The 69,536-nt window shown below is 48.6% G+C and overlaps 3 protein-coding genes, 1 non-coding gene and 1 pseudogene across 21 annotated transcripts; 3 read left to right on the top strand and 2 right to left on the bottom strand.

Moving 5' to 3' along the window:
• The first annotated feature begins 12,525 nt into the window (after positions 1–12,525).
• On the top strand, positions 12,526–25,812 carry FXYD4 (FXYD domain containing ion transport regulator 4). Of its 7 annotated transcripts, XM_033209208.1 has the most exons (9): positions 20,634–20,718; positions 21,753–21,798; positions 22,654–22,786; positions 23,453–23,485; positions 23,596–23,622; positions 24,995–25,069; positions 25,173–25,212; positions 25,511–25,548; positions 25,626–25,812. In XM_033209208.1, the coding sequence occupies exons 3-9, from the start codon at positions 22,750–22,752 to the stop codon at positions 25,643–25,645; spliced, it is 270 nt and encodes an 89-aa protein (XP_033065099.1). In that variant the 5' UTR covers positions 20,634–20,718; positions 21,753–21,798; positions 22,654–22,749; the 3' UTR covers positions 25,646–25,812. The 7 variants fall into 7 exon arrangements, with proteins under 7 accessions (XP_033065096.1, XP_033065097.1, XP_033065099.1 ...); XM_033209205.1 differs by lacking the exons at positions 20,634–20,718; positions 25,511–25,548 and adding an exon at positions 12,526–13,165 and having other exon boundaries at positions 25,626–25,806; XM_033209206.1 differs by lacking the exons at positions 20,634–20,718; positions 25,511–25,548 and adding an exon at positions 12,526–13,165 and having other exon boundaries at positions 22,627–22,786; positions 25,626–25,806.
• Positions 16,084–16,187, top strand: LOC117082966. The gene has a single exon (XR_004436879.1). It is a non-coding gene; the product is annotated as a U6 spliceosomal RNA (small nuclear RNA).
• An 8,446-nt stretch (positions 25,813–34,258) lies between the features above and the next one.
• On the bottom strand, positions 34,259–58,424 carry HNRNPF (heterogeneous nuclear ribonucleoprotein F). Of its 12 annotated transcripts, none has more exons than XM_033209192.1 (4): positions 58,312–58,424; positions 45,086–45,220; positions 43,272–43,329; positions 34,259–36,349 (listed from the first exon to the last, which is right to left on the bottom strand). In XM_033209192.1, exon 4 carries the CDS (start codon positions 36,295–36,297, stop codon positions 35,050–35,052), a length of 1,248 nt encoding a protein of 415 aa, XP_033065083.1. In that variant the 5' UTR covers positions 36,298–36,349; positions 43,272–43,329; positions 45,086–45,220; positions 58,312–58,424; the 3' UTR covers positions 34,259–35,049. The 12 variants fall into 12 exon arrangements, with proteins under 12 accessions (XP_033065083.1, XP_033065089.1, XP_033065085.1 ...); XM_033209198.1 differs by having other exon boundaries at positions 58,271–58,392; XM_033209194.1 differs by lacking the exon at positions 58,312–58,424 and adding an exon at positions 45,842–46,593.
• LOC117082267 (serine/arginine repetitive matrix protein 2-like) lies at positions 44,440–57,993 on the top strand. Its single transcript, XM_033208892.1, has 6 exons — positions 44,440–44,616; positions 45,080–45,261; positions 46,011–46,193; positions 56,428–56,659; positions 56,766–57,085; positions 57,395–57,993. Exons 1-6 carry the CDS (start codon positions 44,440–44,442, stop codon positions 57,975–57,977), a joined length of 1,677 nt encoding a protein of 558 aa, XP_033064783.1. The 3' UTR covers positions 57,978–57,993.
• An 8,104-nt stretch (positions 58,425–66,528) lies between the features above and the next one.
• On the bottom strand, positions 66,529–66,709 carry LOC117082940 (annotated as a pseudogene).
• Positions 66,710–69,536: the final 2,827 nt, after the last annotated feature.

Here is a 69,536-nt window from a genome sequence, read left to right as displayed (position 1 = left end):
GAGGTAGGAGAATTGCTTGAACCCGGGAGGCGGAGGCTGCAGTGAGCTGAGATTGCACCATTGCACTCCAACCTGGGCAACAAAAGTGAAACTCCACTTCAAAAAAAAAAAGAGAGGGGGTCAATCAAACCAGAAGACCCATTTGTCCTTCATTCTTTCTCAAAGAAATTGTTCTAATATTCTAAATCGTTATCATATGAAGCAGTGATCATGATTATGCAGTTACTGGTAGCAGTAAAATGTAATTACAAGGGAATTAATTTTAAATTTTATCTTTTGGAATTTTGTTATGCTATGCTTTTGAAAATTTGCAATTGTTTTGCTTTTGTCATTCTAAAAATCATTCTTTTATCATTACAAATAAACACAAACTTTGAGACAAACTGATTATATACAGAATTTTGTGCTCTTTTCTTTTTTCTTTCGAGATAGAGTCTCACTCTGTAGCCCAGGCTGGAGTGCAGTGGCACCATCTTGGCTCACTGCAACCTCCACCTCCTAGGTTCAAGCGATTCTTGTGCCTCAGCCTCCTGCTTACGGTGTACGCCACCATGCTTGGTTAATTTTTTTTTTTTTTTTTTTTGAGATGGAGTCTCTGTCACCCAGGCTAGAGTGTAGTGGTACAATCTCGGCTCACTGCAACCTCCGCCTCCTGGGTTCAAGCAATTCTCCTGCCTCAGCCCCCCGAGTAGCTGGGATCACAGCCACGTGCCACCTGGCTAATTTTTGTATTTTTAGTACAGATGGGGTTTCACCATGTTGGCCAGGCTGGTCTTGAACTCCTGACCTCAGGTGATCCGCCTGCCTATGGCCTCCCAAAGTGCTGGGATTACAGGCGTGAGCCACTGTACCCGCCTGGCCTCATCTTGTGTTCTTTTCTTAGAGATAACTCTCCCTATGGTGCCAACTTCAGCTCCTACTTTCAGATCTGCCCTTCTCCTCCAGGGGCAAGTGTGTCTGGTCCTCTGAGGGACACACCTCGGGCATCCCTGCTGAGCACCACGTGTGCACAGCTTCAGCTTTCAGAGGCAATGTTGATTGTTTTCCAAGGCAGGTGTGTGAATTTAGGACTGGAAATGAGTCCCATGAACTCCCGGTCTGCCCAAACCCAGGAACCTGGAGGGGTCCTAATCAGTGAAAAGGTGGAAAATAGCAAACTCTACCCATCACCCATCGCTCAGATCAAAATGGGTTCTCCAGTTCCTCTGCGGTACAGGCTATAAATTTGGACCCTCAGTGTGGAAAATCCCAATGTTGATCATCAGAAGTTAATATATTAATATTTTACCAGTTTATTAAGAACTTAGAGGCAAATAATAGCTCTCAAGAATTTATACATCAAACCACAAGACATTTTAATTTTACATTATAAAAAAAAAAAACCCTGCTGCTCTATTTTTAAAAACATGATTGGATTTTTTCCCCATTGTTTACTAAATTTCAACTCCTTCAATAGTTCTTTCTGGTTTGGTAAACATTGCTCTGAAGCACTGTCCTTCTCTTTTGTAGTCTGATCAGAGGCGAGCACACTACCAGCTCCCTTTGTTTACTGGGGAGGCCGAATAACAAATGGTTGGTATTTTATATTAGCTACTGCTGTGGAGACAACAAAGACGAGTGGAGCTCTGATCCACTCTCTCATTTGAATCGAGGTTTCAGGTGGACACAAATTCAATAATTTCTTTAATTTATTTAACAGACAAGACTCTACAAACTACTGACATTCATGGTCACATTCCATGCCAACAAACCCAGAACTAAGACTTTTCCAAATCGCAGTGTTGTGGGATTCTTTCAACTTAACATTCAGTTCCAGTAAAAACATTATTTTATTCTACTCCTACCAAGTAAATAAATGATTCCCCTTATCAGATGCTTAATCTCATTATAACTAACTTATTTTTATAAAGATTTAGATAAAGGAGTTCAATGGAGAGACGTTTATTGGAATGAACCACTGGTTCAAGATAAGAAACCCTTTTCATAAATTATGCCTTAATCTAAAATCTGGGTATTTTACTTCATTGGCTCAGTTTAACTGGAGGAAATGGCAAAGAGAAATTTATGACTCTGGCTTACAAATATTTAAAACCTGTTTCTTCAGAAACAGTGATCAAGTATCACTAAGGAAAAAAAAAAAAAGAAAACCTGTTTCTCTCACTGACTGACTCTGACCTCTGAGAAAGCTGTCTCTCTGCCCCAGCACTCTGCCTCACAGCCTGCTTTGTGAATCTTCACTACACTGTCAGTCAACACTCGGAAGATAACACATCTATTTCTTCCTCCCACTTGAAGCCCACTGTGATGTCATCCATTGGAGGCAGGAGCTCTGCGCTGTCCCTTTGCAGCCCCTTGAACTGCAGTGAGATGTGTGTATTGAGTCAATCCATAAATATCAAGTAATTCTATAAATAAAAATTATAGGAGACCCTTGTTTTGGACTAAGCTCCTGCCTAGGATCAGCTTAGTCCTAAACAAGGGTCTCCTGGGTGGATCACCTGAGGTCAGGAGTTTGAGACCAGCCTGATCAACATGGAGAAACCCCGTCTCTATTAAAAATACAAAAAGAATTAGCCGGGCGTGGTGGCACATGCCTGTAATCCCAGCTACTCAGGAGGCTGAGGCAGGAGAATCGCTTGAACCCGGGAGGCAGAGATTGCACTCCAGCCTGGGCAACAAAAGCAAAACTTGAAACTCCATCTCAAAACAAAAACAAAAACAAAAAACAAGGGCCTCCTATAATTTTTATCTAACATAACTTTCAAAGCATTTTCATTCTAATACAATTACTCCAAAACAGTCATCTCTGGCCTTCCAACAGGAGAGATATAACAGTCCAACTTCCCAAACAGGCCAGCTTCAGTGGCATGATAATGAAGTTCTCTCTGCCTTTAACCCTTACAACAAAAGGGGATCCGAGATTAGCCAGTCAGTTCTTTTTTCTATTGTTCTGTCTCCTTATTCTCGCCTTAGGAGGAAAGCAGCCTTAAAATGACCAATTCACTTTTTATTTTTTGTTTCTGCTTTCTTTAGCCCTTTTGGTCTATAACACCAACCTCCTCTGCTCAGTTCCCTGGAACATTTATTCCATTTTATGAAAGGAAGTATTGCCTTATTCGAGCATCACAAAGCCAATTAAGATTTTTTAAATGGGCTGGGCACAGTGACTCACTCCTGTAATCCCAGCACTTTGGGAGGCTAAGGCAGGTGGATCACCTGAGGTCAGGAGTTCAAGACCAGCCTGACCAATATGGAGAAATCCTGTCTCTACTAAAAATACAAAATTAGCCAGGCGTGGTGGCACATGCCTGTCATCCCAGCTACTCGGGAGGCTGAGGCAGGAGAATAGCTTGAACCCAGGAGGCAGAGGTTGCAGCGAGCCGAGACCACACCACTGCATGCACTCCAGTCTAAGCAACAAGAGCAAAACTCTGTCTCAAAAAAAAAAAAGGAGCCAGGCACAGCGGATGATGCCAATCATCCCAGCACTTCGGGAGGCTGAAGCAGGTGGCCCAGTCTCCACTAAAAATACCAAAATTAACCAGGCATGGTCATGCACACCATGTTGGCCTCAAGTAATCCAGGCCAACACTGTAACTGTCCAAGGGGTTCACCTCGCCCGCTGCCCAGACAGAGCTAATTCATTAAGACAGGGAACTGCAATAGAGAAAGAGTAATTCATGCAAAGCCAGCTGTGTGGGAAGCTGGAGTTTTATCATTACTCAAATCAGTCTCCCTGAGCATTCGGGGATCAGAGTTTTTAAGGATAACTTGGGTGGGTAGAGGGGGAGCCAGTGAGCCAGGAGTGCTGATTGGTCAGAGATGAAATCATAGGGAGTAGAAGCTGTCTTCTAGCACTGAGTCAGTTCCTGGATGTGGAACACAATGTCAGACAAGCCAGTTTATTGATCTGGGTGGTCCCAGCTGATCCACAAGTGCAGGTCTGTAAAATATCCCAAGCACTGATCTTAGGAGCAGTTTAGGGAGGGTCAGAATCTTGTAGCCTCCAGCTGCATGACTCCTAAACCATAATTTCTAATTCTGTGGCTAACGTTAGCCTAGTCCCCAGGCAAGAAGGAAGTCTGCTTTGAGAAAGGGCTGTTACCATCTTTGTTTAAACTATAAACTACAAACAGGCCTGGCGAGGTGGCTCACCTCCCAGCACTTTAGGAGGCAGGTGGATTTCTCAAGGTCATGAGTTTGAGACCAGCCTGACCAACACCGTGAAACCCCATCTCTACTAAAAATACAAAAAAATTAGCTGGGTGTGGTGGTGGGTGCCTGTAATCCCATCTACTCCAGAGGCTAAGGCAGGAGAATCCCTTGAGCCCAGGAGGCAGAGGTTGTGGTGAGCCGAGATTGCACCTAGGTCCTGCCACTGAACTCCAGCCTGGGCAAAAGAGGAGAACAAGACTTCATCTCAATAAATAAATAAATAAACAAACAAACTACAAACTAAGTTTTTCCCAAAGTAAGTTCAACCCATACCCAGGAACGAACAAAGGCAGCTTGGCGGTTAGAAGCAAGAAGGAGTCGGTTAAGTTAGATCTCTTTCACTGTCTCAGTCATAATTTTGCAAAGGCAGTTTCAACATGGTGAAACCCAATCTCTACTAAAAATGCAAAAATTAGGCTGGGTACAGTGGCTCACGCCTATAATCCCAGCACTTTGGGAGGCCGAGGACCAAAGTGGATCACCTCAGGTCAGGAGTTCAAGACCAGCCTGGCCAACATGGTGAAACCCCCTCTCTACTAAAAATACAAAAAATTAGCCTGGCATGGTGGCAGGCACCTGTAATCCCAGCTGCTCAGGAGGCTGAGGTGGGAGAACTGACTGAACCCAGAAGGCAGAGGTTGCAGTGAGCCGAGACCTGGGCGACTGAGCAAAACTTCATCTCAAAAAAAAATTAGCTGGCTGGACATGGTGGGTCATGCCTATAATCCCAGCACTTTGGGAGGCCAAGGCGGGCGGATCACAAGATCAGGAGATGGAGACCATCCTGGCTAACATGGTGAAACCCCGTCTCTACTAAAAATACAAAAACAAAATTAGCTTGGCATGGTGGCGGACACCTGTGTTCCCAGCTACTTGGGAGGCTGAGGCAGGAGAATGGTGTGCACCTGGGAAGCGGAGGTTGCAGTGAGCCGAGATTGCGCCACTGCACTCCAGCCTGGACAACAGAGCCAGACTCCGTCTCAAAAAAAAAAAAAAAAATTAGCTGGGCATGGTGGTGCATACCTGTCTGTAGTCCCAGCTACTCAGGAGACTAAGGTGGGAGGATGAGTTCCGAAGGCAGAAGTTGCAGTGAGCTGAGATTGCACCACTGTACTCCAGCCTGGGTGACAGAGCAAGATTCTGTATTAAAAAAAGAAAATGGGGCCAGGCGCGGTGGCTCATTCCTGTAATTCCAGCACTTTGGGAGGCTGAGGCAGGCAATCCACCTGAGGTCAGGAGTTCGAGACCACCCTGATCAACATGGAGTAACCCCACCTCTACTTAAAATACACAATTAGCCAGGCGTGGTGGCACATGCCTGTAATCCCAGCTACTCGGGAGGCTGAGGCAGGACAATCGCTTGAACCTGGGAGGCGGAGGTTGCAGTGAGCTGAGATAGCGCCATTGCACTCCAGCCTGGGCAACTGAGCAAAACTCCATCTCAAATAAAAAAGAAAAAAAAGAAGAAGAAAGAAAAAAGAAAAAGAAAAGGGGCCCACCGCAGTGGCTCATGTCTGTAATCCCAGCACTTTGGGAGGCTAAGGCGGGCCAATCACTTGAGGTCAGGAGTTCAAGACCAGCAGCCTGGCCAACACAGTGAAACCCCATCTCTACTAAAAATACAAAAATTAGCTAGGCATGGTGGTGGACTCCTGTAATCCCAAGCTAAGGGAGGCTGAGGAAGAAGAATCACTTGAACCTAGGAGGCGGAGGGTGCAGTGAACTGAGATCATGCCACTGTACTCCAGCCTGGGCAACAGAGCAAGACTCTGTCTCAAAAAAAAAAAAAAAAACAATGCTTGGGACCAGAGATATTTCTGATTGTGGAATTTTTTGAATTTCGGAACATTTGCATATACATAATGAGATACCTTGGGAATGGGACCCACGTCTAAATAATTTATGTTTCATATACACCTTATACACATAGCCTGAAGATGATTTTATATATTTCTTTTTTTTTTTCTTTTTTGAGACGGAGACTCGCTCTGTCGCCCAGGCTGGAGTGCAGTGGCGCAATCTTGGCTTACTGCAAGCTCCACCTCCCGGGTTCCCGCCAATCTCCCGCCTCAACCTCCCAAGTAGCTGGGACTACAGGCGCCCACCACCGCGCCCGGCTAATTTTGTTTTTGTATTTTTAGTGGAGATGGGGTTTCACCGTGTTAGCCAGGATGGTATCCATCTCCTGACCTCGTGATCTGCCTGCCTCGGCCTCCCAAAGTTCTGGGATTATAGGAATGAGCCACCACACCCGGCAGATCTTACATATTTCAAATAATTTTCTGTATGAAACAAAGTTTTGACTGTTTAATATGGGCTGTCACAGGAGGCCAGGTGTGGAATTTTCTACCTGTGGCGTCAACATTAGTGTTCAAAAAGTTTTGGATTTTGGAGCATATTTGGATTTCAAATGTCTTTTTTTTTTTTTTTTTTTGAGACAGGGTCTCACTCTGTTACCCAGGCTGGAGTGCAGTAGCACAATTACAGCTCACTGAAGCCCAATCTGCTGGGCTCAAGGGATCCTCTCATCTCAGTCTTTCGACTAGCTGGGACCACAGGTGTACACCACCACATCTGGCTAATTTTTATATTTTTTGTAGAGATGGAGTTGCACCAGGTTGCCCAGGCTGGTCTCAAACTCCTGAGCTGAAGAAATCCACCCATCTTGACCTCCCAAAGTTCTGGGATTACAGGTGTGAGCCACCACACCCGGAAAAATTTTGGATTTTTGGATTAGGGATGCTCAACCTCTATGTGGAAAACAACGTGCCAGGGAACAGGTTCTCAATGACTGCAGGCATCAGTTGATGTGCCAAGGAGACACAGAAAGGAAGACAAGTGTTTCAACAGGTGGCCAGTAAAAGACTTCCAAGAATGGCCGGGCATGGTGGCTCATGCCTGTAATTCCAGCACTTTGGGAGTCTGAGATGGGCAGATTGGCTGAAGTCAGGAGTTTGAGACCAGTCTGGCCAACATGGTGAAACACCATCTCTACTAAAAGTACAAAAAAATTAGCCTATAATTGTGGCTATTTGGGAGACTGAAGCAGGGCAGGGGAATTGCTTGAGCCAGGGAGGTGGAGGTTGCAGTCAGCCGAGATCGCGCCACTGTATTCCAGCCTAGGCGACAGAGCAAGACTCCATCTCAAAAAAAAAAAAAAAAAAACTTCCAAGAATAAAAATATATTACTTAGGTTAAGTTCGGTGGGTAACAGAGGAAGGAAATAGCTCAACTCAGGCCAAAAAAAAAAAAAAAAGGAGGGGGCGGTATGGAGTAACTAATATTAAACAAGAGTTAAGTAAATCTTCAAATGGAGATTTGGAATAAAAATAGTGTGGTGCAACAAGAGCGAAACTCCATCTCAAAAAAAAAAATAGTATGTATGGTCTTCAGATTCCACTAGATATATTAAGAATCATGTAGCCATTTTACTTTAAAATATCAATATTAAAACATACCAGAAATTATATCTTTTGCAACTATTTACTTTTATGATGAGAAACTTTAGCAACATAAAACTGTGCAATTGATATGTAGTTTTTCAGAAACCAGAGCAAACATTCAAAGATTATTTTATAAATATGGGAATAGGAGAGTGGCCCAGAAACGAAACAGCAGGAGCTTAGACTTTTGAAAGGTCATGAGGAACCTAAAAGATTCTAGGGTTCAGCAGGAGAGGGCTGATGGAGACTGCCCAAGAAGAGATTCAAGCAGGGCCTTGAATGCCAAAGCTTGTACTGCACTTTATGCCCTCAGAGGAGGGCAGAAAGGGATGAGTCACAGAGCTGTTTAGGAGGCAAAATGGACAAGAATCGTTTGATGGGTTATGGAGATTTGGAGGCAAATGAGGTCTACGATGATGCTCAGGTCTTCAACTTTACCACTTGGATGGAACACAGAGAGTAGGTGGAGTGGTTTAAAGGGGAAACCAAGTATTTATTTCAGGAAATGTCAAGTTTCAGCAAACTATGAGACATGCATGTGGAGACAGGAGGCAGGCAGTGGCCCCGGTGGTCTCCAGCTGAGGCGAGAGGTCAGAGAGGCGAGTTTCCAGGAGCGAGCAGCCAAATCTCAGAGGCTGCTGAGGGGGTTAAGACCTAATTATCCATCCAAAAGTGTATCCATCCACCCAAATAGTACTCAATTATTTTATTTATTTATTTATTTACTTACTTACTTACTTACTTATTTTTTAGACAGAATCTCGCTCTGTTGCCAGACTGGAGTGCAGTGGCGCGATCTCAGCTAACTGCAACCTCCTCCCCTGAGGTTCAAGCAATTCTCCTGCCTCAGCCTCCTGAGGGGCTGGGACTATAGGCGCAGGCCACCACGCCCAGCTAATTTTTGTATTTTTAGTAGAGACGGGGTTTCACCATGTTGGCCAGGATGGTCTCCGTCTCTTGACCTCATGATCCACCTGCCTCAGCCTCCCAAAGTGCTAGGATTACAGGTGTGAGCCACCGCGCCTGGCCAATTTATTTATTTTTATTGAGACGGGGTCACGCCATTTTGCCCAGACTGGACTCGAAGTCCTGGATTCAAGGGATCCACCTGCCTGGGACTCCCAGTGCTAGGATTACAGGCGTGAGCCATGGCGCCCTTCCTACTCAGTGATTTATCAATCATTTTACTCAATAGTTAATTCACACATCCATCCAGTTCCCACAATGAATTCCATCCATGTGCCAAGGTCTCTGGGAACAGGAAGCCGAGTGACCTGAAATCACAGCCCTGGGAGAAAAAGGAGGTGAGTGGTCAAGACAGATACACCCATACCTGTGATGTAGGATTTGGGAAAGGTGGGCCTCCCGGAGGGGAGGCAGGTGAACAGGAAAGGTGGCTTCCCAGGTGAGGGAATTGTTGAGTTGGACAGAGTGGAAATGGCTCACAGTGGTCCTTGGGAGAGGATGAGAATTAGGATGGAGAGAAAAGATTGAATATGCGAAATATGGAGAAACTAGATGGACGGGCTCTGACTAGGGGGGCGGACAGGGAAACGAGTTGCCTAACTTCCCTTTGGTGGAGTCAGACTATATGCTGAGCGCTGTGACTTTGGACCACTGTCCATGTCCTTGAGGGGGTCATATCCTGAGGAGCTGGCACACATTTCAGTAGATATCTCCATATGACTGTGCTTAGTGGTGGCCTGTGCCACCACCTGGGAAAGAGACCGACCTGAGATGGGAAATTCTGAAAGGTCAGACATGGTGGGGGAACGGAAAAGTTTATTTTAACGGTTGTTGGCTGTGAAGTGCCTGCAGGAAATGAAAGGGAGGTGCCCAAGAGCTGAGAAGTCTGGTACAGGAGAAGCATGAGTAGGAGCTGCTCCAGGGGGCTAAGAGGTGACCTGTGCAGTAGGAGGAAAGCACTCGCGTTCTACCAGGCGCAGAACGAGCAAAGATTGATGACAAATGACTTCGCCTACCATCTTGAACCCTTTCGGCTTCTCCTCTTGCACAGGTCTTCACTCTCACCCTGCTACACAGCCCCTACCAAAACGTTCTGAAATGCAAACCTAACAAATGTCTCACCCCAACAGGTAACTCTCCCCGGGGTCCTGGGCCCCCTGCGGGGTTGCAGGCCTCACTCCTCGAACCCATCCCTCAGCCCTGCCCACCCCAAGCTCGCCCCCAGTGCTGGCCTTCACGTCCAGTTATCCCTCCAACGGGGGACTCCAAGGTCCCCGTTACTGACGACCGCCACCATCACGGCACGGCGCAGCACAAAATATGCAAACAAACGGACTGACACTCAAGCAAAGTAACACTAGACGCGCGCTACACGGGAAACGGCTGCGCAAGCGCGGTAGAGCAGGGGCTTGAAAGTGAGCCGGGACAGCCAATCCACACGAAGAGGGTCGGGACCACTTCCGCGGAGGAAAGCCCCGCCCACACCTCCTGGGCCCTCGCCTCACTGGCGGTTTCTCCCGCGGGCCCGCCTCAACGACATTTCTTGGTGCTGATTGGCTGGCGGCCAGCGCAGTCCTCTTTCGTTTGGCTCTCTCGCGGCCCCTTTCGGGAGGGCCTCCTAGAGGCCATGGAGTAGTTTCTGGCGGCCTAAGTGGGGCTAACTTCCAGAGTCCCGAGGGTAGTCGCTGCGAAGGAGATCTCCGCCCCATTTCCGTGCCCCCTTGCTCTTAGGGCTCAGAGCCCCCTGCGCTAAGGGGCCCGTCCCATCTCTGCCCTACACGCGGGAATCAGCCTAAGGCTGAGCCCTGGGACAGCAGCCGCGCCTGACGCTGCTCGCCTGCCTAACACAGGCAGGAAGTGAGCAGAGTTGGTCGCCTCCCTCCCCAGGGCCTTCCAAGGGAGTGGGCTTCACCTCCGTGGGCCCGAGGAATCTGCCGAGAGACGGGAAGAGCAGGGGCACTCACGGGGCGGGGGTCCAGGCGGGAGTCCAGTAGTCCTCCTGGAGACAGCTGGGAGAGACCCTGGGGCAAGGGACCTCGGATTTCCTCCTCTGCCTCAAAACAGACAGTCTAAGCCGGGCGCGGTGGCTTGCGCCTGTAATCCCAGCACTTTGGAAGGACGAGGCGGGTGGATCAAGAGATCGAGAACCATCCTGGCCAACATGGTGAAACCTCGTCTCTACTATAAATACAAAAATTAGGCGTGGTGGCGCATGCCTGTAGCCCCAGCTACTCGGGAGGCTGAGGCAGGAGAATCGCTTGAACCTGGGAGGCGGAGGTTGCAGTGAGCCGAGATGGCGCCTCTGCACTCCAGCCTGACAACAGCAGAGCAAGACTGCGTCTCAAAAAAAAAAAAAAAAAGACAGTCTCACCCTCTGAAAACCACGCACAGGCAGCAAGGCACAGGGGGTGATCCACGCTCAACCTTCAGTACACATTTGTGGAATTAATCCCTCCCAGGCCAGGTTGTGAAGAAAGCTCTTTAACCTCAAGATTCAGACACACCATTCACAGCACAAACTTTGGAGTCAAATCCAGGCTGTTAACTTGCTGTGTGCGCCTCCGACTTACCTCTTTCTGCCTGTTTGCTCATCTGTAAAGTGGGAACCGTGACTGAGTCTACTTTGAATCTGATTATGCTGCATGTACTCAGAAGACTCAGGTCACTCAGTTGAGTGACCGCTCAGTTTACAAGAGCTGTTACTGTAGTTGTGAAGGGCCCTGAGACACACATGGTAAGATCGGTAGGCTAAGAGAAAGGGGGCCACCATGAGAGAGACCCTAGAGGGAAACTGTTCCAGAGAAGAGAAGTATCTTGCTAAGGTCACACTGTGCTCTGGTAGCGAGCACAAGGTGGGCCGCTCCGCCCAAGTTTCAGCCTTTTCAGCTGAGTCCCGGCCCATCAGGCTACAGCAGGGGACTAAGCCTCAAGAAAGCAGGCATTCATAGGAAAGGGGTCCTGTAAGTCCCAAAAGCCAACTTTGCTTTGGAAGGTCTCCAAGAAGAACCTCAGATGCACTTCTCCAGAAGGCCCTAGCATTTTTGCCTGCGCCCATCACCCCCGCAACAACTTCTGCCCTCTTCAGGGATCCACCATTCCTATTCCTATTGCTATGAGGTATTATAACCTTTAACAGGTGGAAAGAAAACTTCACCTCAGCCAGGTGGTATTGATACCCATCCAAGGCAGGGGACAGGTTGAGGCTTGGACAGATTCAGAGATTGGGAATCCAGCTCTTTGAGCGTGCCTTCTGCAAGCACAACGGTACATCACCTCATCCATGGTGTGTACCATGCCTTAGCACTGTGTCTGTGCCCTCTGAGAGGCCCCCAATTTCTGGCCACACACTCAATATGCAGCAACACCTTTTACACTGGAAGTGATGCAAAGTCAGTCCCTAGGTTAATGAACGTATCTTCTTAGGTATTAAACCCAGTACTTATAAATAAATGATCACCGAATGGTGTAGAAAGCTTTAAAAGTTTTGGATATTAACAAGTGTTGGCTGGGTCAGGCGCGGTGCTCATGCCTATAATCCCAGCACTTTGGGAGGCCAAGGCGGGCGGATCACTTGAGGTCAGGAGTTCAAGACCAGCCTGGCCAACATGATGAAACCCTGTTGTCTCTACTAAAAATACAAAAATTAGGTGTGCTGGCACGTGTCTGTAATCCCAGCTACTTGGGAGACTGAGGCAGGAGAACTGCTTGAACCCGGGAGGCAGAGGTTGCAATGAGCCAAGATCGTGCCCATTGCACTCCAGCCTGGGCAAAGAAGTGAAACTCTGTATCAAAAAAAAAAAAAAAGTGTTGGCTGGGGGTGGTGACTCACACCTGTAATCCCAACACTTGAGGACGCCAAGGCAGGAGGATCACTTGAGCCTGGAAGGTGGAGGCTGCAGTGAGCCGTGATTGCGCCACTGCACACCAGCTTGGATGACAGGGTGAAACCTTGTCTCAAAAAAAAGTGTTTTTTTCATCCATTAGGAGTGTTTGGATGAACTCTGTCATGGTGTGATTCCTGAGGGTTGGACTGGCAATGAAGGCTGTGTTCAGGAAGTTTCTTGCCCTGCTTCCTGGACATGCATTTCTTACCAAAACTCCTGGAGTGACACATTGGAATCTGACTTCTTATGCAGTACAAATATGGGAAAGCTGGGTGAGAGGCACTGAAACCTACAGGAAATCAAACCTTGGGTGATGAGACTGGAAGGGTAAAGGAAAAACAACACCACTTTGCCTGAGCCTCAGCTCGGTGGGTGTAGGTCAAAGTTCAGAGATATCAAGATGTTTCAAAGAGAGAAAATTTCAGGATCCAGCTTCAACTTGTCTTCCCTCTCTGGCTTCAACACTGCAAAGGATACAAAGGACCTGGTGCGGAGGAAGGGAAGTCTGTGGCCCAGAGTGGCACCTGAAAATCAGCATTTGCAACTGGGACTCCCTCCCTGCCACCTGGCCTCCCCTACTCCCAGAATGAGCTTTTCCCTGTTGCTCTATGAAGAACATAGATGTGTCCATGACGGTATTAATTTCCCTGAGGAAAGGTAATAAAGACTAGAATGTACCCAGATGTAAAATAAAAGGGAAGTGGCAAGTATCTTACCTGGCACACAGTGGGAACATAACCTGAGATTTCTGTTTTCCAAGATGGACTGAACATTACAGGCATCAGTAGAAGGCTGAGATGGTCTATTTTGAGGAGTGCTCTACGTGTTCGCGTGTGAGAGCACGCGCGCGTGCACACACACACACACACACACACACAGAAGCTGACATTTTAAAAGACCCAGGAAAGCTGCACCCAGTGGCTCACGCCTGTCATCCTAGCACTTTGGGAGGCTTGAGTTGGGAGGATCACTTAAGACCAGGAGTTCAAGACCAGCCTGGGCAACATAGGGAGGCCCTGATTCTACAAAAATTTAAAATATTGGTTGGGTATGTTGGCGCATGCCTATAGTCTCAGCTACTTGCGAGGCTGAGGTGAGACGATCACTTGAGCCTGGCAGGTCAAGGTTACAGTGAGCCATGACAGCACCACTACACACACCAGCCTAGGTGACAGCAAGACTGTATCTCCAAAAAAAAAAAAAAAAAAAAAAGTCCGGGTGCACTGGCTCGCGTCTGTAATCCCAGCACTTTGGGAGGCCAAGGAGGGCGATCACAAGGTCAGGAGTTTGAGACCAGCCTTGCCAATATGGTGAAACCCCGTCTCTACTAAAAATACAAAAATTAGCCAGGTGTGGTGGTGGGTGCCTGTAGTCCCAGCTACTTGGGAGGCTGAGGCAGGAGAATTGCTTGAACCCGAGAGGAGGAGGTTGCAGTGAGCTGAGATCGCGCCATTGCATTCCAGCCTGACAACAGCAGAGCAAGACTGCGTCTCAAAAAAAAAAAAAAAAAAAAAAAGACAGTCTCACCCTCTGAAGACCACGCACAGGCAGCAAGGCACAGGGGATGATCCACGCTCAGCCTTCAGTACACATTTGTGGAATTAATCCCTCCCAGGCCAGGTTGTGAAGAAAGCTCTTTAACCTCAAGATTCAGACACACCATTCACAGCACAAACTTTGCAAAGCGAGACTCCATCTAAAAAAAAAAAAAAAAAGACCTAGGAGAACCAGACAGAAAGTGGGAGAAGATATACCCTGTTGCAATGACACCACACTCAGAGAAACCACCATGGTAAGGGAGCTGGCTCAGGACATTGAGTCCTCAAAACAATGCTCTCACTAGTCTCCTTTAATAAATGAAGAAACAGAGACCCAAAGAGGTAGAAACCTTCTCCAATGTCACCTGGCTTGGGAGACGGGCCCCAAGTTTAAACTCTGCTTAGTTACTGCAGAGCCACTACATTCTACTTCCTGCATGGAGAATGACTGGGGGACACATGCCCAGAGACCAGCAGAGAGAGAGAGAGTGGGAGGCAGAGGCCAGGAAACACAGGGTCAAGCTGGCCAAGATCTGCCCTCCAGGAGACCATGACACCCACAGAGTCCACAACATAAAAAGCACAGTGAGGCTGGGTGCAGTGGCTCACGCCTGTAATCCCAGCACTTTCAGGTGAATCACCTGAGGTCAGGAGTTCAAGACCAGCCTGACCAATATGGTAAAACCCAGTCTCTACTAAAATTACAAAAATTAACCTGGCACAGTGGCATGCGCCTGTAGTCCCAGCTACTCTGGAGGCTGAGGCAGGAGAATCGCTTGAACCCGGGAGGTGGAAGTTTCAGTGAGTTGAGATCATGCCACTGCACTCCAGCCTGGGCAACAGAGCGAGACTCCATCTCAACAACAACAACAAAAAAGCACAGTGAGGTGACTGCCCTAGGCAGTGAGGGTGTCGCCATCCAGCCACCAGGCTGGGGTCCTGACCTCCCATCCACCCTACATGTGACACTCAACTTGTCTCTACCTCAGTTTTCTCACCCTTAAAGTGGGGATTGTGAAAATAAAGATTACAACACCTAAAACACTTTAAGCTTTAAGAGAGATGTGACTGTGATCTGAATCATGTAACATTTCACAAGTCTACTTTTTTGTTGAGACGGAGTCTCGCTCTATAGCCCAGGCTGGAGTGCAGTGGTATGATCTGAGCTCACTGCAAGCTCCGCCTCCTGGGTTCACACTGTTCTCCCACCTCAGCCTCCCGAGTAGCTGGGACTACAGGTGCCCGTCACCACTCCCGGCTAATTTTTTGTATTTTTAGTAGAGACGGGGTTTCATCGTGTTAGCCAGGATGGTTTTGATCTCCTGACCTCGTGATCCGCCCTCCTTGGCCTCCCAAAGTGCTGGGATTACAGGCGTGAGCCACTGCGCCCGGCTTCACCAGTCTTTCTTAAATTACAACTTAACTCTCTTTCTCAGTGTGCTGCTTTAATAAATGACAAAAAAGAAAAGAGACCATACATCCCCCTTCCAATCACTAATCTTTGTTATAAATTGACTGTTTTGACTGGGTGCAGTGGCTCACACCTATAATCCCAGCATTTTGGGAGTCTGAGGCAGGAGGATCACTTGTGCCCAGAAGTTTGAGAGCAGCATGGGCAACATAGTGAGGCCCTGTCTCTACAAAAAAAATAATTAGCCAGGTGCAGTGGCTCATGCCTATAATCCCAGCACCTTGGGAGGCTGAGGCAGGTGGATCACCTGAAGTCAGGAGTTCGAGACCAGCCTGACCAACATGGTGAAACCCCGTATCTACTAAAAATACAAAAGTACCCAGGCATGGTGGTGCATGCCTGTAATCCCAGCTACTTGGGAGCCTGAGGCAGGAGAATCACTTGAACCCAGGAGGCGGAGGTTGCAGTGAGCTGATATCACGCCTCTCCACACCAGCCTGGGTAACAAGAGTGAAACTCCATCTCAATAATAATAATAATAATAATAATTGCTTCCTTTATTATCCTGTACCTAACTCAGACAGGGACCTTATGACAATTACATTTTCAGTGTAAAATGTTAAACAGTGCTTGTTTCTCCAGCACATATACTAAAATTGGAATAATTCAGAGATTAGCATGGCCCCTGCACAAGGATGACATGCAAATTTTCAAAGCATCCCATGTACATCCCACATACACACAAAGGGTTTCACTCTGTCACTCAGGCTGGAGTGCAGTGGCAAGATCTCAGCTCACTGCAGCCTCTGCCTTCCAGGCTCAAGCGATCCTCCTGCCTCAGCCTCCCAAGTAGCTGGGACCACAGGTGTGCACCACCACACCTGGCTAATATTTTCTATTTTTGGTAGAGATAGGGTTTCACCATGTTGTCCAGGTTGATTCCATACTTTTTAATTTTAAAAAAATGAATAAATTGATTGAGGGGAGTGGCTCACCACTATAATTCCAGCACTTTGGGAGGCCAAGGCAAGAGGATCACTTGAGACGAAGAGTTCAAGATCAGCCTGGGCAACATAGTGAGATCTAGCCTTCACTTTTTTTGTTTGTTTGTTTTTTGAGACAGTGTTTCGCACTGTTCCCCGGACTGACGTGCAATGGTGTGATCTCGGCTCACTGCAACCTCCACCCACCGGCTTCAAGCGATTCTCCTACCTCAGCCTCCCGAGTAGCTGAGATTACAGGGGCCTGCCACCGCATCCAGCTAATTTTTGTAATTTTAGTAGAGACGGGGTTTCACTATGTTGGCCAGGCTGGTCTCAAACTCCTGACCTCGTGATCCTCCCACCTCGGCCTCCCAATGTGCTGAGATTACAGGTATGAGCCACCACCCCCGGCCTGACCCAGCCTTCATTTTATATACAAATATTTAAATTTAAAATAAAGTATTAAATAGACCTTCCTCCTAAAGAAAGACTACCTCAACTGATCAGAACTTTTTTTTTTTTTTTTGGAGACAGAGTTTCGCTCTTGTTGCCCAGGCTGGAGTGCAATGGCGCAATCTTGGCTCACTGCAACCTCTGCCTCCTAGGTTCAAGCGATTCTCCTGCTTCAGCCTCCCAAGTAGCTGGGATTATAGGCATGCACCACCACACCCGGCTAATTTTGTATTTTTAGTAGAGACAGGGTTTCTCCGTGTTGGTCAGGCTGGTCTCGAACTCCCAACCTCAGGTGATCCACCTGCCTCAGCCTCCTAAAGTGCTGGGATTACAAACATGAGCCACCACACTGGGCCCAGATCATTATAACAATACATTAAACCTTACATTTTAAAAAGTTAAAATTCAGCCAGGTGCAGTGGGTGGCTCATGCCTGTAATCCCAACACTTTAGGCAGCCAAGGCGAGTGAATCACTAGAGCCCAGAAGTTTGAGACCAGCCTGGGCAACATGGCAAAACTCTGTCTCTACCAAAAAAAAAAAAATACAAAAATTATCCTGGTGTGGTGGTGTGCACCTGTAGTCCCAGCTGCTCAGGAGGGTGAGGCAGGAGAATTGCTTGTGCCCAGAAGGTCAAGGCTGCAGAGAGCCATGACTGTGTCACTGTACTTCAGCCTGGGTGACAGAGGGAGACCGTGTCTCAAAAAAGATAAAAAAAAAAAAAAAAAACAGTTAAAATCCTATTAAACTTTCCTAAACTGTGTCTATATAAATGATCCCAGGCCAGGCACAGTGGCTCATGCCTGTAATCCCAGCACTTTCGGAGTCTGAGGCAGGTGGCTCACTTAAGGTTAGGAGTTTGAGACCAGCCTGGCCAACATAGTGAAACCCTGTCTCTACTAAAAATACAAAAAAAATTAGCTGAGCATGGAGGCTCGGGCCTGTGATCTCAGCTACTCAGGAGGCTGAGGCACAAGAATCACTTGAACCCAAAAGGTGGAGGTTATAGTGAGCAGAGATCATGCCACTGCACTCTAGCTTGGGCAACAGAATGAGACTCTGTCTCAAAAAAATAAAAATAAAATAAATGATCCCAAACTTTTACACTGTACTTATTTATTGTGAGACAGGGTTTCCCTCTGTCGCCCAGGCTGGAGTGCAGTGGTGCTTCCTGGGCTCACTGCAGCCTTGACCTCCCATGCTCAAGCGCTCCTCTCAGCTCCGCTGGGGTATAGGTGTGTGCCACAACGCCAGACTGTTTGTTCTATTTTTTTTGTACAGATGGGGTCTTGCTGTGTTGCCCAAGCTGATCTCAAACTCCTGGGCTCAAGTGATCTGCCCGCCTTGGCCTCCCAGAGTGTCAGGATTGAACCCCCACACCCCGCCAAGACTTTAAAACTCTGATTCCATTCTTCTTTTCTTTTTTTTTTTTTCTTTTTTGAGATGGAGTCTCGCTCTGTCGCCAAGGCTGGAGTGCAGTGGCACGATCTCAGCTCACTACAGCCTCCGCCTCCCAGGTTCAAGTGATTCTCCTGCCTCAGTTTCCCAAGTAGCTGGGACTACAGGAGTGCACCACCACACCTGGCTAATTTTTGTATTTTTAGTAGAGATGGGGTTTCACCATGTTGGCCAGGCTGGTCTTGAACTCCTGACCTCATGTTCTGCCTGCCTCGGCCTCCCAAAGTGCTGGGATCACAGGTGTGAGCCACTGCCCCCAGCCATGACTTCCATTCTCTACAATCCATAGTTCCTGAGCAGGCCATCCTTAACCTTTACACTTAAATAAACTCCTTTAAAACTAAAATCTGACCTGTTTGACTATTGTAGATCGACAGGCTAATGAGAGTATATACCTCCAAGGACTTCTGTGAGGGCTAAGTGCAATGAGCTCAAGTAAACAGCTGGCCGAGGAAACACCTGGACTCCCCATGCAGTGTGCACACAGAGACACAGGCCCGCCTCAGCCTCCCAAAGTGCTGGGATTACAGGCCTGAGCCCCCATTCCCAGCCAATATTTTATATTTTTACACAAGTGACAGCATCCTATTCAGACTGCCCTATACTTTTTTCCAGTTAAAAGTATGTCTGGGCCAGACACAGTGGCTCACGCCTGTAATCCCAGCACTTTGGGAGGCCCAGGCGGGTGGATCACCTGAGGTCAGGAGTTTGAGACCAGCCTGCTCAACATAGCGAAATCCTGTCTGTACTAAAAATACAAAAATTAGCTGGGCACAGTGGTGTGTGCCCATAATCCCAGCTACTCGGGAGACCGAGACAGAATTGCTTGAATCTGGGAGGTGGAGATTGTAGTGTGCCAAGATTGAGCCACTGCACTCCAGCTTGGGCGACAGAGTGAGACTCCGGCTCATCAATTAATAAATAAACCATTTAGGCCGGGCGCGGTGGCTCAAGCCTGTAATCCCAGCACTTTGGGAGGCCGAGACGGACGGATCACGAGGTCAGGAGATCGAGACCATCCTGGCTAACATGGTGAAACCCTGTCTCTACTAAAAATACAAAAAAAAAAAAAAAAAAAACTAGCGGGCGAGGTGGCGGGCGCCTGTAGTCCCAGCTACTCGGGAGGCTGAGGCAGGAGAATGGCGTAAGCCCGGGAGGTGGAGCTGGCAGTGAGCTGAGATCTGGCCACTGCACTCCAGTCCAGGCGACAGAGCGAGACTCCGCCTCAAAAAAATAAATAAATAAATAAATAAATAAATAAATAAACCATTTAAACCATCACTGCCCTCCCTAGCCCTCCCAGCCCAGAGACCCCCATCCCTTGTCAGCCATCCCCCCTTACCTTCTGGACAGGGACAAGTGTCCCTCATTTGGAAAAGAATTAGGGAGGGGTAACAGCAGACTAGGGAGGCCTGGGTCCTCCACACGCCTGTGTGGGGTGTGTTTGGCCCCCAGCAACAAGGCAGGCCTGAGGTCTGCAGAGGGAGGTAGCCCACTCCTTGTTCGGGGGTGGCTATCCTCCTCCTGGACCCATCCCTCTCCTATGGGGGAGGCTAAGTGGGTGTCAGGGCCCTGTCAGAGGGTGAGCCACCCCCAGGGGTGCCCACCGGCCACCAGTCTCCCTTCAGTAGACATGCAGCCCAAGTGACAGCAGTGGCACCGCTGAGCACAGGGAGCCTGAAGGTCAGTGCCTGGCTCCTGGTATCCTCCACGGTCCCCAGGACACCCCCACACAGAGGTCCCAGAACCCCCACAGCTGGCACAAGAGCCCAGAAACACCCTGCCCAGCACCCTCCGGGTCCCTCTTTTAGGATCTGGGTGAGCTAAAGAAGCCAAAAGAAAGCCTGGGCGTGGTGGCTTACGCCTGTAATCCTAGCACTTTGGGAGGCCAAGGTAGGCAGACAGCCTGAGCTCAGGAGTTCGAGACCAGCCTGGGCAACACGGTGAAACCCCATCTCTACTAAAATACAAAAAAAATTAGCCAGACCTGGAGGCATGCACCTGTAGTCCCAGCTACTCGGAGCCTGAGGCAGGAGAATTGCTTGAACCCGGGAGGCAGAGGTTGCAGTGAGCTGAGATCACACCACTGTACTCCAGCCCGGTAGACAGAGTGAGACTCCGTCTCAAAAAAAAAAAAAAAAAAAAAAGAAGAAGCCAAAAGAGAGTCTTCGGCCCAGCCCGCTCCTCCCCAACAGCCCTGGGTGTGGCAGGTCGGTCAGCCTGAGTCTCAGGAAGCCTGACCATTTCCCTCCAGCTTGCGTCATGGAGCCCTGGGCGTGGCTGCAGGGTTTAAAGAGCCTACCCACCTGCCTGCGCCGTCCACAGCCCAGCAGCTTCCTCAGATCCATTCTCTGCGCTGCCAGCTCAGGTGAGCCCTCACCCAGGTGACCAGGCGTCCACTTCGGGGCTGCTGGGTGAAGGGGGTGGGTGCCCAAGAATTCTGAGTAATGAGGAGCCTGTTGAGGTGTCTGAGGGCAGATATGGCTGCAGCAGACGCTTGAAGTCCTCTTGCTTTGCACCTACTGTCATACGGATGGTGGGTTGGGGGCTGGAGGAAACAGAAGCCAGCCCTTGGTTAAAGAATATATGAACTGGTGGGGTGCACCTGTGGTCCCAACTGCTTGAGATACTCAGGTGAGGAGATCACCTGAGCCAAGAGAGTTCAAGGCTGCAGTGAGCCGAGATCATGCCACTGCTCTCCATCCTGGGTAACAGAGCAAGACCCTGTCTCAAAAAAATAATAATAACAAAAATAAAAAAATAAAAAATGTGACCTAGAGTTGAGACCCTCATATTCCAGGAACTCTTGTTGGTGAAGGTAGAGAGAGACCAGTGAAGGCTCGGGGAAGCCAGCTTTGGAGACTGCTCCTAGCCCAATAACCCATGTTCAGAAGCAGTGCCTAAGAGTCTCTCCCTCCCGTGCCTCCCTCCCACTGCAGAAGGAGCAGTTTATTTATGGATGTATTTATGTATTTATTTTTAGATGGAGTCTCACTCTGTTGCCCGGGCTGGAGTGCACTGGCACAATCTCAGCTCACTGCAACCTCCACCTTCCAGGTTCAAGTGATTCTTCTGCCTCAGCTTCCCAAGAAGCTGGGAATACAGGCGCCTGTCACCACACCCAGCTAATTTTTGTATTTTTAGTATAGACGGGGTTTTGCCATGTTGCCCAGGCTGATCTTGAACTCCTGACCTCAGGTGATCCACCCGCCTCAGCCCCAAAGTGCTGGGATTATAGGTGTGAGTCACTGTGGCCAACCTATGGATGTATTTATTGTAACAGGTTTTTAGTGCTTACTGTGTGCTAGGCATGGTTCTTAGGCTTGGCAAATAGTAGTTCATGTAATTCCATTGCTATAACCTTATGAAGTTGCTACTATTCTGATGATCCACCTTTTACAGGACACTGGTGAAGGAGCAGTGAGGAACCTGCAGAGTCACACAGTTGGTAAGTTGCTGAGAATCGACCCAGCCCCAGACAGCTGGCCCTGGATCTGTGATCTCATCAGGATGCCAGAGCTGGGTACAGCAAATGATGACAATGGCTTCAGTATTGAAGACTTGACCACACTAGGCTAACAATATGCAAGGGGCTGGGAGGGGCCCTGCGCTCAAAGACTCAGCCTCCCCAAGGACAAGTAAATGGGGTCCTGGCTACTTCCAACCTGAGGGAGAAATGTCATACCACAGGAGGTCTATACTCTGAGAGCAGAATCTGGGGCTGCTGGAGCAGGGTCCCCTGCCAGGGCTGGCAGGGGAGGTCCTGGCTGCTGTAGTCGCCTCATCCCAGGATTCAGCGCTTTTTTCTTCCTCTGCACCCTTGCTTTTGTGGGGGCTGTCTGGGAATTCAGACTCAGGGCACTGGACTCTGGCCACCCCAGGCCCAGACCTTTGGCAGCAATAGCCTGGGGCCTGATAACAATGCCCTTTGCGTGGGGTTAGGAATTCCAGACCCTGACTTAGAATAGCAGCCACCTGACCCTGGGCATCTGATTACACCTCTCTAAGCTCCATTTCTTTTTTTTCTTCCTCTGAAATTGAGACAATAATAGTGCCTTCCTCGTAGGGAGGAGTAGGGGGTGGGTTTGTCACATGGATTTTAACAACGTCTTCTGCAGCACTTACTCTGTGCAGGCACAGTTCTGAGCTCTTAGCTCATGCTTACTCCCCCAGGCCGTCACTATCTCTAGGTGGGAAGACAGAAAGTAGTCACTTTCCCAAGATCACCCCACAAGCAAGTGTATCCTTGGGGTTTGTACACCTACTCTCACCACAGGGCTCTGCCTGCCCCCGCCCCCTGTAGCTGACCAAGCGAGCTGTGAGCCTGGAGCAGATCCGTGGGCTGCAGACCCCAGCCCCAGTGCCTATCCTCCTGCAGCCCTGCCACTCGAACTGTGACATGGAGAGAGTGACCCTGGCCCTTCTCCTACTGGCAGGTGAGTCCTCCCAGTCTCTTGGGACCCTCTTGCAATCACCCCACCCACAAAGGCAGCAAAAGTCAGACAACATCTCCCAAAAGGGGTCTGGTGTTCAATCAGCATGCTTTATTTAAACTGACAACTTAGAAACATGAAGGAAATGACAGTACAGGTAGGATGAGAATATTGCAAAAAGATCCTAATAGCTCCAGAGGAATTGAACCGTGGAAAACATTAACCACCTGTGGCTTGAAGACAAAAACAGCAGATGGCACAGTGGCTCAGGCCTGTAATCCCAGCGCTTTGGGAGGCCAAGGTGGGAGGATCACTTGAGCCTGGGAGGTCGAGGCTGCAGTGAGCTAGGATTGCACCATTGCACTCCAGCCTGGGTGACAGAGAGAGGTTCCATCTCAAAAAAAAGGCAAGCACTCCCTGTTTCTTCAGGGGGCAGAGACATAACAAACCATCCCTGTTAGCAGGCACACAGCAGCAGCAGGAAGCCTGGGAAGGCAGGGCTTGGGCGGGGCCAAACCCTGAGGCTGTGTGGGGCTGGGGAGGGTGTGAGGAAGGGAACTGGTGGCTCCAGGGTCACCCTACAACCTCTGGGCTGGGGTCCTGCTGCCTGACTTACTTGGACACCAGTGTCATGAATTCCCACCCATTTTCTCTGCTCCTCCCACACAGGCCTGACTGCCTTGGAAGCCAATGACCCATTTGGTGAGTGAGGCCCCCAAACAGCCTGCCCACTCTGCCCACATCTCCCCTCTGATACCCACATCCTGTCTCCTGGTTCTGGTTCTGAAGTCTTTTTCCCCTGCTTTTTCTAGCCAATGAAAACGATCCCTTCTACTATGGTAAGAGCTGATATTCCCACCCCCACCCTCCCTTTGCTTATCCTGGACCTCTTTGCCAGACAAGTTGGTGAGGGGTGGTGTGGACCTAGTGTACACAAAGTGGGATGGGGGATTAAACCTGGTCTGTGTGAGAGCGTTGCTCCAGCAAGGGGAGGGTAGCCACAGGATGCTTAGGAACCCTCCTGGAGAAGGGTTGGTGTCTGGGCGGTTAGGGCCCCCCGATACATCACCCCTACCCTCCTGCCTTCACTCACCCTCACCCTCCCCTTCCCTAGTCCCCAGTCCTTAGGCGGTCCTCCTCTCTTCCTCTCCCCTGGGCCTCAGCCCCAGGATAGCTTTCCTTGATCATCCTTCAAAGTCCCTTCTTTGCGCATGTCCACTTATTCTTTTTTTTTTTTTTTTCTTTTTCTTTTCTTTTTTTTTTTTTTTGAGACAAGAGTCTCCCTCTGTTGCCCAGGCCGTAGTGCAGTGGGGCGATCTTGGCTCACTGCAAGCTCCGCCTCCTGGGTTCATGCCATTCTCCCGCCTCAGCCTCCCGAGTGGCTGGGACTACAGGCGCCGGCCACCAAGCCCGGCTAATTTTTGCATTTTTAGTAGAGACGGTTTTTTTTTTTTTTTGAGACGGAGTCTCGCTCTGTAGTCCGGGCTGGAGTGCAGTGGCCGGATCTCAGCTCACTGCAAGCTCCGCCTCCCGGGTTTACGCCATTCTCCTGCCTCAGCCTCCCGAGTAACTGGGACTACAGGCGCCCGCCACATCGCCCGGCTAGTTTTTTTGTATTTTTTTAGTAGAGACGGGGTTTCACCGTGTTAGCCAGGATGGTCTCGATCTCCTGACCTCCTGATCCACCCGTCTCAGCCTCCCAAAGTGCTGGGATTACAGGTTTGAGCCACCGCGCCCGGCCTTTTTTTTTTTTTCTTGAGACAGATTCTGACTCTGTCGCCCAGGCTGGGGTGCAGTGGCATGATCTCCACTCACTGCAACCTCCACCTCCCGGGTTCAAGCAATTCTCCTGTCTCAGCCTCCCGAGTAGGTGGGACTACAGGTGCCCGCTGCCACGCCTAGCTAATTTTTGTATTTTTAGTAGAGATGGGATTTCACCATATTGGTCAGGCTGGTCTCGAACTTCTGACCTCAGGTGATCTGCCCGCCTCAACCTCCCAAAGTGCTGGGATTACAGGTGTGAGCCACCATGCCCGGCCTCACCTTTTTTCTTCTTAGTGTTTCCCCACCAGACACAGAATGATGTCTCTGTTGCTGGCTTGTCTTTATGCATATGGCAGCGGCTGGCACAAGCAGGGGCTCACGAATGTCTTTTGAATGAATGAGTGAGGCCCCAGGCTGGTGCAAGCACACTCTCTGTACCTGCCCCAGACTGGAAAAACCTGCAGCTGAGCGGACTGATCTGCGGAGGGCTCCTGGCCATTGCTGGGATCATGACGGTTCTGAGTGAGTGGCAGGGCAGGTGGGGCTGGCGGACAGGGTGGGGCAGGAAGAGAGAGTGGTCTGATTCCAGCACTGACCCTGGCACTGACCCCTCTCTCCCTCTCAGGTAGCAAATGCAAATGCAAGAGCAGCCAGAAGCAGCACAGGTGAGCCCAACCCTGTGGTGCACCCCTCCTTCAGGGCAGAACTATGGGAGGACAGTCCTGACCTGGAGAGTGGACAGGGTCCTGGCCACTCACTGGACTTGCAGCCAGCTTTGTTATTCAGATAGTCAACCCTGAAGGGCCCCAGTCAGGGAAAGCTCTGACCTCGGTATTGTGTGAAGTGACCACGGAAGGAGAGCAAGGAGGTGCATTCTTGGGGCCAGGCGGCAAGAGTCTGGGATGTAGGGTAGAAGGTCCTCCAGGCTAACCTGATACTACTCTGATGCGGTCCTTTCTCTAGTCTCGTACTTGAGAAAACCATCCCACTCATCACTCCAGGTGAGACGGGCTTCCGTGGGCTGAGGGGGTGTCTGTGTAAGGACTGTGTCTGATGACCTGCCTGCCACTCTCCGCAGGCTCTGCCACTACCTGCTGAGCACAAGACCGGCCTCCAGGGATGGCCTGAAGCCTAACACTGGCCCCCAGCGCCTCCTCCCCTGGAAGGACTTATCCTCAAGGAAGGACTTCTTTCCAAGGGCAGGCTGTTAGGCCCCTTTCCAATCAGGAGACTTTTTTTCTGAATTAAACTCCCCCCACCACCCCTTCCTCTGTAGTCTTGTGATCCATCGTCTTTGGGTCTGGGGGCGAGTAATCCCTTGGATTGCTGACTTTCCCTGGAGGCCCACTCCCAACAAGCTTCCCGATCCCTGAGTCCCTGCCGCCCAACTGTCTCCTATGGCTCCCACTCCAGCAAGCCCCACAGAGACCCATGCACCGTGAGACACTACAGTGTTATAACAGAAGACCTTTCCATTTCCACCACTTGCATGGGGGTCCTAGAAGCCCTGATGCCTCAGGTACTCATGACTTCCTTTAACCTAGAGTGACCCCCCGGGCTCGCCCCCCATTGAAACCTCATCTCACCCAGTGAGTGCTCTCTATGGTAGAAAATGTAGTAATTCCTTCGACCCATTCCAGTAAAACCCTCAGCTCACCCCGTGGGCCCCCCTCCTCCCAGGAAATATCCTGTGAAATTCCATGAAGAACTATGTCTTGAGAAGCCCTGCATAGTGCACGTGGGAGTCAAACACCATGTGTGCAAATCCGAGTTCTTTGGCATGCCCAAACTCCCCTCCAGGAAGACCTCCCTGGCAATGTCCCTGTAGCACCCCAGGCAGGGGTGTGAAGTGCCGCTCCTGCCTGGTGCCCGTCCTGCAGTCCTGCCCCTTGATGGCCCAGGAGAAGGAAATGAGCCCACTTCTAGCCTCTGCCCCCAGCAAAGGCCAGAGCACAACAGAGTCCTGCCAGGTGGCAGCTCCCAATCTGAGGCCAGGGCCTGGGCTGGGCAGCTGTCTCCAAAGATGCATCCTCCCTCCACTTCTCAGGGTAGGCCACATCCTTGAGAAGTATGATGTATCCTAGACTTAGGGTCTCCTGACTTGTGGGCTGGGGTCAGAGACTTGTGCAGGGCCCCAGAGTTGTAAAAATGAGGTCCACATGTCTGCCAGAGCCTTTGAAACAGGATATGCAGGGGCTGAGAGCAAGGTTCCAAGGTGGGGCTGAGTGGGACTCAGGATACCTGGCTGAGTCCAGCCACTATCAGGGAATCTTGGGTGGGTCACAGAACACCTGGCAAGCCCCAGTGCTTTGGGGAAGCTGCCCTGTACCGGCAGCCCCAGGTGGTATGGCCAGTCCGGAGGCGGCACTGAGTCTGCACAGGCAGACCCAGGGAGGGGCCTGTGCGCAAACCACCCTGGTGGAGGGAATCAGCAGCACGACTGGAATGCAGGCGATAGGATCACTGAGGAAGCAAGGCCCAGCCCTGCAGGAACACAGAGGCAGGGGTGGGAGCCACCCAGCAGGGCTGATAGAACGGGGCTCCTGAGCACGCCTCCTCATCCAGGGGGTGCAGTGCAGAGCTCTCTCCTCGTTGGCACCGGAAGACGCTGGTGTGAGGGACTGCTTTTGAGAACATGAAAGTGAGGTAAGAAAGCCGAGTCTGGAGTGGCAGACCCAGGGGAAGCCACAAAAGGTGACCGGAAGCAGTGCATGCTTTCTGACTGAGGAACCCAGGGCGCAGTCATGACTATCAGGAGCTCTGCTGTTTGAAATCCTAGCAAACCTTGTCCTTGCATGGTGGCCCCATGACCCTGACAAGAGATGCAGCCTTGGCTTCCAACCCCAGTGCCCTGCTGGGGAGCAGAGGTTTCTGGACATGACATCCATCCACCTCCACCTTCACATGTCGTGTCCTGGGGCCACATCGTGGTTGAGACCTGCAGCTCTCCTTTCAAGCTCTCATGCTGCTTCATTTAAACTTCTCCTGGACAGGTGCCACAGTTTCCCCAAGTCCTGTAAGTGACCACTTATGTAGGAGGCCCCACCACACATGAGTCCCTAGGTGTGACTGCCCAGTGACAGGCTTATCCCGCTGATGTGGAGGGTGACAGCTCTAGCTTATGGAGCCTGGGGAAATCATGGTGGGAGGAGTCAGAGATTGATGGGAGGCCAGGTCTGGGTGACAGTAGAGGATGGAGTCAGTGTTAGCCCCAGATGGGTGAGGCTGGGCCCTGGAGTTGAGCTGCTGGTTCCCAGCGGAAATGAGCTCTCCTCTCTCCCTTCTGGGAGTGAGGAATGGGCTGACTAGGGCATGACAGAGGCTCTCCAGGCTTCCCTTTGTGGGATTACTGGCTGTGCCTCAGAGACCCCTTCCTGGGGCCTGTTTCGGAGGTGGGGGGTAATTTCCCCTTGTCATCCTCTCCTAGTTGAGGGGCTGCGGGGAGAGGTGGGGGGGGGAACCAGAGAAAGCAAAGGGTCATTTCCACTCAGTTGGGGATTTACTATGTGACAGACACCACTGTAAACACTTCACACACGTCGAATTTTCCTAGCAACCTATGAGGTGCGGATGACATTAGGGTTAGGGTTAGGTTAGAGGAGAGAGGCACCCAGAGGTTCTCATGGGCTAACGAATTCCACAGCCAGCCTCCAACCCAGGTGTCCTGCTCCTGAGCCCTGTTTCCAAAGATCTGGGGCCTGTTGCCTTCCCGATGTTTATCATTATCAAAGACAGAGCCCAGGGACTGTGCTGCTGGGTGTCTATACATCCTTCCTCACTTTTTTATTTTAAAAATCTTTTTATTTTTCAGGGCTGGGCTCAGTGGCTCATGCCTGTAATCTCAGCACTTTGGGAAGCCGAGGTGGGAGGATCACTTGAGGTCAGGAGTTCAGGACCAGCCTGGCCAACATGTTGAAACCCTGTAACTACTAAAAATATAAAAATTGGCTAGGCGCAGTGGCTCACGCCTGTAATCCTAGCTACTCAGGAGGCTAAGGTGGGAGGATCACTTGAACCCAGGATGTGGAGGTTGCAGTGAGCGGAGATTGCACTGCTGCACTCCAGCCTGGGTGACAGACCGAGACTCTGTCTCCAAAAAAAAAAAAGAAAAGAAAAGAAAAGAAAACAAACATCACAGAGACATTTACTCACAAAGTAAACCAAATTCTAACCTAGCACCCCAAAATTATCAAGGTTAAAAGTTTGCCCCCCCCAAAAAAAAGTTTGCTAATCTTTCAGATCGTCTTTTCCCTCTTGTACCTGGGAGTTGGCCTTGTGAGTTTGAGATCAGAACTCAGGCTATTGCCGGGCACAGTGGCTCAAGCCTGTAATCCAGGCACTTTGGGAGGCTGAGATGGGCAGATCACCTGAGGTCGGGAGTTCAAGACCAGCCTGACCAACATGGTGAAACCCCCTCTCTACTAAAAATACAAAATTAGCTGGGCGTGGTGGCACATGCCTGTAATCCAAGCTACTCAGGAGGCTGAGGCAGGAGAATCACTTGAACCCTGGAGGTGGAGGTTGCAGTGAGCCAAGATTGTGCCATTGCACTCCAGCCTGGCAACAGAGTGAGACTCGGTCTCAAAAAAAAAAAAAAAAAAAAAACCAAACCAAACCAAACCAAAAAACCTTACATTAAGATAATTATAGATTCACATGCAATTGTAAAAAATAATACAGAGAGATAAGCCAGTTTCCCCCAGTGGCAACTTCTTGCATAACTATAGTACACTATATCACAACAGAATATTGAAACTGCTAGAAACATCGGTCTTACTGAGATTTCACCAGTGTTAGAACACTCATTTGTGTGTGCATGTATGTTTAGTTCTGTGCAACTTTATCACCCGTGATTCCTGTGACCACCACAGTCAAGATCTAGAACAGTTCATCACCAGGATCCCTCATGCTCCTCTTTTATAGCCAAACCCATTTCCCTCCCTACTTAGGGCCCCCAGGCCAAACCTCTGGCAACCACTAAACTGTCCTCTATCTCTATAATTTTGTTATTTCCAGAATGTTAGGACCTGGCACGGTGGCTCACACCTGTAATCCCAAAACTTTGGGAAGCTGAGGCGGGTGGATCATCTAAGGTTAGGAGTTCGAGACCAGCCTGACCAACATGGTGAAACCCTGTCTCTACTGAAAATACAAAATTAGCCAGGCGTGGTGGCAGGCGCCTATAATTCCAGCTACTCCAGATGCTGAAGCAGGTGAATCGCTTAAACCCAGGAGGAAGAGGTGCAGTGAGCCGAGACTGCACCACTGCATTCCAACCTGGACAATAGAGTGAGACTCTGTCTCAAAAAAAAGAAAACAAGAATGTTAGGCTGGGTGTGGTGGCACATGCCTGTAGTCTCAGCTACTTAGGATAAAGCAGTTGAACCACTGGAGAGTTTGAGGCTGCAGTGAGCCCTGATTGCGATCATGCCATTGTACTCGAGCCTGGGTGACAGAGCAAGGCCTGGTCTCAAAAAAAAAAAAAAAAAAGGGAGCTATGATCTCACCACTGCTCTTTAGCATGGGCAAGAGAGTAAGATTCTGTCTTTTTTTTTTTTTTTTTCAAGATGGAGTCTCACTCTATCACCAGGCTGGAGTGCAATGGCCTGATCTTGGCTCACTGCACTCTTCACCTCCTGGGTTCAAGCCATTCTCCTGCCTAAGCCTCTTGAGTAGCTAGGACTGCAGGCATGTGCCACCACACCGAGCTAATTTTTGTAATTTTAGTAGAGATGGGATTTCACCATGTTGGCCAGGATGGTCTGGAATTCCTGACCTCAGGCGATCCGCCTGCCTCGTCCTCCCAAAGTGCTGGGATTATAGGTGTGAGCCACTGCTCCCAGCCTGATTATTTTTAAAAAAACAAAAACAATAAAACTGAGATGCCTTGAGACTTGATGCATCTGCCAGCGCCCAAATCATGAGGGTGGTCTTAGTGCAGGTGACTTATCTCCCATACTGCTAAGTACTCAGGGGCTGCTTCTTGAAAGGTAACTAGGCTGGGCGCGGTGGCTCACGCCTGTAATCTCAGCACTTTGGGAGGCCGAGGTGGGCAGATTGCCTGAGGTCAGGAGTTCCAGACCAGCCTGGCTAACATGGTGAAACCCTGTCTATACTAAAAATATGAAAATTAGCCGGCTGCGGTGGCGGGTGCCTGGAATCCCAGCTACTCGGGAGGCGGAGACAGGAGAATCACTTGAACCTGGGAGACGGAGATTACAGTGAGCTGAGATTACACCACTGCACTCTAGCCTGGGCAACATGAGACTCCGTCTCAAAAAAAAACAAGAAAAACAAAAACAACAAAAACAAAAACAAAAAAATAAAAGAAAGGTAACTAGCCCTCTCCTGCAGAAAACGTGGCCTTGATTCAGAACACTCAGAGTTTCAGGGTTTGGCCTGAGTGTTTACTGAGACTCATCAGAGGCGCTACATGAAATCATTTAGGAACACAGGTACCTCTTTGATGGGGCCTATGCTGTCATTTGTAGCAGATGGCAGAGCAGCTGGTGGAGTCCTTGCATCCTTCTGGTCACCTGGTAATTAGCAGGAGTAGTATTTTTTTTTTTTTTTTTGAGACAGGGTCTGTCACCCAGGCTGAGGTGCAGTGGTGCAGTCTTGGCTCACTGCAACCTCTGCCTCCTGGGCTCAAGTGATCCTGCCACCTCAGCCTCCCAAGTAGCTGGCCTACAGGTGTGAGCCACCATGGGCCCGAGTAATTTTTATATTTTTTGTAGAATTGGAGGTCTCGCTATATTGCCCAAGCTGCTCAAACTCCTCAGCTTGGCCGGGCACGCTGGCTCACGCCTGTAATCCTAGCACTTTGGGAGGCCGAGGTGGGTGGATCACCTGAGGTCCGGAGTTCAAGACCAGCCTGGCCAACATGGTAAAACCCCATCTCTACTAAAAATACAAAAATTAGCTGGGCGTGGCAACATGCACCTGTAATCCCAGCTACTCAGGGAGCTAAGGCAGAATTGCTTGACTAGGGAGGCGGAGGTTGCAATGAGCCGAGATCGCACCACTGCACTCCAGCCTGGGTAAGAGTGAGATTCTGTCTTAAAAATACAAAACAAAACAAAAAACCACCTCAGTTCAAGCGATCCACCTGCCTCAGCCTCCCAAAGCACTGGCATTACAGGTATGAGCCACTGCGCCAGGCCTCAGGGTATTTTCAAGTGTTAAAGCAGCTTTCTCCAAAATCCAAAACTGCTACCCAAAATTATGCCTCTTTCTTAGTGATAAGAGTTTCTGCAACCAGGACCCTTGAGATTTCAACACCCAGCATTTTTAGTGACTCAAAGAATGAAAATTCTTATCAGGTCCTTACTTGCTTACACGTTAACCACTCGCTTTTTGCCCAATATTCCTTGTTTCCATAATGAAATTATAAACTGCTGGAATACTGTTCCTTGTGAAGGAGGGGTTAACTTCAGGGCCATAAAAAAGTTTTGCAGAACGAATGAGTATCTTTAAACACACTGTGACCAGCTGCAGACACCCAGAAGTCTGGTTATTCAAGACACTATGTGAGACTAAAGAAACACAGACTTCCCCCCACTTAGTTCTCTGAAACTGCTCTTCCCTTATTCTCTAGCTGTGTAAAAACTCCCCATGCCTGCCATGGTGGCGTATGCCTGTAATCCCAGCACTTTGGAAGGCCAAGGCTATAGTGTACTATGTCGATTGTGTATCTGCAGCAAGTTTGGCCTCAATATGACCTCCCAGGAGTGGAGGACCCCCAGGTTGCCTAAGGAGGGGTAAACTGGCCCAGGCTGAATATGGAGGTCAAAACTTCCATGCTGAGGCCGTGCGCGGTGGCTCACGCTTGTAATCCCAGCACTTTGAGACACTGCACTCCAGCCTGGGTGATACAGGGAGACCCCATCTCTAAAAATAAAAAACAAAACAAAAACTCCACGCTGCTTCTTTTTATTAAGGCAGATTTCTCACCTCGGCCAAATCAAATAAACCTTTATCTCCAAGCACCTGTGTCTCGATGTTTGGCATCAGCTACACAAGCCTGAATTTGGGGTTCTACAACATAACAAGATGCAGTATCTTGACCTTTACCTTGCAGGGAATGCCCTCGTCATGCCCAAGGCCACAGGTTGAAAAACATTTCCTGTAACAGTGTCAGTAAATACTTTAGGTTTTTGTGGGCCATGTGGTCTCTGATACAACTACCCATCTGCCTGCCTGCTGCAACTCCTGGACAGCCATAGACAGTATTAACAAATGGGCATGGCTGTGTGAAATAGGCCTGGCTGGGTGCCATGGTGCATGCCTGAAATCCTAGAACTTTGGGAGGCTGAAGAATGCAGCTCACTTGAGCTGAGAAGTTCAAGACCAGTCTGAGCAACATAGTGAGACCCCGTCTCTACAAATAATACAGAAATTAGCCAGGAATAGTGGTGTGCGACTCCAGTCCCAGCTACTTGGGAGGCTGAGGTGGGAGGACAACTGGATAACTTGAGCACGGGAGGCTGACACTGCAGCGAGCCAGCATCATGCCACTAGACCCCAACCTGGGAATCAAGAGGGAGATTTGCTCCTCCCCGAGTTAACAATCCTGGAGTAAGGTGATGTGTTTTGCTGTCCATGTTATGTTGTTACCTTGGGATGTCAGGTCATCTAACACATTCCTTTTCCCATCCCCTGAAGCCCTTTCCACCCATGCATCCTAAATCTAGCCGACTTTCAGGGGTGTGCAGGTACTCTTTGAATCTCCACCACTCTGAAATCTGAGGTCTCATCTTCACCGCATTCCAGCCCAGTTTCCAGCTGCAACTCCAGTTTCCAATGGAAACTTCGTTTCTCCGAGTCTCCCTCACCTATAGTCCTCTGCTTCCCCATGCAATACTGACACTTGAAGCATGGTAGGCCCATAGGTGGGCAGAGATCCCGGATCAGGGCTACAGCAGACAGTTCTCTCTAGGTTTCCCCTATGCCAGCCTTCCAAGCGCCTCTCTGCATCCTTGTATCCTGCCATTCCTGGTGATGCTGCTGCCCTCACATCAGGCCATCCAAGCATGCAGAACACTGGAACTAAGGACTGTACCTAAGCTGAGCCTCTGAAGCCCAATGGAGCTAGAAAAGGCTGAATACTTCACAGACTTAATTTTTAAAGCAACTCTCAGGGGTTTAACCAAGAGCATTTACTCTTTAAGATACTAATGAAGACCCTTAATACTGGTAAAATCATAACACTATACAGCTAGTAAAGGGGAAAATATTTTTGCATAGAATGGTTTTAAATAAACTCCATAAAGTCCTGATGGTTTGTATTTAGCATAAGGTTTAAAATGATAGTAATACTGTATGCTGTATGTAGAGCTGCCTGAATTTCAACACTGCTTTGTTGCCTAGGTGGGTAGCAATTTGAAAACAGGTCTTGAGCTTGTTAACGGGTATCCTGTCATAACCTAATCAACAAATGCACCCTACAGAAATCAGGAAAGTGACCAAAAAAAAAAAAAAAAAAGTTTAAATTACCATTTTATAAAAACTAGAAACAAAATCATGGCTTTCACAATGTAGCACTTGAAACTAAAGCTCTCCCGCTATCAACAGATGTGACTCCAGCATCAAGGCCCAGCAGGAAATGCCGAATGGTTTAGAACAGTGCATGTAAGTTGCCAGTGGCTGGGGCTGTGTGTCTATTTGATGCTTTCCGGAATGTGTGCTGCTAGTCACCATTTCCACCATTCACATATTTAACATTTTTATTAGACTTTTATTTAGCCTCATCATAAGAATATAAGGGAGATCATAGATTTGATGTATGAAATTTTTAAATTCACACTAAAATACATTACGATTAAAATGAATTATCTTCAACCACCCATTTTGCTATCTTTTGCTGAGTAGATAATCTGTGCCAGTCATTGTGAAAAAGTCTTTATTTTAAGAAAAAAATTTAGTTAACAAAAAATTTAACAAGTTTCACTTAGCAAAATACACCCAAAAGGAAATCACAGTACAAAGAAAGTTTTAAGTCAAGGCCTCACCAATTCCTACAGTATTAGTATTGTGTCTCAATTCTCAAAACTAACTTTTAAAAAGCTTAAACTTAACCTAAAGGATCTTAAATGAAAATATAAACTAGAATGAACAAACATGAGAAATATTTCTTTGAATCAGGGAGCTAGCACCTTTGAGTTTTCCAAAAAAGCACGTCTCCCCAGTGTGTTCACTGTAATGTGGTGTAAAAGATCCACATTTAACATACTTAAACTACTTAAACTCAGATAACATCACTCTGAAGTATACTACCAAAATGTTAATTGAGAAAAGCTGAAAATAGTTTTAGTTTACTCATTATCACATGCTAGAAGAAAATTTTGCATGAGAAAACACTGAAGAGGTAATTTTTTAATCCAGATTTCACAAACTCATGGTGCAAAATGGGTCCCCCAGCTTCCTCTATTATAACTGCTCTTAACTGCTTGTTGGCTGCCTGTGAAAATTTGATTGAAGTAACTCAAATGTTCCTAACAAAACTAGTCATAGCCACCCATGCTGTTCTGCCCACTATAGCCGGCCCCGTAACAGCCACTCACTGACTGGCTCTCCAGGCCACTGTAAGTGGCCTGGGCAGCAGACACGCCCATGCCTTGCATCACCTGGCTGCTATATGCCCCATTGCTGGCCCCTGTTGTTGAATTCAAGAAGAGTTCTATGTATCTGTGCTGCATATTGGCCCTGTCTTTGGACATAGCTGCCACAGCTTCTTCATGAGTAGCAAACTCAACATCTGCTTCGCCCGTCACTCTTCCATCGGGGCCGATTTCAATATGGACTCTCACAGGGTTGAGAGGAGAGAAGAAGTTGTAAATGTCGTTCTCGGTCGCTTTGTACGGCAGACCCCTCATGTGGACACAGTGGCCTGTGGTGCTCTGCACTGTGAACTCACTGTCGCCGTATCTGTGGTCATACATTCCGGAGAGACAGTAGCTGAGATCTCTCCCGAACAGGTCGGTGGTGAAGCCGTAGCCATCACTGAGGCCACTGTACTCCTCATAGCCCCCGTAGCCTGTGCTGTAGGCACCGGGCCTCATCCTCTCCAGGCCTGCCTGCTTCACGATGCCAATATACCTCCTGGCAGTCCCGGGGCGGTCATAGGGCCCTGGCCGCTGCACGGACATGAACTTCAGAGGGGGATCTGAGTATGACCTAACTTCCTCCTGGCTGCTCTTGAACACCTCGATGTACCTGTGCCCTATCCTCTCCTTGTGCTTCCCTAGAGCCTTCTCAGCTAACTCCTGCGAGGCAAACTGCACGAACGCTTCCCCTGTAATCTTGCCTTCGGGGTCCACAGGCAATGTGATCCCGTTTGGCACGATTTCCAACCCTGAGAAGAACTGAACAATTTCTTCCTTTGTGCATCCAAATGGTAGTCCTCGAAGCCGCACGAAGCCATCGTTGGCGCTGTCGGCACTGTTGGGACCGCTGTGCTTCAACACCCAATCCATCTCGGTTCTGTGGGACTTGAACACCTCAATGTACCGGTGTCCCATGCTTTCCCTGTCTTTTTTCAGGGCCATTTTTACATCATCTTCTGATCCAAGTTCAACAAAAGCCTCACCACTCTGCCTGCCCTCTCTAGTGTAGATGAAATGGACACCTGCGGCCCCATCATGAATCGTGCAGTCAGAGAGGAAGTTCTGCACGTCCTCAACAGAGCAGGACCAGGGCAGGCCACGGAGCTTGACCACAAAGCCTTCACCTCCCTCAGGGCCCAGCATCATGGACACTTGACAGGGTGGGTGTCAGGTGATCTTGGGTGTGGCTTTTTTGTGGCTGGAAAAAAAAAAAGACAAATTTATTTAATATGCACAACAAAAGTATGCAACAGAAATTTTCCTGATTTTACAGATGAGAGAGGTAGCAAGACATTAAGAAATATACCAAATACAATTGAGAGCCAAGATTTAACTCCAGGTTTCTCAAAAAATTACAGGATCACTCATAGGCAGTTTAAAAAACAAATCAGGAGTTTACAAGACAGGACGATGCATGTGAACGTGGTGCCTTCAACACAAAGAAATGTAAATTTCAGTCAGGTGAGAGCAAGCGCATTTCCTTGTTACATTTATTCCACGTTTGTCATGATAATTATGTGGCAGTTCACTCATAAGAGCACCTCAGTTCTTCTTCCTAAACTATAGGCCTCACATTTGGTTAAAGAGTAAATTTAGTAAATTTGATTGTTTATGGTGGATACTTTTACTTTCATGAGAAGGGATGGGAACATAGCAGGCTGTTTTTAAACCACGACATAGGGTAAGATTTTCTAATTTTCTCATTGGCAGTAATGTTGCCAGGATACAAGACAGCAATGGCTTCCAGTGTCTACAGAGGTATGATTTTGCTCCTAAATCGTCACTTCAAACTAAATACCAGATTCACCGGTTCACATAAAATATAGCAGAATTGCTGTCTTTTGCTTAAGATCTGGAAGAGGGCACCGGGAAGAAAGGGCAATCACAAGAGGGCTGAGAAATGCCCTTCCCACCAGGGTGGTACATGGCACCTGGAAGTCCAAACTCAAGTAAGGCCAACCACACACCGGAAGGCAGTCTTCTGAGAAAGAGCAGCAGATGACCCAGACGCCAGGGTATACAACATAGCCATAAGCAAGAAAAATACTGCAGTATTACGGGGCCAAAGACATATTTTTATATGAACAATGTCAAACGTGATGCTCAAAATGAGTACAGGAGTATGTGGAAATCTTTTTCTTTTTCTTTTTTTTTTGAGAGTTTCACTCTTGTTGCCCAGGATGGAGTGCAGTGGCACGATCTTGGCTCACTGCAACCTCCGCCTCCCTAGTTCAAGCGATTTTCCTGCCTCAGCCTCCCGAGTAGCTGGGATTACAGGCATGCATGCCAAGCTAATTTTTTTTTTTTTTTTTTTAAAGTAGAGACGGGGTTTCTCCGTGTTGGTCAGGCTGGTCTCTAACTCCCAACCTTAGGTGAACCACTCCCCTTGGCCTCCCAAAGTGCTGGGATTACAGGTGTGAGCCACGGCACCCACCTTTTTTTTTTTTTTGAGACGGAGTCTTGCTCTGTCTCCCAGGCTGGAGTGCAGTGGCGGATCTCATCTCACTGCAACCTCCGCCTCCCAGGTTCCAGTGGTTCTCTCCCCTCAGACTCGCGAATAGCTGGGATTACAGGTGCCTGCCACCATGCCCAGATAATTTTTTTGTTTTTGTTTTGAGACAGTCTCAATCTGTCACCCAGGCTGGAGTGTAATGGCACGATCTCAGCTCACTGCAACCTCCGCCTCCCAGGTTCAAGAAATTCTACTGTGTCGGTCTCCTGAGTAGCTGGGATTACAGGCCACCACACCCAGCTAATTTTTTGTCTTTTTAGTAGATACAGGGTTTCACCATGTTGGCCAGGCTGGTCTTAATTCCTGACCTCAGGTGATCCACCGGCCTTAGCTGCCCAAAGTGCTTGGGATCACAGGCATGTGCAACTATGCACAGCTGGAAATCTAATGTTTCAAAGTGTCATTTTACATCAAGCATAATAGGTATAAGCTGCTGGTCTTTTCAAGAAATATGGGCTCATCATGTGGGGAAAAATGTTCCATTAAAAAAACCCCACAATTTAAAAAACAGACAAAAAGTACAGGTAAGTGCAATTTAAGAAAAGGAAAAGCAAATTTATAACAAATGAAATGCTTCAGGGAAAACTAAATTAGTAACAAGTAGTTACCATTTTGACTGATCATATTAGTAATTTTAAAGTTTGATGTAGCCATTGCAGATGACATTTATCATACAGTGCTTCGTTATTTCAAATTGACAATGTCTAAAAGGATAATTGTGTAAATCTTTTAAATTTGCCTGTGTCTACACCAGATTATAAAGATAACAAGACATGTCTCCTCTCCCAATAACAAGCATAATGGCACAAATGAAACAGAACAGTATGTGATATCCTGAACACATCACCAAGACCAAATACCCGGCATTTACTCGTGAACTGTGATTTGGAATGCAAGGGCTTTGAAAGTATACAGCCTAAGTAAAAGACGTCACCCTTGCTAATGAGTGGAACATGGAAGCCTCTGGGAGAGAGTCAAGGGGAGCCTAACCTGGATTGCTCATTGCCTACCTCAAATGTATTGACTATGTACATCAACTCAATCAACTTTTCTAAAATAATCCTGAAGGGCAAAGGATTGGGCATAAATAATCCTATGTCCAATTCTCAAACTGTGCTTTGGGTCTGCAACAAACAGCGGGGTTTAGCCTCCACCTTAGAATGTAATGATCCCTGCCTCCCCAGGCCTTATCTAAATCCCCTGCAGCAGCACAACATGCTGACCTGGCAGAGCAAGGTCACAGCCACTTCTTCCTCTCCTGCCCATGGAGGGAATTCTGTGCTAACAGCTCACAAGCTCCTCCTTGGAAAGTCAGGGGAAGTTTGTATTGTGTCTCTTGGGATAATGGGTCCGGGATTGCACAATTACAGGTGGGGGCTCCTTATGCAATTCCATTCCTAACACCCGGTCAGCCTAGGCACCACCTGTCCTTTTGTTTTTGACCATACACTGGTCTTGCTCCTCAAACATGGAAACTATCTGAAGGCCTCCCTCAAGTTCTGTTCCCAGCCTTCGGTCCAGTCATCATTCTGGGTAGGGGAGATAAAGCCATACTCCACTAACCATTTTCTCCTGGACCCTACACCTCCAATGATTTCACCATTCCCTTCAGGAAACCCCATCCTAATCACATTCCCCTCCTTTGTAGAGACCCTGGCTTCCTCATCCACACAGCCTCTCATTCTCTCCTCATTCTTCATAATCCAGCTTAGAGCAAGTATCATTTTACATTCCTTCCTCACAATACATGGAATTCATTCAATGAACTTCTTCCTTAACTGTACGCACCCAGTAAAACCAGAGCTCTCTGTAAGATTCCAAACAAGTATCTGACTACTCCATGGATGTATTGAGTGGCTCAGCTGCACACAGACAAGACAAATGGTGCCTCTAGGCTGCGATTTCTCAGCCTCAGGACTACTGACATTTTGGACCAGACAGTTCTTTGTGGTCTAGCGGCAGGCCCAGGCACTGTAGGATGTTTAGCTGCATGCCTGGTCTCTGCCCACTAGATGCCAGCAGCACCCTTCACCTCCTGTTCTGACAACCAAATGTCTCCAGACATTCCCAAATGTTCTCTGGTGGCTAATGCTGCCCTCAAGTTGTCAAATACCATAGAAAATCAGGGTGAGGCTGGGCACAGTGGCTCCAACCTATAATCCTAGCACTTTGGGAGGCCGAGGTGGGTGGGATCACTTGAGGTCATGAGTTCCAGACCAGCCTGGCCAATAGACAAAACCGTGCCTCAACCAAAAATACAAAACACTAGACTGGGTGTGGTGGCTCACGCCTATAATCCCAGCACTCTGGGAGGCCGAGGTGGGTGTATCACGAGGTCAGGAGATCGAGACCATCCTGGCTAACATGGTGAAACCCTGTCTCGACTAAAAATACAAAAAATTAGCCTGGCGTGGTGGCAGGTGGCTGTAGTCCCAGCTACTTGGGAGGCTGAGACAGGAGCATCGCTTGAACCTGGGAGGCAGAGGTTGCAGTGAGCCAAGATCACATCACTGCACTCCAGCCTGGGCGACAGAGTGAGACTCCGTCTCAAAGAAGCTTGTCCAAAGCCCTTCAGATGTCTGGGGCAGCCTTACAGATTCTCACCTCCTCTCCAGCAGGTCGACATTACTCTCGGAAGCGGACTTTGTGAAGTTAAGTCAGAGTCTAGGAGTTTGTAATCAAGTAGTGGGCCCCTTACAATGGACATTATGAACAGCTCTGCTCTGGGTCCAACCTCACATACCCCGGGTCCATGCTTTTTTCTCTCCCCTTTCTCCACTGAGCACTGTCTACTTGGTAATTAAACATGCTCAGTTTTACCCAATCATGCCATACCTCCCCTGTGCCAACTTTGTCTCTAGCTACTTGTTGATTTGTTCAGTAAAATCTTGTCAAAAGGTCTCTACTGTCACTTCTACTCCCCACCATTAAAACTGCATGATCAAGGTCAAGAGTGGTGGCTCACCAGAGTCCGGAGTTCAAGACCAGCCTGACCAAAATGGTGAAATCCTGCCTCTACCAAAAACACAAAATTAGCCGAGCATAGTGGTGGACATCTATGCTGAGCGCAGTGGCTCACGACTGTAATCCCAACACTTTGGGTGGCTAAGGCAGGCAGATCACTTGAGGTCAGGAGTTCCAGACCAGCCTAGCCAACATAGTGAAACCCCGTCTCCACTAAAAATACAAAAAATTAGCCAGGTGTGGTGGCAGGCGCCTGTAGTCTCAACTACTCGGGAGGCTGAGGCAGGAGAATGGCATGAACCTGGGAGGCGGAGCTTGCAGTGAGCCAAGATTACGTCACTGCACTCCAGCCTGGGCGAAACAGTAAGACTCTATCAAAAATAAGTAAATAAATAAATTTAGCCGGGCATGGTGGCAGCACCTGTAATCCCAGCTACTCCGGACGCGGAAGCAGGAGAATCGCTTGAACCTGGAAGGCAGAGGTTGCAGTGAGCTGAGATCGTCCAGATCGTGCCACTGCACTGCAGCCTCGGTGACAGAGCGAGACTTGTGTCAAAAACAAATTAAAAAAAAACTACATGATCTTCACGGCAAGAAAAAAAGCAAATGTTTTCATCTTCATCTTAACCATTCCTTCCCGGAAATCCTCTCTTTCACTCCTGTTGGCAATTACTCTTGGTTTTCCGGTCAATTCCTTAGACACTCTTAGTCTCTGAGTCCTTCCTTAATCATAGGGAATTGGGCTTGGGCCCAGTCCTCTTCTCAGTGGCCCCACCTGCTCCCAGGGTCTCCATAATCATCTCCAGGGTCAGGAGATATGCAAGCCTCCAGTCTTTGGCTCCCTGAAGCCCAGACGGGTAGATGCAACTCTACTCCACAGGTTCTCCTCTGTGCCACAACTGAACCTCACATTCTCTCTTCTGTCACACTCCAATAGCAGCATGACTGCCCCTATCTGCACTCAGAGGCTCCAGAAGGAAACTGGAGTAATCCCTGACCTTCTCTCAAGCCCTCAAATCCAATCAACTCATCAACTCCCTTGGATGATGCCATTCTCCACAGTATCCTCATCCCTAAATCCTATTCAACTCCTTGACTTCCTCAGCAATAAAGGTGCCTCACAGCTCTACACTGTTCCTAACACATTGTAATGGCAGCTTATGAACTCAGTAATTCTTTTCTTTGTGAGTTATCAAATTGCCATTTTCTTTATCTCATACTGTATTTCTCCTATTCTAATTCCTGTATGTACAAACAGCCAATTCCAGGCTACTGATCTCTTTTAAAGTATTCCAAGCATAGGCCTGTAATCCCCAGCACTTTGGGAGGCGGGCGGGTCACCTGAAGTCAGGAGTTCAAGACCAGCCTGACCAACATGGAGACACCTCACCTCTACTAAAAATACAAAATTAGCCAGGCGTGGTGGTGCATGCCTGTAATCCCAGCTACACAGAAAGGCTAAGGCAGGAGAATTGCTTGAATCCAGGAGGCAGAGGTTGCAGTGAGCCAAGATCGTGTCACTGCACTCCAGCCTGGGCAACAGGAGCAAAACTCCATCTCCACAAACAAAACAAAACAAAACAAAACAAAAAACAAACAAAAAACCCCATGTTTTCCAAGCATAGTGGCTAAGCCTTACTGCAAGCCCACCATCTACGGCTCAGGTGTACTTTTAAAACTCATCACTGTCCTGCTTCCAAGTCCTCAGTGGTTTCCCATGGACCTCAGAACAAGGACCAGTTGGGTCCCTCAGGCCTTGCAACTTTTGCCTGCAACACTCTTCTACCTAAGCTCACTTCACTTCCTTTTTTCTCCTGGAATGTGCCAAGCTCTCTGCTCCTTCAGGGATGTGACGCACATAGTTGACACTCATGGTTAATTCTCTCCCCAAATATACTCTGTTCAACCTTCTGTCTACCTAAATCCCACTAATCCTTAAGGTCTAAGCTCAAATACACCACCTTTCTCAAATGTCTTCACATTATCCGAATTAAGTCTCATGTTCTACACTACCACAGCACTCTTGCTGTGTTGTTAAAGGGGTCTTCAAACCCACAATGGGAGCCTACTGGGGAGACACTTGTGCCTGTTTTGTTGGTCACCATGACCCCATCCTCAGCACAGGCTTGACCCAGCTGGCCCAAGATTAGCCAGGATTAACTGCTGCCCATGTGCAGGGGGGGTCAACACCTTCCTCAAGAATGCAGTAGCCTGCCTGGCTAGGCTGAAAAAGACACACAAGCAGCATCAAAAAACAAAAACAAAAAAACACATTTCATAGAAGAATTACTTAAAATGCCTAATCTCTTACATGTCGTGTTTTGCACCAGGAAATGTTTCAGAAGCAAAATGACTTCCTCTCTGAAGGCAAGGTGAAGAGACCATTCCTTTCCAAAACACATGTGTACACACCACTTAAAACACTTACTGCTTATTTTTACTCCAGAATTGGTTTTCTTTTCCATTTCTCAGAAGTCCTAAGGCTTTTCATTAACTAAAACTCAAGCTGAAAAGAGTCCTGTGGTGTCCTGCTCAAGGTTCAAGTTTGTGACAAAACTTTTTTCACTCCAAGCTGCTAAGCAAATTTGAGTGTAACAAATATAAATACTGCAGCTGAAAAAGGGCTCTTCTTAAAATAGCTCACCTTAAAAACAACCGCGGATGCCTTCAATGGGAGACACTTCTGGATGGTAATAACTGTCCTAAAAAAACAGAGCGATATTGGCTGTATGGTCTCAAGATCCTGGGCACTGGCTCTGGGATCAGAACTCCAGGTAAGGACAGGATATAGCCGGGAAGCCCTTTACATAGCCCCTGGGTTTAAATTATATCTCACACCCCATCCGCCTAACAGCATTTTGGAAGTATTATCTTTTCACAGGGCAATACAGAGCACAACAAAAGGGAAAGGCCTTATTGATTTTGATGAGATTTACTCTTGATGAGATTCTCCTGCCTCAGTAGCTGGTATTACAGGCGTGAGTCACTACACGCAGCTAATTTTTGTATTTTCAGTAGAAACGAAATTTCACTGTGTTGGCCAGGCTGGTCCTGAATATGCCTGACCTCAGGTGATCTGCTCGCCTCTGCCCAATTCCTGAGTTTCTACACTGAGGACCCCTAAGTGCTGGGAGGAAATTTAATTATCAGGGGCAGGGCACTTGGGAAGTAGGTGGGTGGGGGAGAAGTGACAACCACAGGGGATTTGACCTTAAGACCCCTCTTTCACTGGGATAGCACGGGCATGGGGCAACGGTGCTTGCCAGAAATTGTTATAGGAACACCTCTGTAAGCAGTGTGGAGACACATCCAAAAGACACTTCCAGTTTTATTGGGTAACTTCTTTGAAATATGCTTCACTAAAAAATACATCACAATAACTAGATCAGCAACATCCCAGTAATAACGCTGCCCCAAAGGACTAGGACACGGACTGAGGGCTACGGAATTCTGAGAACTAAGCTGCATGAGTTTTGGAAATGTGGAATTAATAAAATCAATTAATTTTGCTGAACCTGACGTCTTAAAATGAAGACAACTACATCTGCCTTGTCTTGCAAACTTCCAGTGATTATAACATAAGACACTCTTGGGGGGTGTACAAATGGAAAGCATTACATTTATTAGGAAACCTATTCGGGGTGAAATAGTTTCAAGTACTCTGGATCAGGTTTTCAAAAGGGTTCAAGAAATCGTCTTGTTGAAGGATCTAAAGGGTGGAACCAACCCAGTCATCTTAATGATCTGATCCACTTCTGCCCTAGTTTATCCCTGCGTGATCCACAGACCAACACCCTGAGGCCTCTGGGGACATGCACAAGCTGGCAGCCAGACCCACGTACACCCATTTACCCCAATGGACCAGCCGCTGTGAGCCTGTAGACTACGGCCACAGCGCACTGCCAACGCACGCAGAGGGAGAGTCTGGTCTCCCCGCCCTCAGCACCAGGAAACCGCTGGGGGCGGGGAGGGCTGCTCAGCTCCCCCAGGTGACTGGACCCGGAGGTTTTCCGAGCGAGCTTGCACGCGGTCTACCTAGATAATTAAAACAGCGACCCTAAAACCGATCTGGGTGGGGGCTCAGAATCTCCATTTCCAAAAAGCGCTCTCGAACGAGCTCTTCGCTGTGATACAGGTTGGACGGGATTAACGCTTGCCTTCAGGCAGAGTCAATCAAGATAAACAGGGCGCGCCGGAGTCCTACTAGTCTGGCTATCTGCAGAGTAAACAGGGCCGTTCAAGCACCACCCACCTCGTTTTCTTTTGTTCAGGACAGGACTCGAGGAGGAACCCTGGCCTCCCCTCCTAGACACACTCCCGTGCTCCCAGGGAAACGAGGTACCATTCTCGCTAGGCGGCTGGGAGCGCTTTCGGCCGCGTCGCCCCCATTACTCAGTTCCACTCTCAAACCAAAGTCCACCCGGTCGGGCCCACGGACTTTCATGCTCTAAGACTTACCACCGAGGCGAGAGGGACTGGTTTCTGTTGCTACCAGGCAAGCGCGGCTGGCAGCCAAGAGCCCCGAAATTCCACCGAAGCTCAACCACGCAGAGGGCTCCGGGGAAAGTCCAGGTGCATCTTTTTGTTCTCAACCTGCAACAGAAATCCAAGTGGTGGGGAGCCCCTTCCGCGAGGTGGGAGGCCCGGACGCGCGATAAGCCTGTTTTGGCGGGAAGCAGCGCCTAGGACCCGAGACAAGGTGACGGCGACGTTCCCGCGGCCTCCTCCCGGCGCTCCGGCAGCCTCGGACCGCCCGGCCCGGCAGGAAGGTCGGCCCCAGGGCCTGCGCGGGCTCGGGCGGGAGCTTCCGGGCGGGGGGCGGAGCAAGCGGGGCGGGGGGAAGGGGGGCAGGGACTGGAGGACTCCCGGAGGGAAAGGCGCCTCACGGGAGGGGGAGGGGGAGGGGGAGGGGGAGGGGGAGGGGGAGGCGGGGGGGAGGTAGGGGGAGGGGGAGGGGGCGCCAGGCGGGCTTCCGAGGCCCTGAGGGTGAGGGCGACGGCGAGGTGGGGTGGGGGCTGTTTCCCCGGCCCGCCGAGCTAGCCTGCCTGGGCGGGACCTCCAGGACCCACGGTCCGAGCGGGGCTGAGGGGAGGGAAGGAAGAGGCGCTCCTAGGTCTGGGTCCGTCTCTGGGCGACCGGGCCTGCGGAAAAGGACCTGGGGCCCAGGCGGCCGGGGCTGGAGTGGCGGGCTGGTGCGCCCGCGCAGCAGCTCACCACGCCAGGGACGGACCGTCGGCCCCGAGGCGGCGCGGGGTCCGGAGTCCGGGAAGCGGAGGCCTCGTGATTCAAGACCGGCAGCCGGACGTGGGTCACGGGGTGTAGAGGAGGAAGTGCCACCGCCGGGCCCGCCAAGATGTCACCAATGGGAAACGCGTGCCTGCAGGTGCGGCCCCGTGGCCCGCGCGCTGGGCCCAGGCAGGAAGTGGGGGAAGGAGAGTCAGGGCGGCGGGAAGATAGTTCTCCGAGTTCTCCCGAAGGGAGCTGGGCGCGAGCGCGACCTGGGGAAAGTCCAGAGTGCCAGCCACGGGGAGGGGCGGGCACTGCAGAGTGGAAGAGAAGCCAGCAAGTTAGACAGCCTTTCTCCGGGAGGCCGCCTCTAAATTGGAACTAGAGGAGGTGCCTTGGTTTGTACATTTGACCGTGGATACGCGTAAAAGATTTTGAAAAAAAATCTTTGAAAAACAATTTTTAGAACGCAATTCCTAAAACTTTTAACCACGCAATTTTGTGGACCTCTGAATCTTAATTCAAATGAACTGGAGAACAATTATAAAGCAATTTCAATAATATAAGCAGTGATATTTTATATTACGGAATTATAAATTTTGTTGTAATTATGCTGTAATTTTATTTCTTTAAAAGACCCTTTTTAGAGCCACAAATATTTGCAGATAACTGATTTCTCGAATGTTTCAGATTACTTGGAAAGTGGAAATACACATGAAGCAAGATGTGCTATGAGCTAGTCATTATTAAAGCTCCTGATGCAGTTTCATTACACTTGTTTCTACTTTTGTGTATGTTTGACTTTTTTTTTTTTGGTTTTTGTTTTTTGAGAGTCTTCACTCTGTCGCCCAAGCTGGAGTGCAGTGGCATGATCTCGGCTCACTGCAACCTCTGCCTCCTGGGTTCAGGCGATTCTCCTGCCTCAGCCTCCCGAGTAGCTAGGACTATAGGCCCATGCCACTGTACCCAGCTACTTTTTGTATTTTTAATAGAGACGAGGTTTCACTATGTTGGCTAGGCTGGTCTTGATCTCTTGACCTCGTGATCCCGCTGCCTCTCTCCCAAAGGGCTGGGATTATAGGCACCAGCCCCACGCCCGGCCTGTTTGACATGTTTTTTTTTTTTTTTTTTTGAGACGGTGTCTCACTCTATCCCCCAGGCTGGAGTGCAATGGTGCGATCTCGGCTCACTGCAACCTCCCCTCCCAGGTTCAAGCGATTCTCCTGCCTCAGCCTCCTGAATAGCTGGGATTACAGGGACACGCTACCACGCCCAGCTAATTTTTGTATTTTTCGTAGAGACAGGGTTTCACCATGTTGGTCAGGCTGGTCTCCAACTCTTGACCTTGTGATCCACCCACCTTGGCCTCTCAAAATGCTGGGATTACAGGCGTGAGCCACCGCACCCTGGCCTGTTTGACATTTTTAACAGAATTATTTTGAGACGGGGTCTGACTCAGTTGCTCAGGCTGGAATGCAGTGGCATGATCTTGGCTCACTGCAGCTTCAACCTCCCAGGCTCAAGCGAGCCTCCAACCTCAGCCTCCTGAGTAGCTGGGACCACAGGCATGTAACCACGCCGGGCTAATATGACTGTCTGTAAAAGTGAGAGAAAACAAGTCTTTACAGTGCACTTACTAGATGACAGGAATTACAGGGAACAGTAACATACTGCATATAGTGATGTAAAAACTACAAGGACAAATGAGCCAGTCCTTCCCTCAGAATAGTTCCAGATAAAAGAACCCACAGAATTATGGTTATGTTATAAAATAAAGCAATTAAGTTTTAGAAATCCATCTTGAAATATCTGTGATGGCTTGGATTTGTTTGAAGTTGTCCACAAAATAGTAGGTGGGGAGATGGAGAATTACTGTCCATGATTAGTAACTGTTGAATCTGGGTGACAGGCACATTAGTCTCAACATCCTGGGCTCAAGCGATCTTCCCACCTTAGCCTCCCCCAAAGTAGCTGGGACTACAGTTGCATGCCACCAAGCCGGGCTAATTTTTTCCTTTTTTAGTAGAGACAAGGTCTCTCTATGATGCCTAGACTGGTCTGTAACTCCTGGGCTCAACTGATCCACCTTGGCCTCCCAAAGTGCTGGGATTATACGGGTGAGTCACTGTGCCCGGCCCAAGGCAAGTTTTAATTATTGATCAGTCACCATAGGGTTCCTGCCTGTGAGGGAACAACGTGTGCACAAGACTTGAGCCAGGGGTCTTATTGTGCAACTGCAGCTAGGTCTGAGATCAATGGTAGGAGATGCATAGCCTTAAAGGCCTGGTTTGCTGTTCAAAGGCCAGTGGGAAGGCATTTAATGGAATGTGGTGTGATTGGAGTTTTGCTTTTTAACAGTCTAGATGCTATCTGGAAAATGAATGGTGGGAATAGATACATAGAGACAAGATGGGAAGGAATGAAACAAGTCTAGGAAGACTGCTGAGAATTGAAGAATGTGAAAGAAGAAAAATGACTGAATCTGGAAATTGATTGACTCACCAAGAAATACTGCGCACCTAAAATATACAGGAACTGTAGTGGTAAAGAGACACAGTTTCTGCCTTGGTGGGTCCAGTAACAGTGGAGTAGGAAATCAAGAAATGCACAAATATATGACGACAAATTTTGGAATGAACAAAAAATAGAAAATAGGGATTAGCTCAGATTGGGGTTCTGAGGAAGTGACATTTAAACAGGAGCATGGGTGAGTGGGAACACTGAGTGATGAATTTCATGTAGAAAGAAGGGAAATTCTTTTTTCCTTGATAAATAGCTGAGGTTTTAAAGTAGAAGCTGGCCAGGAGCAGTGGCTCAAGCCTGTAATCCCAGCACTTTGGGGGGCTGAGGTGGGAGGATCACTTGAGCTCAAGAGAGTTCGAGACCAGTCTGGGCAATATAGTGAGACCCCCATCCATCTCTATATAGGAAAAATAAAAATGAGGGGAAAAAAAAGACAAGTTAAAAGCCCATTATTCTTTTTTCCTTCTGTACGTTATTTCCCCTCTGGATACTTGTTCAAATTATTTATATTTTTTACCCAAAGCCCTTTACTAGGATACATTTTGGTGCTGGATGCTTTGTATTCATATTCTTATTTCGTGGTGAATTCTTTCGATTGAAGAAAATTTAGGATACAGCTGCTGCTGCTGCTCACATCTGTTCACCACACGAGAAGCACAAGATGGGTCTTGGGGGCAAAAATTCCCCATCACGGTATATAGTATGTGAGCAGATCATAGACCTATTTGTTATGGATGTCTTCCTTTTCTGTTGGAAATGATATTGAAAATTGGACTTAATGGCCTCAAAAGTCTCTTCCAACCCAGCAGTTTTATAAAATCCCTATTGTGACTCTTAAGTACTTCCTGCTGTCATGAACTCAAGAATTATGATACAAGACACTAATTCCATTACAAAAAATGCACCAACGCACACATTTGTACTTAATTTTTCAAGGGCACATGGATCTGAAGTGTGAGAATTCTAACCCAATTCACACAACATGCCAAATTCAATACACAGAGCTATCCTAAAAGCTATTAAGGACTGAGAAGTGGCCGGGCACGGTGGCTCATGCCTGTAATCCCAGCACTTCAGGAGGCCGAGGCGGGCGGATCACGAGGTCAGGAGGTTGAGACCATCCTGACTAACACAGTGAAACCCCGTCTCTACTAAAAATACAAAAAATTAGACAGGCACAGTGGCAGGCGCCTGTAGTCCCAGCTACTCGGAAGGCTGAGGCAGGAGAATGGCGTGAACCCAGGAAGCGGAGCTTGCAGGGAGCCCAGATCTCACCACTGCACTCCAGCCTGGGCAACAGAGCAAGACTCCATCTCAAAAAAAAAAAAAAAAAAGAAAAAAAAAAGGACTGAGAAGCTGCAGATGTAGCATATATTAACATTTTAAATGTTTACTCCATTATTACTACATTTTTATCCACCAAAGGGGATCTGTTCTGATCTGCATGCAACAGGAAAGCTGTTTTCCATTACCATCTTATCAGGTTCTTTCACTTACTTGCTATAGCTAAATCTGGGGGGGATAACACACTGCTTCCCTCAGCATTCATTTCTCAAAAGCTGTGTTACTAAAAAGCATCAAGAGTAGTATAATGTAATGTTACATTTGAAATACACTATTTGTATTGAAATTAATATAAGGGACAAATTTTGACTGATCATATAAAACAAGCAACCATTGCTATTTGATATTGATTGCATTTTGCAAATGACTCAAGAATCATGATATCCAAGGTAAATGTTCCTTAAAATGTTAATAAAAAGCAAAACTGCTACTAGACTGCTGTTCCTAAAAATAAAATCTGTTCTTAACTGAGGGAAAATGTCATTATTTGGATTACCTGGACTAACTGGAAATAATACTCATGCCTACCTAAGAAATGGGTGTGTGCAGATTCCACTAAACAAAAATATAACTGATAGGAAGATCAATTTTGTTTTTCCCAGACCACCTCCTGTACTTCTCTCTCCCTTGAGCAAGCAGCCCCTAAGTAGGTGCATAGTCAAACCCTGGAGCTGGACAGAAAGGAGGCCTGTGGGGTATCCTCAGTCCCCTGAGGAAGGTACATCCCCTGGGATGGGAATTCTTTCTGAAGCCTCCATGGAAATATGACACCTTAGGTTCCAAGCAGCAGGCCCTGAGCTGAGACTGCTGGCCCTGAGCTGTGCTGCCCAGGGGACCACTGCATTCTGCCTTGGGAGAATTGTGGAGAACAGAGAGATGGAAAGAGGAAAGGAACATGACAGTTTGCGAGGGACTCCAGCACTCAGAAATAACGTATCACACCTCAGACTTTGGCAGGTTTCAGGGAACAAGAAGTGCTAAACAAAAACCAAAATGATTTTAACAGGAAAAAAAAGAGCAACTTCAGATACCACTCCATTACAAAACAACAACAACAACAACAACAACAACAACAACTACTTTCTGGAACTAAAATCAAGTTTCAAATTTAAAAGTTAGGAATGAATTCAAAGAAAGGAAAATCCACTAGAATAAACATCAAAACAGAAACAATGGGGGAGAAGATAAGAGATCTGGACGACATATTTTTTCCAAAGCAGTTTCCGCTGTACTTTAAACTTAGGAGTTTTACCAACACATGCCTGTGCTGTGTCTTTTCAAAATATCCTAATGGGAACAACAGGGATCTTAAGCCTGGAAAATTCACTTCTATGCTTTATCATTTCTCTTGCTGCCTCCATCTGTTTCTTTTTCTCCTTCTGGAATTCCTACTATTCACATTATTTCTCCTGCCTGAAAAGAAACCAACCCTATCAACACCCTTATCTTAAGACTTCTAGCCTCCATAACTGTGAGAAAATTTGTTACTAGTCTCTATTACTTTGCATGGCAGCCCTAGCATACTAATACACCATGTTACCAAACCAGACAAAAATATCACAAGAAAACTAACTTCTGAATTCTATGTACTTTAAGAGGGTCATATATGGTATCTAACATCAACTTAAATTAGAAAAGATATGTATTTGTAGGGCCGGGCGCGGTGGCTCAAGCCTGTAATCCCAGCACTTTGGGAGGCCGAGACAGGCGGATCACGAGGTCAGGAGATCCAGACCATCCTGGCTAACACGGTGAAACCCCGTCTGTATTAAAAATACAAAAAACTAGCCGGGCGAGGTGGCGGGCGCCTGTAGTCCCAGCTACTCGGGAGGCTGAGGCAGGAGAATGGCGTAAAACCCGGGAGGCGGAGCTTGCAGTGAGCTGAGATCCGGCCACTGCACTCCAGCCCGGGCGAAAGAGCAAGACTCCGTCTCAAAAAAAAAAAAAAAAAAGAAAAGATATGTATTTGTCATAAACATCATAATTCTATTAGATGGCCCTATTCTAATCAAATAACATATGATGGGTTTATCAGGATGTAACATAGTAAGTAGGAGTATCTGTATTTGTATTAGGTGAAGAGTTGTCTAACAGGAGGCATACTGTTAGGATAAATCTAATAGGAGTCTTAATCTGTCATGCCTTTCCTTAATTATGATGGCTTTGTGTGTGTGTGTGTGTGTGTGTTTTTAAAACGGTCTTGCTTTCTTGCTCAGGCTGGTATGCAGTAGTGCAATCACAACTCACTGCATCCTCTATCTACTAGGCTCAAGGGATCTTCCCCACTTAGCCTGCCAAGTAGCTGGCATTACAAGTGTGTTCGCTGTCACATCTGGCTAATTAAAAATTCTTTTTTGAAAAGATAGGGTCTTGCCATCTTGCCCAGGCTGGTCTTGAACTCCTGAGCTCAAACCCATTCTTCCACCTTGACTTCCCAAGTGTTGGGATTACAGGTGTACTACGTTGCCTGGTCTGTGTCACTTTTTCTCTTCTGAGTCGGAGTCTGGCTGTCACCTAGGCTAGTGTGCAGGAGCACGATCTCAGTTCAGTGAAACCTCCACCTCCTGAGGTCAAGCAATTCTCCTGCCTCAGCCTGGGATTACAGATGCACACCACCACCCCCAGCAAATTTTTGTATTTTTAGTAGAGATGGGGTTTTGCCACATTGGCCAGGCTGGTCTTGGACTCCTGGCCTCAAGCAATCTGCCTGCCCCAGCCTCCCAAAGTGCTGGGATTAAAGGTGTGAGCCACCCCGCCCAGTCTGTGTCATTTTCAAGAGATCTTTTTCCTAGCCCAAGCCCATATGGTTATCTGAACTTACAAAGCGCTGATGTTTTTACCTACATTTTTACACTTAGATCTACAATGAACTTGGAATTGATTTTTTCATTTCCAAAAGAGTTTACAATTAGTTCATCAAGTATCATAGGCTAATTTCACTCAAGAACTCAGATGCGAAAGTCCAAACCAAGTATCCGTCAACCAAATCCAGCAATATGTAAAGCAATATTATGACCAAGTTGGGTTTGTTTCAGGAATGCAAGTGTAGTTGATCATTTCAAACTCAATCACTGCAATTTATCATACTGATGTATCAATGGGGACAAACTACAGAGGTAATTTTTTAATGTTTTATGAGAAATGCTAAACTGAATTTATGTCAAAGAAGAAACGAGGCCATGTACTGTGGCTCAAATCTGTAATCCCAGCACTTTGGGAGGCCGAGGTGGGCAGATCACTTCAGCTCAGGAGACCACCCTGGGCAACATAGCAAAACCCCTTCTCTACAAAACAAAAAAACAAAAAAATTAGCTGGGCATGTGGCACACACCTGTATTCCCAGCTTCTTGGGGGGCTGAGGTAGGAGGATTGCCCGAGCCCAGGAGGTCAAGGCTGCAGTGAGCTCTGTTCGCACCATGGCACCCAGTGTGGGCATCAAAATGATTTGAAAAACAAAAACAAAAACAAAATGTGGGGGGCTGGGTGTGGTGGGTGGCTCATGCCTGTAATCCCAGCACTTTGGGAGGCCAAAGCAGGCAGATCACTTGAGAACACCCTGGCCAATATGGTGAAACCATTTATACTATTAGATGGGCGTGGTGGTGCTGCACGCCTGTAATCCCAGCTGCTCATGAGCCTGAGAATCGCTTGAACCCAGGAGGCTCAGGCTGCAGTAAGCCCGGATCCTGCCACTGGCCCCAGCCTGGGTGACAGAGTGAGACTCCGTCTCTTTAAAAAAAAAAAAAAAAAAGGAAAACAAAAGTACATCTTAGAGCGATCAAATGATCATTGAAGGAGTTATCTTATAAAAGTATTCCTGCTAATAAATGAGAAGGAATCGATTATTAAAATATCACTAATTTGGAAACCATTTAAGAAAATAATAGATCTAGGTAATGATCATTAATAGCTGCTGTAACATGACAAAAGAGAAAATACCAACCAATATGTGCCTCTAGTAGGAGCACAGCACCTCAACTAAGTATTCTTTCCAAAAACTCTCATCTGAATCAAAACTACCTCCAGGCTGGGTGTGGTGGCTCACACCTGTAATCCCAGCACTTTGGGAGGCTGAAGCAGGTGGATCACCTGAGGTCAGGAGGTCGAAACCAGCCTGACCAACAAGGTGATTCCCTGTCTCTACTAAAAATACGCCTGTAATCCCAGCTACTCAGGAGGCTAAGCAAGAGAACTGCTTGAACCCAGGAGGCGGAGGTTGCAGTGAGTCAAGATCACGCCATTGCACTCCAGCCTGGGCAACAAAACCAAAACTATGTTTTAAAACCAAAACCAAAACCAACACCACTTCTAGAAGTAACTATCACTTTACAGGAAATATAAAGAACAGAGACTCAAAGGCCACCAGGGAAAAACAATCAGAAAAATGCGAAGTGTGGGGAAGGAATGCTGCAAGACAACACCACAAATATAATGGGGAATGGCGCCTTTAAGAAACGGGAACCTCTAGATGATCACTGATACAGCATCCATTCACCACACCTGAAATGTGTATGTGTAAAACTCATTGGATTTTGACAGGTTCCCAGGATTGTTTTTAATTATTTTAGTCAAGATCATGGAGAAACGAAAGTGTTTTAATAGTGGATACATATTAGGTTAAATTATTAATACAATGAATCACGTTTCCTTTTACCACTAGAGAATGTAAGATTGGCCGGGCACGATGGCTCAAGCCTGTAATCCCAGCACTTTGGGAGGCCGAGACGGGCGGATCACGACGTCAGGAGATCAAGACCATCCTGGCTAACACAGTGAAACCCCGTCTCTACTAAAAAACACAAAAAACTAGCCGGGAAAGGTGGCGGGCGCCTGTAGTCCCAGCTACTCGGGAGGCTGAGGCAGGAGAATGGCGTAAAACCCGGGAGGCGGAGTTTGCAGTGAGCTGACAGAGTGAGACTCCCTCTCAAAAAAAAAAAAAAAAAAAAAAAAAAGAATATAAGATTACATTTATAGCATACATTATATTTCTATCGGACAGTGCTGCTCTGAATTTAAAAACTTATCTACAAAATATAAGGTGTGACTTTGGATCCTGACTCAAACTAACCAGTTGTTTAAAATATTTAATACGGAAACATTTAAACCCTGGAAACTTGGTATTTTGGAATATATTTTTAGGTATGATAGCATCATGGTTAGGTTTTAAAAGTTCTTAGAAATACTGCGGATTTATTTATTAATAAACACCTTATTGGTCTGCGATTTGCTGTAAAATAACCCAGGGTGGTCTTGGCTGAGCTCAGTTCTCCTTCTGTCCACCCTGTTGCCCTCCAAAAGAACCGTAGCTCAGGGGAACTAAGACAGGGCAAGGGCCCCGGCAGGGGAGGGGTGGCCCGGTCCAACTTGGGACCCAGTCCCAATTGTGTCCCTGGGCACGTGACTTCTCCCAACCTCCATTTTCTCATCTGAAACACGGGGCTAATAGCAACCCCTTTTACAGTAGTCCTGAGCATGTAATTAGAAAATGGAGTAAAACTTCTAGGACCTAGTAAGAGTCAACTAATGTGGTTCTCCCGAAGAGCAGAGAACCAGAGCTCAGTGACGGAGAGGGAATTAGAGAAGTCAACTCCACGGAAAGGGCCTGTCACATTTCTGCAGCCCCTGCAGGCATCTACCCACACTAGGCTCTCATTTGCCTCCAGGCTTTCCAAGGTTCTGGCCACGTGGGAGAAGTAACTTTTTATTTACTCACTATTTTCCCTTAAATAAATTGCAATTTTTACCTGAATAAAGCTTTGTAACGCTACCCTTAACAGAAAACTTGCCAGTTTACAAAAAGTGGCCGGGCATGATGGCTCACACCTGTAATCCCAGCACTTCGGGAGGCAGAGGCGTGAGAATCGCTTGAGCACAAAAGTTTGAAAATCAATCTGGGCAACATAAGGAGACCCCATCCCTACAAAAAATACAAAAATTTGCCGGGCGTGCTGGAGAATGCCCGTGGTCCCAGATACCCGGCGGCTGAGGTGGGAGGACCCCTTGAGCACAGGAGGATCTCGGCAGCGAGCCGAGATCACACCATTGCACTCCAGCCTGGGCAACAAAGTGAGACCCTGTCTCAAAATATAATATATATATTATATATAATATATATATATAATTTTATAAAGACGGGGTCGGTCTCTGAGGCCCAAGCGATTCTCCCACACCTCGGCCTCCCTAAATGCTGGGATTACAGGCGTGAGCCACCTCGCCCGGCCGGTAGTGACTCTAATCTACAGAATGCACACCGGAATGTAATACCTACAAGGCAAAAGATCTTCTAGCTTAGGAATAAAGCAATCTCTCTCTTTACATTCATTACAACAGTAATGTCTTATTTTATAGTTATAAATTCTGTAAGAGCAACGAGTCACTTTTCAGGGACAGCACTTAAGATATCTTTCACCTACCTACAGAACCCAGTAAATTTTTATCTTACTAGGAATTCAGAGATAACCACGTATCTAACTTTTAAAAATATAACGAAGTAGAAAGAATTATATGTGTATATTTTTGGAAGAATTAAGATGACTTTTTGAAAGGAACGACTGAAGACAACACTTTCAGAACTCCCTGCCGCCTAAGGCTGTGGCCCTGACCCCGGCGCAGCGCCCACCCCGCGCGGTTCCGGGAAGCAGCCGCCGCCGCCGCCCGTTGCCCTTCGCGCGCAGCCGCCAGCGCGCGCCTCCTCTCCCGCCACGCAGATGGCCGGCCCGAGCCCCCAGCGCCCGCGAGCAGTTTCGAAAACTAAAGAGGCGCGTTAGCTCGTCCCCGAGCCGCTTGGAGACCGAAAAGCCGCAGCGAAGGGCGCCCTGTGGGCAATGGCCGAGCTCGGCTCTCCTTCCACCCTCCCGCCAGGACACACGCGGAGCCGAGCAGGGATCCCAGGCACCTAGCGGGAGAGGTCCCCGCGACCTGGGCGGTCTGGCGGGGAGGGCGAGTCGGGTGCCCTGCTCCTCAAAACCCTGGTCCACGACTCTGCGGCTGGGGGAGCAGGGCAGCCGGCGCAGCAGGAGCCGGGCCCCGTCCACAAGTTTCCTAGGAGCAGGGCGGAATCGACGAAAATGCTTCATACACACAAGCAGAAGGGAAAAAAAGAGGGACGACTAAGCCGAAGAGCGCGCACGAGTCAGATTTTCACCCCAGATACAAACACGATACCTCTAGGAGCAGGAGACCAACACAGAGACCGCGCTACGAGGACACGCGGCGCCGCCGAGGAAGAAAAAGGGCCCAGGGCAGAGAGCGAAGGCTCCGGGAACCGGGCGTGGGAGGAGGGCGGAGCCAACTCCCCACAAGGAAGTCTTGTGCAACTCTCAGGCGCCTGCAGCCACGTGAGCGCGCGGCTTTCATTTTATTCAGGTATTATTACTATTGTTATTACTTCTTCTGAGACAAGGTCTCACTCCCATCGGCCAGGCTGGAATGCAGTGGCACAATCACTGTCACTGCAGCCTCCACCTCCTCAGAGCAAGCGACTCTCCCGCCTCAGCCTCCCGAGTAGCTGGGACAACACGCGCGCGCCACCACACGTAGCTTTCCTTTTTTTTTTTTTAACTTTTTAGTAGAGACAGAATTTCACTATGTTGCCCAGGCTTGTCGGGAACTCTTGGGCTCAAGAGATCCTCCCGGCTGGGCCTCCCACTGAGCCAGGCCTGTTCTCACTTTCAGAGCCCGCCGGTGGTCGCCAGCGCCCGACCGGGAGGCTGAACTAACGCACCGGCCGGCCGTGTCTTCCCGGCCGCCCCTGACTCCAAAATCTCAGCCCGCGGTGCTCACCGCGTGGGACCACTGTCTGGGCGTGCAGCTCTCGACCTCCGACACTTCGTCTCCCGATCCCAGTGGGTCCAGTTCTCGCCGGTCCCACGTACCGGCTCCTCGACCTCGAATCCGTCCCCCAAATCTCAGCGCCGCGGCCCCTCATTATGTGCAGTCCTCGCTCGGTCCCAGATGTGCGGCGCTTAAACTCACATCTCTCTTCCCTGATCCCAAATCCCAGCCCCAGCCCCACGATCCCCACCCCAATAGGCCCAATCCCCAAGTAGTCCGGGAACGGGGCCCTGGACTTCGGAAGGTCTCCCCAATCTCAAATCCCAGGCCCACGGTCCCCACCCCCAGGGGGACCCGGTCCCCGCTCGGTCACGGGTGTGCGGCCTTCGACCTCGGAGACTTCGGCCACCCCTCACCTCGGCCTCCGAGTCTCTACGCTCCCGCTCTCACATCAGACACCCCGGTGGTCCCTTGGAGCACCTAGAGGGTGGGACGTGGGGAACTTGGCAGTTGTAGCAGAGGCAGTTGAGGCTTGTTGACCATCACCATGGAAACCCCCGGTTGCGAGCACTGGGCGGGGCCTGCGAGGGGCGGGGTCAGGCGCGCTGCCGGCCCCAGTCCTTAGCGCCTGCCCGTCGAGAGCACGCGGCTTTGCCGGAAGCCCTCCTGCTCCCGGTGTGCCAGGCCCCGACTCGGCCCTACTCCCCGGCTCGGCCCTTTGCCCTGGGCACCCGGAAACAGAAGCCCAAGGAGCCCGCGTCCCCACCCCGCTGCTACCTGCCGGCGTGACACAGATTCGGTGCCACCCCGAACCCCACCTTAAGGAAGACGCGGCGCAGTCCTGCTTCCACGACGGAGCCGGAAGGACGCAAGGACCGCGGTAGGGCGGAGCTTCTGCGTCTTGCACCCGGGGGCGGGGCCGCGACGGCGCTACTGTGACGCGCCCAGAGCGGAGCTACCGGTTGGCCGGCCGGGCGCGGAGCTGAGCCGACACTGGGGGCGGGGGTGTGGGGGAGGCGGCGGAGGCGGACGAGCGAGGACGTTTCTGGAGAGGAGAAGGGAGGGGTGGGGAGGGGATGGGAGGAGGAGGAGGAGGAGGAGGAGGGAGTGGAGCGGCGGGAAAGATCCCTCTGACTGCCCCTGGGGCCCTGGAGGAAGGCCGCTAGTGAGCCCCGCAGGACACTGAAACGTGCGCTCAAAGGACGCCTGATTTGAAGACTAGGATGGGAAAAGGAAATGAGAACCGATGGCAGGCCGTGGTGTCGCAAGCGTGTGGTCCCAGTAATTTGGGAGGCTAAGGTGGGAGAATCGCTTGAGCCCGGGAGGTCGAGGCTGCCGTCATCCGTGACTGCTCCACTGCGTCCAGCCTGGGCGACAGAGCGAGACGCTGTCTCAAAAAATAAAATAAGGAAAGAAGTACACTGAGGGCTGGGCGCGGTGGCTCACGCCTGTAATCCCACCACTTCGGGAGGCCCAGGCGGGCGTTATCACGCGGTGAGGAGATCGAGACCATCCTGGCCAACATGGTGAAACCCCGTTTCTACTAAAATACAAAAAATTAGCCGGGCGTGGTGGCGCGCACCTGTAGCCCCAGCTACTCGGGTGGCTGAGGCAGGGGACTCGCTTGAACCCGGGAGGCGGAGCTTGCGTGAGCCGAGATCGCACCACTGCACTCCAGCCTGGCGACAGAGCGAGACTGCGTCTCAAAAAAAAAAAAAAAAAAAAAAAGTACGCTGAGTACTCCAGAGACCGCTTAAAGGCGTCTCAGAGCGGGGCAAGCCTTAGGAGGGATTTGTCAGGTTGAAGTTGCTCACGTGGTAATTCCGTGGTGTGAGAAGCCCCCAAACCTCAGAATGTAACTCAGACCCAGGTCGAGGGCAAGGTTTTCAGTCACAGAGCACCTGAACACAGAGATTTGGTGGCTAATGGCTAAGCCAGGGACAGATTTTTTTTTTTTCTCATGCTTTGTAGGGCTAATAATTATAACCATTTCATTTTGGTGGACCTTCTTCATGAAGAGATGATGTCAAGGCACTCATCACAGGTTAAGCTGAACATTATTACTATTATTATTTCCAGACTGGGTCTCTCTCTGTCAGTGAGGCTGGAGTGCAGTGGTACAATCACGGCTCACTGCAGCCTCAACCTCCTGGGCTCAAGCAATCCTCCCGCCTCAACCTCCTGAGTAGCACCACCACTATCGGCTAAATTTGTTTTTTTTTTTTTTTGAGACGGAGTCTTGCTCTGTCGCCCAGGCTGGAGTGCTGTGGCATAATCTCGGCTCACTGCAAGCTCTGGTTCCCGGGTTCACACCATTCTCCTGCCTCAGCTTCCCAAGAAGCTGGGACTACAGGCGCCCGCCACCACGCCCAGCTAATTTTTTGTATTTTTTAGTAGGATGGGGTTTCACCATATTAGCCAGGATGGTCTCGATCTCCTGACCTCGTGATCCACCCGCCTCAGCCTCCCAAAGTGCTGGGATTACAGGCGTGAGTCACTGTGCCCGGCCTTAAATTTTGTATTTTTTGTAGAGATGGGGTTTCACTATGTTGCCCAGGATGGTCGGGAACTCCTGGATTCAAGCCATCTGCCCACCTCCGCCTCCCAGAGTGTTGGCATTAGTGGATTGAGCCACGGACCTGGCTGAACGTTTTTTTTTTAATCATCATAGAAAGTAAAGGAGTGCTCAAAATAGTGTCAGATGATGAGTGGGATGACTGTGATGAAAGGAGTTTGTCAAAAAAAAAAAAAAAGCTAGTTCCAAGAAAGAACGGAAAGAGTAAAGCAGGAGCTGTCAGAAGAGGTGAAAATGTCAGAAGAGAAAACTATGTAATTTGAGGCCAAATTACAGAAAATAGTTCCTGCAAAAATCAGATAGATATTCAGCACCATAGGAAGGGAGTGAAAATCAGATAGGTAGGTATCCTTAAGAAGTTGTGGCCTGCCAGGCGCGGTGGCTCACGCCTGTAATCCCAAGACTGGGAGGCCGAGGTGGGTGGATCACTTGCGGTCAGGCGTTCGAGACCAGCCTGGGCAACATGGCCAAACCCTGTCTCTCCTAAAAATGCAAAAAAATTAGCTGGGCATGGTGGCGCATGCCTGTAGTCCCAGCTACTCGGGAGGCTGAGGCAGGAGAATCGCTTGAATCCAGGAGGCAGAGGTTGCAGTGAGCCAAGATTGCGCCAGTGCACTCCAGCCTGGGCAACAAGCGCGAAACTCTGTCTCAAAAAATAAATAAATAAATAAATAGACTGCATCACAGCTCATGCTGTAGAAAGATGTTTCTGGAGAGAAAAATTCAAGTAGACAATTTAAATCAAATATTAGGAAAATTAAACCAAAAGAGCTCATGCCTGTAATCTGAACACTTGGAGAGGCTGAGTCAGGCAGATTACCTGAGGTCGGGAGTTCAAGACCAGCCTGGCTAACATGGTGAAACCCTGTCTCTACTAAAAATACGAAAATTAGCTGGGTGTGGTGGCACATGCCTGTAATCCCAGCTCCTCAGGAGGATGAGGCAGGAGAATTGCTTGAGCCTGGGAGACGGAGGTTGCAGTGAGCCAAGATTTTGCCACTGCACTCCAGCCTGGCTGACAGACCAAGACTCTGTCTCAGAAAAAAAAAAAAAAAAAGGCCGGGCGCGGTGGCTCAAGCCTGTAATCCCAGCACTTTGGGAGGCCGAGACGGGCGGATCACGAGGTCAGGAGATCGAGACCATCCTGGCTAACACGGTGAAACCCCGTCTCTACTAAAAAAATACAAAAAACTAGCCGGGCGTGGTGGCGGGCGCCTGTAGTCCTAGCTACCCGGAGGCTGAGGCAGGAGAATGGCGTAAACTCGGGAGGCAAGGCTTGCAGTGAGCTGAGATCCGGCCACTGCATTCCAGCCTGGGCGACAGAGCGAGACTCCGTCTCAAAAAAAAAAAAAAAAAAAAAAAAGAAAGAAAGAAAATTAAACCAAAAGACTAGTAATACTTCAGAACTTAGGGACTGTCAAACCAGTTGCAAGAAGATATATTCATGCAATCTTTGTATTAAGAGTCTCTCTAGCTGGGCGCGGTGGCTCAGACCTGTAATCCCAGCACTTTGAGAGGCCAAGGCCAGTGGATTGCTTGAGCCCTGGAGTTCAAGACCAGCCTGGGGAACATAGTGAGACCCAGTCTGTATTTTAAAAGTTTTTAAAGCAAAAAACAAAACGAAAAAAAATCTCTGAACTAAGTGGACCTTTGATCCCCTCACTCAAATTTGACAGTTCTCCATTATTCATAAATGAGGTAATAGTTGTTGGAGATGGTCTTCTCTGAATGCAAGACTAGTACTTTGGCCTGATTATGAACTTCCTGCCATCCTAAGGAGTCATCCCAGGTGTCCACTATATCTTTTTCAGCATTGAATACTAGCACAGTCATATGTAGGCTTTCTTCCACAGTGAAGACTTGGCATCAGTCAGAATGATGCCACAGGTCCTTGGCCTTTTCCACACTGGGCTCACTTTATCAACTGATAAATGCTCATCCACACCTGGTCCACCTGGACTACCTCCTTATCTGTAGCCCTTTCACCTCTGTGTCCATAGAAATGTCTTACCTAAGCTCTGAAATCTAAACATTTAGAGAGCATCTTGATGCTTGAGAGCATCTTCACAGAGGTATACCTTTAAGATCTATGGTTTAAAACAATTGAATTCCAAAATGTTGCTTCTTACAGATTGACCTGCCTGATTATTTCCTGTTGTTTATGTACATTGATTATTATCAAAAACTTAATACTTTTTTTTTTTTTTTGAGACAGAGTCTCGCTCTGTCGCCCAGGCTGGAGTGCAGTGGCGCGATCTCGGCTCACTGCAAGCTCTGCATCCCGGGTTCATGCCATTCTCCTGCCTCAGCCTCCCGAGTAGCTGGGACTACAGGCGCCTGCCACCACGCCCTGCTAATTTTTTTGTATTTTTAGTAGAGACAGGGTTTCACCATGTTAGCCAGGATGGTCTTGATCTCCTGACCTCATGATCCACCTGCCTTGGCCTCCCAAAGTGCTGGGATTACAGGCGTGAGCCACCGCGCCTGGCCAAAAACTTAATAGTTTTTAATAAATATTGTCAGGCATTTTTTTGTTTTTTTTTTTGAGATGGAGTCTTGCTCTTGTCTCCTAGGCTGGAGTGCAATGGCACGGTCTTCGCTCACCGCACCCTCTGCCTCCCAGGTTCAAGTGATTCTCCTGCCTCAGCCTCCCCAGTAGCTGGGATTAGAGGCGCCCACCACCAGGCCCGGCTAATTTTTGTATTTTTAGTAGCGATGGGGTTTCACCACGTTGGCCAGGCTAGACTCGAACTCCTGACCTCATGATCCACCTGCCTCAGCCTCCCAAAGTGTTGGGATTACAGGCGTGAGTCACCGCGCCCAGCCAATATTGTCAGTTTTAAAAAACAAGTTCCCCTCTAGAAACTCCTCATCCATACAATTGGTTACAGGTTTGGAGCATTACAGAGGTTTTTAAATCTTCTACTTAGTAGTTCTTGAAAAATTACCTTACCTATTAAGCTGAGATTCCCCCTTCCCCCAGGACAGTGCCGTTAAGTAGGCAGGGATCACCAAGGTTCAGAGATGTCTCTTGCTCAAAAATCATAGTATCTGTTAAATAGCAATACCTGTAGCTAACACATACTGCATTCTCACTATGCTTTGCACTATTCTACTTAATCCCACTGAAACCTTTTAACAACCCAGCAGTAGATACTACCACCATTTGGCGGAAAGAAACTGAGTCACCCAGCTTCTAGATGGCTGAGCTGGAAGTTGTATGGAGTCTGGAGGCCCCATCTGATTCCAGGGTCCGTTCTCATCTACTGCAATCTAGATCCTAGTAAGAATCGGGCTTTTCAGGCTGTCTCCTAAACCCCTCCTCTCGTCCCTTTCCCATCTGAGAGGAGAATGAAGAAGTGAGAAAGCCAACTGACCTGTCTAGTCACAGTATAGGCCCTGTCCAAATGTCAGTTTTCTTCTTGAAGTGAGGTGCTCTAGGAGGCAGAGATAACCCAGGTGTGAAGAGGCAAATTCGGCAGTCACAGCCTTGTCTGGTTAATTTTCTTGACCAATATAGAAAAGTGCAACTTTGAAGCTGCTCTGATGCTCACTGAAGTGAGCTACCACCAGGAAGGCTGGACCCCTGGGTTATTTGCAGTTCTTTCAGAGAACTTGACAGTTCTTTCAAATAACATTTTTTACTATGTATTAAATAGTGAAAGAAGGATTATGGGATACCTGAGCTTGCTGGTTACTTGCTTGAATTGGTTTCTTTGCCCAATAAAAGACCACAGCTTGATTAGGTGGTAGGGGCTAGTGTTGGTGGAGTGGCTGCCCTTACTTTGCCTATTTCCCCAGCAGGCCAAGCAAGCAACTGAGGGCCTTACTTGGATGTTAGTAAGCTAAGTTCTAGCTCTTCACCCTTTTTTTTTTTTTTTTTTTGATACAGAGTCTCACCCTGTCGCCCAGGCTAGAGTGCAGTGGCACGATCTGGGCTCACTGCAACCTCTGCCTGCCAGGTTCAAGCAATTTTTGACTAATTTTTCTATTTTTACTTATTTGCTTTTATTTTATTTATTTTTTGAGACGGAGTTTCCCTCTTGTCCCTCAGGCTAGAGTGCAATGGTGTGATCTCGGCTCACTGCAACCTCCGCCTCCCGGGTTCAAGCGATTCTTTTGCCTCAGCCTCCTGAGCAGCTGGGATCACAGGCACCCACCACCATGCCCAGCTACATTTTTTTTTTTTTTTTTTTGGTATTTTTAATAGAGACGGGGTTTTGCCGTGTTGGCCAGGGTTGTCTCGAACTCCTGACCTCAGGTGATCCACCCGCCTCGGCCTCTCAAAGTGCTGGGATTACAGGCATAAGCTACTGTGCCCAGCCAATTTTTGTATTTTTAGTAGGGACAGGGTTTCACCATGTTGGCCATGCTGGTCTGGAACTCCCGATCTCAAGTGATCCGCCTGCCTTGGCCTCTCAAAGTGCTGGGATTATAGGCAGGCATGAGCCACCACACCTGGCCTCTTTCTTCATTCGAAGTCATCATCTTTTAGTCTGATCATGAGTTTTCCCACCAAAAACTGTACAGTTAGATGCCTTCACCTCTATGGAGCCTCAGGAGACTCAGAAAACTTCATTTGGATCAAAATGTGCAAGGGACAGGACAGCATGCACTCTCTCTTTCTCTCTGCCTTTCTTTTTCTCTTACTAACTTACATTTAAAAAAAAAATTATGGAATATTTTAAACATACAGAAAATTGTAGATATATAACAAATTTAACAGACATTTTGCTCTTTCCTTTTATTGTTTTTGGACAAAAGATTACAGATAGGCCAGGCGCGGTGGCTCCACGCCTGTAATCCCAGCACTTTGGGAGGCTGAGGCGGACAGATCATAAGGTCAGGAGTTCGAGAACAGCCTGGCCAACATGGTGAAACCCTGTCTCTACAAAAAATACAAAAATTAGCTGGGTGTGGTGGCATGTGCCTGTGCCTGTAATTCTAGCTTCTCGGGAGGCTGAGGGAGAAGAATCACTTGAACCGGGGAGGTGGAGGTTGCAGTGAGATTGCGCCACTGTACTCCAGCCTGGGCAATGGAGCGAGACTCTGTTATTTAAAAAAAAAAAAAAAAAAAAAAAAAAGATAAACCAGTGCTCTGAGGTGCTTTTCGACTCTTTAAAAAGCATTACTGGGCCAGGCGCAGTGGCTCATGCCTGTAATCCCAGCACATTGGCAGGCTGAGGTGGGCGGATCACCTGAGGTCAGGAGTTCAAGATCAGTCTGGCCAACACAGAGAAACCTGTCTCTACTAAAAATACAAAATTAGGCAGGCATGGTGGCATATGCCTGTAATCCCAGTTACTCGAGAGGGTGAGACAGGAAAATTGCTTGAACCCGGGAGGCGCAGGTTGCGGTGAGTCGAGATCGTGCCATTGCAGTCCAGCCTGGGCAACGAGATTAAAACTCTAAAAAAAAAAAAAAAGGCCGGGCGCGGTGGCTCAAGCCTGTAATCCCAGCACTTTGGGAGGCCGAGGCGGGCGGATCACGAGGTCAGGAGATCGAGACCATCCTGGCTAACACGGTGAAACCCCGTCTCTACTAAAAAATACAAAAAACTAGCCGGGCGAGGTGGCGGGCGCCTGTAGTCCCAGCTACTCGGGAGGCTGAGGCAGGAGAATGGCGTAAACCCGGGAGGCGGAGCTTGCAGTGCGCTGAGATCCGGCCACTGCACTCCAGCCCGGGCGACAGAGCGAGACTCCGTCTCAAAAAAAAAAAATAAATAAAAATAAAAATAAAAATAAAAAAAATAAAAATTAAAAAAAAAAAAGAAAAACATTACTGGCCGGGCGCCGCAGCGGCTCACACCTGTAATCCCAGCACTTTGGGAGGCCAAGGCTGGCGGATCACAAGGTCAGGTGTTGGAGACCAGCCTGACCAACATGGTGAAGCCCCATCTCTACTAAAAATATAAAAATTAGCTGGGCGTGGTGGCAGGCGTCTGTAATCCCAGCTACTCAGGAGGCTGAGGCAGGAGAATCGCTTGAACCCAGGAGGCGGAGTTTGCAGTGAGCCGAGATTGAGCCACTGCACTCCAGCCTGGGCAACAAGAGCGAGACTCAGTCTCAGAAAAAATAAATAAATAATAAAATAAAATAAAAAATAAAAAGCAGGCCAGGCGCGGTAGCTCACACCTATAATACCAGCACTTTGGGAGGCCAAGGTAAGGCGAATCATGAGGTCACGAATTCGCGACCAGCCTGGCCAACATGGTGAAACCCCATCTCTACTATAAACACAAAAATTAGTTGGGTGTGGTGGTGCACACCTGTAATCCCAGCTACTCCAGAGGCTGAGGCAGGAGAATTGCTTAAACCTGGGAGGCGGAGTTTGCAGTGAGCCGAGATCATGCCACTGCACTCCAGCCTGGGTGACAGAGCAAGACTCTGTCTCAGAAAAGTAAATACATAAAAATTTAAAAGCATAACTGTAAATATATTTTTTTCCTTTGGTAACTCAAATCACTCAGCCTGTGTCCTCTCCCTCTCACTCCCCCCAGAGGAGAAGAAACATCGATGGTGAAAGCAACACCGGCTTCACACTCAGGAGAAAACTGCACCTCCTGTCGTTTCCTGGGCTCTACACTTTCACAGAAAGTTCTCTAGTAACCAACTACAGAAATGATCCCTGAAAGCCGCCTAATTTTTGAATGATAAAATATTTCTAAATTGGTCAGGCACAGTGGCTCACACCTGTAATCCCAGCAGTTTGGGAGGCTGAGGAAGGTGAATCACCTAAGGTCAGGAGTTTGAGACCAGCCTGGCCAACAAGGTGAAACCCCTTCTGTACTAAAAATACAGGCCTGGTGCGGTGGCTCAAGCCTGTAATCCCAGCACTATGGGAGGCTTGAGGCAGGTGGATCACCTGAAGTCGGGAGATCAAGACCAGCCTGGCCAACATAGTGAAACCCCGTATCTACTAAAAATACAAAAATCAGCTGGGCGTGGTGGCACACATCTGTAATCCCACCTACTCGGGAGGCTGAGGCAGAAAAATTGCTTGAACTCAGAAGGTGGAGGTTGCAGTGAGCCAAGATCGCTCTATTGCACTCCAGCCTGAGCCACGGAGCGAGACTCCTCAAAAAAAAACAAAACTGAAGATAATTTTATACAGTCAATGGGGAGTATTCAAGTTTCAGGATCAGGGACTTAATAAAATTTGTGGCCTTTTAGGTAAATATCTTTAAAGAATATTGTTTCAGGCAATGTAGTTTGTGTGTGGGTGTGTGCTGTCTTGACTTGTTTTTAGGCTCTGGCTAAAAGTCAGTTAGTTCCTCTTCTTGAGCTGCCGATTATGTCTGCATCCCCAACCACCTCCGTTATCAGGCTCAAACACTAGGGACCATTATACACCCATCCTAATCACTCCAGGGCCAGTTACTCGACAACTAGAGCCAGCCCCCATGTCCCTGAGCCCCCAGAAATTACTCAAATTAGCCAATCCCAAACCTGTTGGCCTTGCCTAACCCTTCTCTTCCTGCAAAAACCACAACAAAGGCTCTTCCGCAGTTCCCCGCTCACTCCCTCTGCCTAGGGACCCCTTCTGTTCCTGCTGAGTGGCCTGGTGTGAAGCCCCAGGGAAATGAGAATACAAAACTAAAACTTGGGCCAACATGGTGGCTCACTCTTGTAATCCCAGCACTTTGGGAGGCAGAGGCAGGCAAATCACTTGAGGCCAAGAGTTCAAGACCAATCTGGCCAACATGGTGAAACCCTGTCTCTACTAAAAATACAAAAATTAGCCGGGCGTGGTGGTGAGCGCCTGTTGTCCCAAATACTCGGGAGGCTGAGGAGGGAGAATCACTTGAAACTGGGAGGTAGAGGAGCAACCTCCTCCGAGAGTCTGGAGTGCCACTACTCTCCAGTCTGACGAAGTGAAAGACTCTGTTTCAAACAAAAAACAAAAACAAAAACTGTAAAACTTGTAAAACTGGTTTGTGACTCCTGTAATGCATCTAACCTCACCATACCTCACCCAAGGTAACCTGTTTTGTTTGTGTTTTTGAGACGGAGTTGGTCTGTTATCCAGGCTGGAGTGCAGTGGCTCGATCTTGGCTCACTGCAGCCGCCACCTCCCAGATTCAAGCAATTCTCCCACCTCAGCCTCCCAAGTAGCTGGGATTACAGGCACATGCCACCACGCCCAGCTCATCTTTGTATTTTTAGTAGAGATAGGGTTCCACCATTCGTTGGCCAAGCTGATGTAAAACTTCTAACTTCAAGTGATCCACCCGCCTGGGACTCCCAAAGTGCTGGGATTACAGGCATGAGCCACTGTGCCTGGCCAAATCTGAGCTTTTTATAAAATCTTCATCACAATGGTTCTTAATAAAGTTGACTTTAAAGTTTTCTTCCCTCCTACAGCAGAGGGTGGGGAAAAAAGGTAGTTCATAAAGATCAGTTGATCTTTTTAAAATAATTTTTTTTTTTTTTTGAGACGGAGTCTCGCTCTGTCGCCCAGGCTGGAGTGCAGTGGCCGGATCTCAGCTCACTGCAAGCTCCGCCTCCCGGGTTCCCGCCATTCTCCTGCCTCAGCCTCCCGAGTAGCTGGGACCACAGGCGCCCGCCACCTCGCCCGGCTAGTTTTTTGTATTTTTTTTAGTAGAGACGGGGTTTCACCGTATTAGCCAGGATGGTCTCGATCTCCTGACCTCGTGATCCGCCCGTCTCGGCCTCCCAAAGTGCTGGGATTACAGGCTTGAGCCACCGCGCCCGGCCGTAAAATAATTTTTAACTGACAAATAATTGTACATATTCTTGGGGTACATAGTGATGATGTTTTGATACATGTAACGTATAGAGATCTGGATAATTAACATCCATCATCTCAAATATATCCTTTAGCAAATCTCTCCTTATCCTTCCTTTCCCCCCACCATTCCCTTTTTTAAATTTTACTTTTTTAAATTTTTTTTTACTTTTTGGAGACAGGGTCTCGCTTTTTCGCCCGGACTGGAGTGCATTGGCTCAGTCTGTGCTCACTGCAACCTCTGCCTCCTGAACTCAAGCGATCCTCCCATCTCTACCTCCGAAGTAGCTGGGACCACAGGCTCTCGCCAGCACACCCCGCTAATATTTGTGTTTTTCTTTTTATAGAGACGCGGTCTCGCTATGTTGCCCACGCTCATCTTGAACTCCTGGGCTCAAGCAATCCGTCCCTCTCCGTTTTCCAAAGTACTGGGATTACAGGCGTGAGCTACCGTGCCCGGCCTTGTTTTTTAAAGTATTTTTTGTTGAAGGTCTCACTGTGTCGCCCAGGCTGGAGTGCAGTGGTGCGATCCCGGCTCACTGCAGCCTCGACCTCCCGGGCTCAAGCGATCTCTGCGTCCTCAGCCTCCGGGGTAGCTGGGACCACAGGCGCGTGCCACCACCATGCCCAGCTCTTTCACAGTTTAACTGTGGTTAAAACTGGTGTGTGGGGGCAATGAGAGAGACCCACGAAAAATGAGAAAGAAGGGATAGGGCTGAC

Source organism: Trachypithecus francoisi, unplaced genomic scaffold (genome assembly GCF_009764315.1).
Source record: "Trachypithecus francoisi isolate TF-2019V2 unplaced genomic scaffold, Tfra_2.0 Lachesis_group9, whole genome shotgun sequence".
Lineage (NCBI taxonomy): Eukaryota > Metazoa > Chordata > Mammalia > Primates > Cercopithecidae > Trachypithecus > Trachypithecus francoisi.
Note: the sequence above shows the minus strand (reverse complement) of the source record. Positions and strands in the feature narration are given on the sequence as shown.

Excerpts from the sequence above, each read along its gene's own strand:
- FXYD4 (XM_033209205.1), top strand. The coding sequence starts at position 22,750 with ATGGAGAGAGTGACCCTGGCCCTTCTCCTACTGGCAG. Across the intron at positions 25,070-25,172 it reads TGGGATCATGACGGTTCTGA|GTAGCAAATGCAAATGCAAG; the intron begins GTGAGTGGCAGG and ends TCTCCCTCTCAG. Across the intron at positions 25,213-25,625 it reads AGCAGCCAGAAGCAGCACAG|GCTCTGCCACTACCTGCTGA; the intron begins GTGAGCCCAACC and ends CACTCTCCGCAG.
- HNRNPF (XM_033209192.1), bottom strand. The coding sequence starts at position 36,297 with ATGATGCTGGGCCCTGAGGGAGGTGAAGGCTTTGTGGTCAAGCTCCGT.
- LOC117082267 (XM_033208892.1), top strand. The coding sequence starts at position 44,440 with ATGCACAAGCTGGCAGCCAGACCCACGTACACCCATTTACCCCAATGG. Across the intron at positions 44,617-45,079 it reads GGGCTGCTCAGCTCCCCCAG|ACTTACCACCGAGGCGAGAG; the intron begins GTGACTGGACCC and ends TCATGCTCTAAG. Across the intron at positions 57,086-57,394 it reads GCGGCTTTCATTTTATTCAG|AGCCCGCCGGTGGTCGCCAG; the intron begins GTATTATTACTA and ends TCTCACTTTCAG.